The 58,853-nt window shown below is 49.3% G+C and overlaps 1 protein-coding gene across 1 annotated transcript; it reads right to left on the bottom strand.

Moving 5' to 3' along the window:
* Positions 1-23,206: 23,206 nt before the first annotated feature.
* Positions 23,207-53,781, bottom strand: SLC6A12 (solute carrier family 6 member 12; the record flags this gene model as incomplete). The annotated part of the gene is made up of 14 exons (XM_082309995.1): positions 23,207-23,350; positions 26,645-26,815; positions 27,904-28,004; positions 34,327-34,429; positions 35,868-36,005; positions 37,328-37,440; positions 37,731-37,855; positions 39,387-39,490; positions 41,731-41,865; positions 44,651-44,783; positions 46,391-46,478; positions 48,081-48,221; positions 49,591-49,725; positions 53,589-53,781. 14 exons carry the CDS (start codon positions 53,779-53,781, stop codon positions 23,207-23,209), a joined length of 1,824 nt encoding a protein of 607 aa, XP_082166121.1.
* Between the last annotated feature and the right edge of the window lie 5,072 nt (positions 53,782-58,853).

Raw genomic sequence — 58,853 nt, 5'->3', positions numbered from 1 at the left:
GGCTGTAACCAAAGCCCTCTGAGCCACGGAGCCAGCCCCGAGCCTCACAACTCCTCTAGCCTAAGGATGGTTGCAGGTGAGCCCAGAAGTAAGTGGCAGCACAAAAAAAGCCTTCTGGGGAGAAGAGACTGTTTCACATAGCCCATGAGGCAGGCACCAGAAGAAAGCATTGCTGGACACCTGAAGCAAAGGCTTTAGTTAATGGATACCCGTTCTGTCCTACGCCTTGTGATAGCGCTGCCACACCTGCTCCTGGCTTCTCAGTAAGGCAGGGAGCAAAAAGATCGTAGAATCATAGAATCATAGAATATCTCCAGCTAGAAGGGACCCATAAGGATCATCGAGTCCAACTCCCGAAGATTATACGGAACGTGTAGGAGGAAAGTAAAATAAAGACAATTTATAACTCAAAACAGAAGAAATAGCACCAAAACCCCTGGGAAGAATTCAGAGCTGGGCTAAGTCAGGATAATTAGCTATGCCTGGAGACATAACAAATTAGGCTCAGCAGAAGCCATTTTGACTCACTTTTTTTTCTGAGACAAAAAACAGTAGGTAAGCTGCTATCTTAAAAAAGTACATATATATGCAGCTCTCCCTATGCTCTTTCCCCTGTTCTTGCTGCCACAGTTCTGGAGCGATACTGCAGCGAGATGCTCATACCTCATCTTTCATATACTTGGGGTAGGATGATAGAGAAGCAGCAGATCATACTGGCAGTTTCTTCTTACCTGAGAAGTGAGGTCCTTCATCTCCAGCTCAGAAAGAATAAACTAGATTTATAGAGGTTTCTCCACAGTCAAGAAACAGAAAAACAGTCAAGAGGACCCGCTGAAGGTTCATCCCACCTACTGTCCTGTCTCCTACAGTGATGGATGATTAGGGCAGAAGGGCTCAGGCATGTTCCACAGCCCAGCTGCGCCATGTCCTTCCCTGGACATGCAGCTCTGACCAGGAAAAATACAGGCATCGGTTGCTCCCGGCTAAGTGTTTGACTCCTATGTTTAGACATCAGCTCACACATTGGACAAGTGGTCCTACTGGGACAAAATGCACCAGCCCCTCCACTTATACACACGGGTCTCCTCCAGCGTGAGGCAGAGCCCTGTGTTGACAGCCTAGGGAGAGCAGAGTCAGTTCAGCAGCTCTCTGTCAAATCACATTATTTGTTCTCAAAAGCGCATGGTGCTTTGGGCACAGCAAAACGCCCGAAGGACTCAAAATGATAATCAATAAGAGCAGAGCTAGGAGCTGGAGGTGGGCTCTGCTTCAGAAGGACTTGAAAACAAGGTCAAAGAGCTTAAACATGATACTATAGCAGGTTTCTCATTTGGCTTCTAAATACATCATATTCTGAAGCCAAGACTTTAAAAACAATCACTAAAAGCTAGGGTCATAAACGTCTGGCAGTAAAGTAGTGACCCAAGTCATGGAGAAGGCCTGGTCTTCTGCTGCTCAAGTCAATAAAAACAATCGCGTGGTCCCTGGTGGATGCAGAACCAGACTGAAACGCATTCTGGAAAACAGTCCTTCCCCTCCTTTTTTTGAGGAATTTCACTTCAAATAAGAAAATAGCCCTGACAAAGTATTACCTCCACTTGAAACGCTGCTGCCTAAAACTGCTAACAACAGTGACCTTTTTGCTTTCCCCTGCTTCAGTGTGAAATATTAACAGCCTCCTCAACTTTGACAGAAACAAAAAATTTCAAGGGCATAAAATTGTCTGAAATGAAACAGCAAAATTACCTGTGGAAACACATGTAAGAAATATTTTCACACTGCCTCGCCTCTTATTTGTCAGTGCTTTAACAGCCACACAAATCACTTCTGACCCATGCAGGTAGAGCCACAATTAGTTTAATTACACAGCACAGGCTGTTGTTCAGTCAATTAGACTTTTTCTTCCATCCACACCATGTTAATGACAGCCAAGTAGCCCCAAGGCTCTGCATCTTGTTTAGAGACGTGACCGGCTGATCAGGGCACAGCAGACTCTCGGCCGATTTTCTGCTCACTGCAGCAGCAGCATATGCTTGAGCTTCCTGCATCAGTGAAAGCCAGAGGGGCTGGGGGAAAGCCCCCGTGGGAGCCCCAGGATGCTGGTGGGGTGCTCGCCCCATGTGGAACCCTCTCTGGGCTGGAGCATCACTGTCCTGCCTGGCTGGGTCAGGCAGACAGAGGGCCTTGTGTTTCACAGCCCTCTCCAGGTGCTGCCCAAGAGTCCACCACCACAGCCACCCAACCTTTCATCTCCCTTTCCCTGAAGAGAGGTGATTGCTTCATTACAGGAGCAATCAGCGCTCAAGGATGACATGAGAAGAAAATATTAGCTCTCCCGGGTGATGGAGCTGCCAGGTGGCCTCCACCTCCACCCCCCTTTTCCATCCTCCTGCATGAGATTTGGGTTAGAATCATAGAATGTCCTGAGTTGGAAGGGACCCACAAGGATCATCGAGTCCAACTCCTGTCCCTGCACAGGACAACCCCAAAATTCACACCATATGGCTGAGGGCATTGTCCAAATGCTTCTTGAATATTGTCAGGCTTGGTGCCGTGACTGCCTCCCTGGGGAGCCTGTTCCAGTGCTCCACCACCCTCTGGGTGAAGAACCTTTTCCTAAAGTCCAACCTAACCCTCCCCTGGCGTATCCTCCTGTCGTTCCCTCGGGTTCTATCATTGGTCACCAGGGAGAAGAGATCAGTGCCTGCCCCTCCTCTTCCCCTTGTGAGGAAGCTGCAGACCGTGATGAGGTCTCCCCTCAGTCTCCTCTTCTGCAGGCTGAACAGACCAAGTGACTTCAGCCGCTCCTCATACAGCTTCCCCTCTAAACCCTTCACCATCTTCGTGGCTCTCCTCTGGACACTCTCCAGTAGCTTCGTATCCTTTTTGTACTGTGGCGTGCAAATCTGCACACAGTACTCAAGGTGAGGCTGCACCAGCGCAGAGTGGAGCGGGACAACCACCTCCCTCGACTGGCTGGCGATACAGTGCTTGATGCACCCCAGGACACGGTTGGCCCTCTTGGCTGCCAGGGCACACTGTTTGCTCATGTTCAACTTGCTGTCAACCAGAACCCCCAGATCCCTCTCAGCGGGGCTGCTCTCCAGCCTCTCGTTCCCCAGTCTGTACGTACATCCAGGGTTGCCCTGTCCCAGGCACAAAACCCGGCACTTGCCCTTGTTAAACTTCATACGGCTGGTGATTGTCCAGCTCTCTAATTTGTCTAGATTTCTCTGCAGGGCCTCTCTGCCCTCGAGAGTGTCAACAGCTCCTCCCAGTTTTGTGTCATCAGCAAACTTAGATAGTAGTCCTTCAAGTCCTGCATCCAAGTCATTTATGAAGACATTAAAGAGCACTGGCCCCAAGATGGATCTCTGCGGAAACCCGCTAGTGACTGGTTGCCAGCCCGATGTAACCCCATTTACTATAATCCTTTGAGCCCGACCCGTCAGCCAATTGCTCACTTATTGCATTATGTATTTATCCAGCTGTATGCTGGACAGTTTGTCCAGGAGGATACTGTGAGAGACAGTACTGAAAGCTTTACTGAAATCCCAAAAGATTACATCGACTGGCTTCCCTTGGTCAACTAGGTGGGTAACCTTGTTGAAATTAAGTTGAAATTTCAATTAATTAATTGAAAGAAATTAAGTTTGTTAAGCAGGACTTTCCCCTCGTGAACCCCTGCTGGCTGGGATCAATGACTGCGTCGTCTTTCAGGTGTTTTTCAATAACTCCCAGAATAATCTTCTCCATAATTTTGCCAGGCACAGAGGTGAGACTGACAGGCCTGTAGTTACCGGGGTCAACCCTGTTGCCCTTCTTGAAGACTGGGACAACATTTGTCAGCTTCCAGTCAACTGGGACCTCTCCAGATTCCCAAGAGCACTGAAAAATCATTGAGAGAGGTCTTGCTATGACATGAGCCAGGTGGGTGGTTGATGTCCGGGTCTGACCTGTGGCTGTTGCCCAACCTCCCTGCTCCACCAGCAGCGCCAGGCAACCCGTGTCGCTCCCAATATCATGGCAGGTGAGGCTGGCACCACACCACAACCCTATCCAGATGAGCAGAGGGGGAAAGGCGGGCATGGGCCATGTTTTGTAAACCATTAAACGAACAGGACGTCCACATGAGGCCAGAACACATCTCACAGCCCCTGGCCATGATCCTGGGAGGGCTGTGGCAGTCCCTCACGGCCCTGAAAAAAAACGAGTGAAGAACTGCTGAGCTGCTAGCACTGCCTGCAGCCTACCGCATGGTTGCTTTGCCAAGTGGCACCTTAATTTTTGCACTACTCAAGCAGGAGGACTCGGGTCAGCTATCACAACACCCTCCCCGGCTCCAATGCCCACTTGAATCTCCCCTGGCTCCTCATCCCACAGGGGGTCAGATCCTGCTCCTGGCTGCAGACTGTACTTCACCCACCACTGCTGCTCTTGCCTCCGTGGCTGGGGCCGCCACACGTTGCCACTAAGGAAAGCGGGGTTTTTGTGTCTTTTTTGAATGACACAAATGATGCAGCCTCTGAGCCATTTTAGCGCTCTCATTTAAAGTTCATCCTGGCACCTGAGAAGCTTTCCCAGGGAGTAGAGAGCCGGCAGGGCTCTTCCTCGGCTCCCGCAGACCGTCCAGACCCAGCCCGAGCGACCGCAGCAGTGTGATGATCAAGGCTGGGCCATGTCACGCTCCCCTCGTGGCAGCCTCCGAGCAGACTGCAACCAGTTCCCTGAGCCCCTGCCTGCTTTGAGATTGGGAAAGACAGAGAAGTGGCTTAAAGGCATCCCTGTCTCCATCCTCCCCAGCAAAACCACCACATTAAAAAGATTAAAGGCCTATTTCTGCCCATTTTAAATGTGCTGGTTAAATTAAGAAGCATTTTCCTTTTCTTATATAGTGCAAGCTAGCACACTGGGATGCCAGCTTCATGATTCTGGTAGTTTATACAGTTTTGCGACGTTATTCTTTTGCCCTGCCTGAAGCAATGCAGACATTTTTAGCCCAGACCCATCTGTCTGTTCCCAATGCCAGTTACTTTTTGAGTGCACTGGTGAGTTTCGCCCATACTTGAAAAAGGAGTACAGCCCTCAAAGACATCCAGTTCCTTGAGAAGCAGGGAATGGAGAGAGGGAAGAGACTGCGGTTAGTTCTTCTCCTGAGGAAAGGCTGTGGGGTGACCCTGAGAGTGCCCCGCTCTGCACCACGTGCCAGCCAGCCAGCATGCACGGGGCCAGGGAGGAAGGAGGCAGCTCCTAGGAGGGAAGCCTGGAGACACGGGAGACAGGCAGGAGCACTGAGGACGGGGTGGTGTGGGGGACTAGAGAGACAGTGAACACTGCCATAAGGGACCTGTCGTGAGAGGTGGAGGGACAGAGGATGTTATGAAGAGAAAAGCAGATATCATTAGTCCAGCTGAGCAAAAACCAACTCACTATTCCTCCTCAAGGACAGAAGCTGGTGTTTTGCATATATTTCTCCACTTTTTTGTACACACAAACCAGGAATAACATTCATTGGCCTCCTCTGCCTGCCTTGTTCCTTGCTAAGGGGCAGCCCCTCTCCAGGGATGCTAATGGAAAAAAACTTCCAGTGACTTCAGCAAGAACATTGCTGGGACAGAAGTGCCTAAAAATGAACACAGAGGGCATTTGGAGCTGAAATTTCTCACTTGCCTTATACCTCCCGTTCCCTTTCATTACAGCCCGGCATGGTGCCCAGGCACTGCCGCCACGGTGCGGGCAGGCATGCCCGCTGGCTCCCACCCACCCCTTCACTCGTTTCCCCAGAGAGGCTGCAGTGTCACAGCTTAGCTGATGCAGCGCGAGTTACCGCTCCCACCGGCCGCTGCATTACCAAAACTGCGCCTCTGAGCTACGATTTTAGCTCAAACCCTGAGCTGCAGCAACATCCTCAGTGGCACCATTGCCTTCACAGGGGTAAATTTCCCCATCTTGCTGCGAATCACAAGTACTGTGCAAAAGGCATGGCTGTGCTGGGCGGGGGGTGGTATGGAAATAATAACTTCATACATGTAGAGCTGGATTTGATGCACCTCCAGAGACAATGCAAGTAATGTTATTTGCTGTATTGGGCTTGATAGGTTTTTGGGGTTTGGGGTTTTTTTTCTTTTTTTTTAATGAAGTCATTCAACAGAGAAAATTGGGCGAAATTGGTCTTGCAATGGAAAGCGATGACCTTCACCTGAGAAAGTCACCTTGGACTTTGTTGCCACAATTTAATAATGAAAAAGTGAATAAAGAAAAAAAAAATGACAAGGAAAGAGCAGAAAAAAGCATGAGAATGATCCAGAGACTGCCCTGAAGTGTCCAGGATGGCAGGGGAGCAATGTCTCCTCACCTTGCATGGCAGAGGAGCAAAGCACTGGCCACTGTGTGTCACCTGTGGCCAGGAAGCTCACAGCTGGGGAGACGACCCATCTGCAGGGCATGGACAAGTCCAGCCTGCTCCATGCTGGCCAGCACCCGCTGCTGTTGGAGCAAGACAAGCAGGTAAAAACCCTGAGCTGCCTCAAAAATCTCTGCTACTGTGTTCAGCTGAAACCACAAAGGGGAAGATAGATGGGAGAAGGAGGAGACAAAATGCAAACCTTCCCCCTGCTCCTTCTGGGCAGGGTCACGACAGCTACCGAACGCTGCATCAAGTCACCAAGAGCTCATCCAAAACGCGGCACCTGCGAAACTGCCTGGCAGCACTCTGGCATGCGTATTCAGCTCTGAGAAAGACCAGAGCCTCACCATGCAGAGCACGACATAGTTTTCCTGCTGCAGCACAGCCAAGCCAGAGAGGAAATCTGTGTCCCACTTTCAGATGCCAGACTCTTTGTTCTCCTTCTCCATGAAAACAGAGAGATAATCATGCCCCAGAGCCCTGGGGCTGCTGCGAGGCTCCACTTGTTCATACATTTTTTTGGGGTGGAAAACAGAGAACGGCAGATCCAGCTCCCTTCGCAGGAACCACGCACGAACATTGTTAGCTGGCAGCCCCTTGGCTGAGGTGTTCCTTGAAATAGCCCAGAAAACATGCTCATTACCCAGTAAGGACATCATACCCTGCCGCCTAGGATCAGCCTGCCACTAGCTGGGCATTGTTCTCGCTACTACTTTAACACTCAGAGCTTCCTTCTCCTCTCCCTGCTTCTTGTGCTAAGCTTGAGCAGCTCTTACCCCAGGACTTGTGATATCAGGAGATAAGGCAGGTGAAGGAAAGGCTGTTGTCCCCATGCCTTGGCTGGAGACCCAAGCCACAGCTCACACAGCCAGCCCGTACCAGGGTGCAGACCCTGACCTTCCAGGGCCAGGCACAGCTTTTGCTGCATGAACATCTCCACAGGGGCCAGACACCGCTGTCACGTGCTCTATCCCTGGTGAACAGGACTCAGCATCATGGGGGGGTCCACTCTCAGTATAAGGACATTACTTGTTTGTTCCTTGTGTCCATTAAGTTTCTCCAGAAGAAAACACATTTGCAGCTGCATGTCTTTGGCCTGATTTTTTGGGCCTGATTTTCTCCTCAGCACAAAATTGCAAACTGTGGCAGAGCTTCTCTTGGAGGGAGGAGAACTGAAATTAAATGTGCTGAAGGTCTCCACCAGACACTGGCAGAACCACAGCAAGGTCACCAGCAAACTGGGGAGCCTTTGGTGGCAGTTTGCGTCTGGCTCTTCCTCCAAGCAGTATTCATGGGAGCTGAGGAGCAGCAAGAAGGTAGGAGGGGAGAGGGAGGATGAGTTTGGCCATTTCTCCAGTGCCATGGAGACAGAGGAGGGATGGGGAGGGCTTCACCTAAGGAGTGAAGCACCTCCTTCAGGGTCAGAGTCTCTTGGAGATAGGAAGGAAGGGCACAGACATACCCCCCTGAAACACCCCAGCAGATGTACAGGCAGGGAAGCTCAGCTGCACTGTCAGAGACTGCCAGAGTTTACAGGACCTCTGCGAAGGGGTGCCGAGAGCCTGAAATGCTGTGCTTCAGGCTGATCCTTGGGACTGCAGCATAGAAGGCTGGGAAGGGCAGTCCCAGCTCCAGGCAGAGGCAGCTGTACCCATTCCTCTCCTATGGATGTCACCTAGCTTTTCCCCAGAGTCCTCCTCACTGGAGACCCCTGCCCAGGGAAACCTGCCCAGGGTTTCACCTACGTGCTGTTACAGTGTCTTTACTGAGCCACCACATCTCTCTCCAGCCCAAAGGCACTGTGAGAAGCTTTCCACTTTTCAGGCCCCCAATGCCATTTCTGGGTGCTGCTCTGGGACCACCATCCTCGCCCTGCCTGGCAGCATTGGTTCCCCAGATGGGAGCGGGGGGCTCATGCCCTGCTTCTCCACTGCAGCAGAAACAGCCTCCCCATCCTGGGCTTTTGCTTGGGGTGAGGGGGTTTTGAAGTGGAGGCTTGTTGCTGCAGCTGCCCATTAACACCAAGGGGAATCCAGCTGGCTCCACGTGCCAGTGACAACTGACATCATTCTTGACCAAGAGGATATTGCAATGGCAGTGGCAATGGCAACTGGTAGAAGAAATTTAGGCATAGCAGTGGTGCAGCTGACAGTGAAGGACAGACAACTTCTGTTCCTCCTTTGGGCAGCATGCCCACTTCACACTGCCCCAGTTGAGCACCAGGCAGGCAGGTCTGCCCCCATTTGCTCACCTCTCCAGCACATTTTGGGAAGCAGAAACCACCCTTCATCCTGGCTTGTCCTCAGCTCCACACCCAACCCAGTGTGGATGGAGGAGAGCTCAGCACCTGCAGCAGCCCTTCCCCAGGGATGCTTGTGCGGGCAGGTGGCTCTTCCCCACCACTGCTGCAATGCTCCCTTCCCCGACCGCAGCGCTCATGTCCCCAAGACCAGACACTGCTGTCCCAATGGATGCACCTACCTCACGGTGCCGGCTGGTTGTGGGTCCTTGGGGTGCGTAGAGCTGCTCACGGAGACACCAGCCTGGGGACGCACGTACTGACCTGCTCCCGCATGCAGAGGGGAGCTATGAGCCCCTCCTGCCACAGGGCTGCTCTCCCCCTGCCTCACCCCATGCAGCTCCTCATTGCCCGTATTGACGAGTCCTTAATGAGCTTTGAGCAAACGTCCAGTCAAATCAACACCCTGCATGTCGTGGGTGTGGGGCGGGGGGGTACCCAGAGCCACTGGAAAAACACACACCGCTGGGAGAGAAGAGGCTCCAAGGGCATGGGCAGGAGGGAGGGCAGCAGCACGGGCAAAGGGCCTGGCACTGAAAAATGGGGGAGGCAGCAGGTGAGTGGGTTGCATGGGGTTGATTGCACCCATGTTGCTGCAGCAGTTCCTGCAAGGATGGCTGCAGCGGTACATAAGAGGCCATGCTAAAGGCAATGTGCATACCCCTTGCCCTCCGTGTTTGCAGTCAGACAGTGGTCTCCATCTTCTCCGCAAGCAGGGCTGGCTGCGGCCGCGAAGAGGATGCTGAGGCCCAGCACGCCATGCGCAGCAGGGAGGTTGAGTCTCTGTGAACCTCTCCTGCTTTCACACAGCCCTGCCCAACACAGCCCTTGCACAGGGCCAGGCTTGCAACAGCGCAGCCCTGCAAAGCGGCGACAGGGCAGGCGGGGCTTAGGAGGAATTGTCCCAAAGGACACCATGGTGTCACCGGTCAGGTGCACTACTGGCTGTGGGTCAGGGTTTTGGGCTGGAGGGGGAAGGCAGAGGAAGGGGGATACTTCTCATTTGAAGTGTCAGGTATCGGTCACCAGCTAAGGAAAGGAGCCACATGCGAACGACCAGTTCCTCAGTGTGCAAATCCTGTCACTGGCTCTAAAAGGGGTTGCGTGGAGCCTTTATTCCCTTTTCTTTGTCTTTCTGGGGCCGAAGACAATTTGCATCCACTGAGAGCACGGAGAAGTGTCTCTCAAAGGCAGCACGCGGGAGCTGCCGGCTCTGCGAGCGTCGCCTCGTTAGCGGCAGCATTTTCAGAGGCGCAGGGGAAGGAGCCCAAGTGAATTAAAGCATAATTCTGCCCAGAGATCACTGGCAAAAGTGACACCTTCTCACTTGCCAGCTCCTCTCTTTGTGTGAAAGCAGAGCTAGGTATGCTTAAATTAGTGACAAAAGTACACTTAGCAGCTTTCAGTGTTGCAGAGACAATGCGGCCAGTGACCTGGATTCCCACCATACCCTCCAGCCTGTACACAAGGGCTTGCTTCAGCCCAGCCATGGCCCTGCACCAGCCCCCTGAGTGCTCAGGTGGGCTGAGGGTACCCCGGCAATCCCACACGTTTTATTCCTCATTAGCAAAACTCACCTTCTTTAAAGGTCCCCCGTGTCTCCGTAGAGCAGGCAATCACACCCATAACCCATCACAGCGGAACCTCATGCAGCTCATCTGCCAAAGCCCTTAACCCATATGGCTGGGAGGGAAAACATGCTGCCTTACATCTTTGCTGAGGTTGCTGCTTGTGATCCCATCTACATCTGTGCTGATATCCTGCCAATGGGCTATGTTTAAAGATCATATTTCAGTCTAAGTGAGCACTAGAGGAGCATGGAGGAGGCAGTAAGACCCCCACCAGGTTATTTCGGCCATTAAAAGGAGAAAGAAGGTGGTGCCGGGAGTGCTGGCAAGGCTGGCAAGAGGGAAAATGGAGAAAGAAAGTTATTTTTCCGGGTAAACCCAGGAGGGTTTGAGAGCTGAGCGGAAGGATCACATGCAGGCTGGAGGCATCCTGACAAAAAGGCATCGTCTCTGAGCTGAAGCAAATGCTGTGAGCAGGAATCCCTTCTGAGAGTGAGCCGTGGGGTCTGGCAGCACCCTGATGCCTCTCCTCTGCCAGGGGGCCTGTGTCCCCCACATTGCTCTGTGAGCTTGAGTACCTCTTATTTAGCAGCTAATAAAGTTGAAAGAGAGGTAAACTACATCTGTCTCAGAAATCTTTCCTTTAGACTCTTGTCTGGGATAAAAAACAGCCAGTGAAAATGTTGTGCTGCCCTCACTCCCTAGAAAACCCATTCTGCATTTATGCAAGTGAGCACAGCCTGCACTGGCCAGACCTGCAAGGACAGGGAGCGTGTAGGGCAGAACAGGGAAATCATCATCGCCCGTCACGCCGTGGAGCTCTGCTGGAATTGCTGCCAGCTGAGTCCCGCAGGAGCGAGATCAAGTCCCTGCCCGGTGAGCCAAGGCTCGCAGTGTTTCGGAGAGCTTCAGCACAGCTCTTAGTGAAAGCGGGACTGGCAGAGGCGCGCTTCCCCCGCCTCCTGGGGAATGCGCGGGCACAGCCCTGGATGTGCTGGACGATGTAGGAGGCTCAGCCCTCCCTCGTCTGCCAGGCTTGCTTTGCAGCTGTCACGGAGCCCAAGCTGGGAAAGGGCTTTTTGAATGTAACGCCATGTTACCAGGTCAGATTTGCTTTGGCCAAACAAACCAAATTAGAGCAGGTACCTGCAGATGGTAGTTTCAGTGGGGAGCCAGCAGCAAAGCCCCTGGCCTCCTTTTGTCAAAAGGAATGAACCTCCAGCTACTGAGATATCATAGCTCACCCTTTCCTGAGCATGCCATGCCTGGCATTAGCCTGTCCATCACTGTTCCCTCTTGGTCTTCAATCTCTCCTCAAGCCCCATTGCTGATGTGACACCTCCTAAAATAAAAAGACAGAGAGAGGCAGTAGCAGTTTGCTTGCAGGGCAGGTGCAGATCTGAGGCCTGAGGGACCCAGCCTGTTATATGCATTTTCACAGCTCCCCACACAGTGCTGGCTGAGGAACACCTGAGAACTGCAGGAAGTCGACTGGAAACACCGGTTGCCATAGGCAAAGACATTCACTCCTTTCACTGGAAGCACGGAAAACCATCTCCCCCCCACACCTCATGCACTGCTGGTCTGGAGAGAAAACAGGCCAGAAAGCAGCCATTTCCACTGAAGGGATAAAAACTGCATTTGAAAGCAACAAGTGTTTTCTGTATAACATTTGTTGTGCAAGTTAGAGGCAGAAGCAGGCAGTGAGTATCGAAGGGACTCGGGAGCAAGAATGTCTCTCAGTATCAGCCTGAGCAACCCCATCCTTCCCCAGAAGAAAGGAAAGTGGGACCAAGAAAAGAAGAGAGTACATGGATATTTCATACTTGGCTAGAACTAGACATGGACTGGTAAGCCCAAATGAGTTTGGGAACATGCCTTAGGAGAGAAGCGTAGTTTGTTTGGAAGGGTGGGATTTGGAGCTGTTCTCTTGGTTGTTGTCCATAAACATTTATGAGACTAAATTTTGATTCACCAGCGTGTTCCCAGAAAATGGAAAATTGGCAGATACTCAGACAAATACTCACTGGCTTCAGTATTTGCATTTGAAGCGTTTGGGCTGCCACCTCCAAAGCTTTTGGTGGCTTGGGAAGTATCCAGCAAAAGAGCCCAACCCCACCATATAATCTGGGTGAGTAAACACAAGTGCAAAGAGTGTTTTCTGAATAACAGCTATTGGATGTGATGACAGCAGTAAAAGCAGCCAAATAATCAGGCTAGCCATCTCTTGGTTTAAAATTCATTTGCAAAAATCATTAGCACAATCATTGTAAAATAAGCAGAAGTATAATCACTTGAGGATAATTTGCAAAGAGGAATAGGGCTGCACTCACTGAAAAAAGCTGCTACTAGCTGTGAGGCTGCCTGGCTCTGACTAAGCCCACCAAGTTCACCACCTCCAAATGGAAGCAAAGCTGGCCAGCACAGCAGGTCTGACAGGCATTGCTTTTTTGAGGCCAGCCTAAGGCATGGCCTTCTCCTCCACAACCTCGGCGATCCTGCCAGCCTGCGGTGGGGGCCAAGCTTGCTGGCTCCTTCCTCCCTGAGCAGGCTCAGAGCTCAGGTCTGGTCTGACTCCTGCCACCCAAGCCATCCTCCCCCAAACAGTGGACAGTAGGGTATAGACTGGGAAAATGTGTAAGAAAGACCAGGGTAGGTAAAGCAGGACAATTTCTGTGGTCAATCCTCCCAGCCTCTACCCACAGGTGCTATACAGGACTCCCAACCCAGGTGGCCTGTTGAAAACTCCCCTGGTGGGCTCTAGGGTTGCTTCATCAGCAGTGGCTGGGCTGTTAATACACAGTAACGTAACCACCTCCCAGCCCTGCTGGCCTCTTCTCCCCAGGAAAGCTGCCAGAACCTGAGCTCTCCCTGATCTTGGGCACCTTATGCAGTCACTCCCAGTCAAGGTGGGACGAGCCAGTCCTACAGCATAGGGAGAGGTCTTGCCCCACACATTTATAGTTCTCCACAGGCTGCCAGCCATGATTCCGGGGCACACAGCTTCTTTGAAATATCCTTCCCCCAGAAACCTGTCCAATAGTTTCCACAGCTAGCACTTTTATTTACAGTTGCCTTCACCCACTGGTCTTAAATCTACATTTATGCTACTTGCCCCTGCAGCTGCTAGGAGCCCTTGGGAGCAATTCCATCTGGAGACCAGATTCAAAGGCTGGGCATTTTTAAATCACTTCCACTGCCAGCAGCACAAACAAAGCAGAACATGGTTGAGGAACAAAAAATGTAAAAGAAATATAGTAAGAACAAAACTGAAAATAAGTACAAGAAAAGAAAAGGAATTTTCACCCTGGAGGAGATTAAAGGTGACCTGCAAAAGAAAAATAGATTGGGTTGCAGTACTTTTGTTCAGGGCTTGCCTATTCTCCCCTTGAATACTCTGGAGACAAGGAGAACTAGTGAGATAATGTCACTGGAGATACTGGCAGTAAGACTTCATCAGCTGTGAAACAGCCAAGTTCTGTTAAGCTCAGTGTTTTTTCTGTTGTTTGTCCTGTGCACTTCACCTTAACTCATGTGGTTGAGAAACACCTGGGAGAAAAGCTTCCTCTGCTAAAGATTTATCAGCATTGAGCTTTCGGTCAGCAAGTGAGACCTGAAGGACCAAGAGTCCTCCAGCACAAAATGAAGAAGATCAATCTGACAAGTCCTGAGATGTGTTGTGGGAGGAGGGGGGATATTAGGTAGAAGAGAAAGAAAAGGCCACTAAAATAAAATCCATGCATTCAAAGAGCTCACAATGGCGACGTGAGCCCGCAATTTTCCCTACTCTTTCTTTCAATGAAGATCTTTCACCTCTAGTTTGTTTGGGTAGGTGTTTGATCAGTCTTTCCATTTGATTGAAATAAACAGGGCTATATATATGGAAGTTTCTGAGAGGAGAGAAACACACTGCTTCACATAGGGTAGCATGCCTATGGCTTTTGTTAACTGCTAAAGCACAGTGAAAGCTCAGGCCTCTGCACCATCACAAGGTCTCCTTCCCTGGCCACAGCAAAGCCAGTGGTGGTGCTTAAGGATGGCCCGTACCTGTGGGTAGCCGAACCCATTCGTCTGATTGTGGTGACAGCTACAGCACCTCACTGCCACACAGATTCAGTTTCCTGCTGGGCAAAGCTAGACCTGAGTTGCCCTTCCAAAGTGTGAGGTTTAATTGCCAGTGCCTGCCTCCCAGGAGCTGCCACGGAGCTCTGGAGCTGATTGCTGGTTACTCTCTAAGCACTGGCAAGGGTATGGCACCTGCCTGTGGGCTTTTGGCTTTCTCCAGAGGTGCTCCAAAGGCTGGAGTCCCCAGAGTACAAGTATGCCTGGGGTCCAGGTGACACAAGGACACTAATGTTCCCAGGAGGCCCCAGAGGGCCCAGGAGGCAATGTACCACTGGTGTCCATGGTAGGATTTGGGAGCAGACTCTGAGCATGGCAGAGTCTCCCCTTGTCCCATCTTCCTGGCTATCTCCCCTGCAGCAGGGGTATCTGAGTGAAACCACGTGTCCAGTGTTCCCATGATGTGCACCTCCCGGCCAGCACACCAACAAGGGGCATGAGGCCCCGGGAACCAGAAGTGAGAGCTATCATGGACACCAGCCACGGGATTTCTGCAGGGAGGACTTATGGCAGGACTTGTGTAACAGCAGGGTTACAGTACCTACCCACTGCAGGGAGCTCTCTTAGGTCTTGTCTGTGCATCAGCAACCAGTGTTGCCCATCTAAATCAAAACCAGTTAGGCTAAATTAAACCAGAGCAGCCCACTTTACAAGCATGATTATTCCAGTTTAAAGACCATTTGGGTGGTAGGTGGACATAGTCACGTTGATGTAAGTGTGCCTGTGTCTGCAGGTTATTTTGATAAATGTATTTAAAAAACCTGAGCAACTTTCTATCAGTGAAACTGCTCTCCCAAGGGACTGTGATGATTTAGCTCTATTGCTTCTAATCCATCCAAAGCAGTATCAAAAGTAACAGCGTTCAACTTAGCTCAAACTTGATCCTGATGGACTTAATATAAATTAAAATTAGTGTGAATGGAACATAAATAGAAGGGTCCTCACATACTTTGGAAGATTTAACTGAAATCACATTCTGTGTTAAACCAACCTAACTTTAAAGTAAATGTGCCCTTAGGTCTAGTTACATCATTAGTATAGCTCTGCCAGGAGAGCATAGGATTTTTTTTTTTCTCCTCTTTATTAAGAGGCTTATGCTGATAAAAGCTCTGAGGTAGATGCTTTGAATCAGCATAAGTACAGTTATACTGATAGTGGCTTATGCCGCTTCCCAGTACAACTGTATGGCAATGCTCTCCTACAGGGAGAAGATGCCTTATTACGCAGCTGTGTTTGACCTCAAAAGCACAGGAATCTGGGGAAAAATGTGATAGGTGTGGAGGAAAAAGAGGACAGATTTGGGTATGAGATGCAAACCAGGGCAAGTTAACAACAGAGGCAGTATAACCACTGCCCACCATGGGTGCTCCATCATGATAAGGATGCGGCTTGGGGACAAGAGAAGGAGGAGGAAGAGCAAAGGCCCAGCTCCTCTGTGAAGTGCCACACAGGTGCGATCTCATTTATCACCATGTAGGAAGGGACGGTGCCTGCACCGTGAGGGAAAACGTCTCCAGCCTGCACCCTTGCTGCTGCTTGCCCACGTGATGCACACAACCAAAACGAGCCCTTGTTTGCAGCAATCGCGTTTCACCACCCCAGGGAATTTGCTTCTATCGATAGAATTGGATGGTGGGAAATTGCTTTGCCATCGTTCGATGTGCTGTACGTCAGCCCGTCCAAGGGACTTTGGCCAGAACAACCAGAAGGTGCTGCTGACACCTCTGCCCAGGGTCAGTAAAACACCCTTCCCTTCCTTCCAGAGAGGGAAGGAATTTTGGAAAGTTTTACCAAGATTACAAATTACCTCTACTTATAATCAAGGTCCAGAGGCTCACAAACTCAAAACGCTGGCAGCAACATATTTACTCACCAGTCTCTGTCACAACATGGACATCAGTGGTGTGATTAAGACACAAAAAATACCAAAGCGTAATTCTCCCCCAGATGCCCTGACACACACGCACCCGTGTGGAGATGCGCAACATCTCAGATCAGTATCTCTAACTTTCTGAAAGGGACTGGCCCCCTTTCTCCTTTCTCCTCTTCTCGTGAAGCCTCGCGGGAGCCCGAGGACCAAACAGCAAAGGTTTTGCAGCTGTCTCCCCTGACTGCAGGCTGTGACAGCTGCTTGGAGAGACCCCCCAGAAGTAACCACACAGGTCAGCACCCCCCTGCCCTAACAAAGCCCAACTCCAACTACCTGGAGACCAGGGAAGCAGGAAAGTGGGACTGAGCTCGACCACCCCCAAATGCAAGGGAAATGCCACCCCTGTCCTGAACTGCAAAAGAGACTGGGGTGCGGGTCATATTGAAAATTATGTTATGCAAAATTTTAGGCACCAAAGAACTTTTAAAAGCTCATCTTTTAACTGCTGGTTAGGGCAGGTAACTCCCAAGGAAAAAAAAAAAAAAAGAAAGGAAATTAATTCCTGGCATTTTCCCAACTTGTCACTGTAAAATCAATATGTTCTTAAAGTGTTCAAATATCCTCCACTCACAGGCTCTGAAAAAAACTAACTGTGCCTGACCGCACCGCTCACCCACGTGGAGACACACACTCCTGCGCTTGGGCTCCTGGACAAGGAGGTTTATGGGACAGGACAACTGGAGGCTGCCCTCAGGCTCCAGTTTTACTTAGTCAGTAGCTTACGCTTTAGCTAAGCAGCAGGTGTAAAGCTGAGCCCTACAAAAGCAGCTGGGAATGGAAGATCCTGGTGTTGGTGACAGGACAGACACCCATGGGAGAGAGGACTCCAGCACCGTCTCCCTGTTACATGACTGACATACACATCACATCAGTGCCAACGGGAGCCACAGTCCCCCAGCCTGTCTGGGGAATTCATACCTCATCCAAAAGCATAACACAGAAAACTAACACTGCCTGGACGTGTTTTCCCCAAAGTTATGAGATTAATGCCCAGCCAGTTCACATTGCCAGGCTGCCTCCCGCCATCCTGAAGAAGCTAACCCAGGGTTTTTGTGCCTTGCCACTGGTGGGATTTCTCTTCAGCAGCTCCTGGGCCCACCTGTGCACTGCTTGCAGCATCCCAGCACAAAGCCCTCTGCTCCCAGAGAGCCTGGTCAAGAAACACCGGGCTCCAGCCCTCAGGCCATCCCCTCTTCAAAGCTAGTGAGTGAGGAGGGAGGTTCACATTGCACGATGTGGCGATGGCCCTTCTCCAGGATGTGGGAAAGTGACAGGTTCCTTTTTTGTTCGGGGGTGGGTTTATTCATCCATGAGAAAAAGAAGCTTGTTTCATCTACTGTTGAAATACGAGAAAGGCACCAGGCTGCCTGTAATCAGTCATCCTTCTCCAGAGACCACTATCTACACCATGGCACAACAAAAGCCTCACACTCGATAAAGCATATTTTGGAAAAGTCTAGTGGCCACTGGCAAATAACGAACGAGTGTGAGCATGCCTGCCATCCAGAGCAGCCATCCTAGACAGCTAGCAGGGTAAAGTTCCCCATCCTGGCTGTAGCCCAGGCTGGGCAGGAAACTATTCTACAGCCTGTAAAAAAAAGGAGAAAAAAATCAAGATACCATTTCACAGCATGGTGTTGGCATGTCACCAAAAGCAAGACAGGACAGAGTTGCCCATGAGTGGCTTTGCACAGCCATTGAAAGCACTTCTTCCTGGGAATCCCTTTCCTTTCCTCATAGCTTTCCAAGCACAGGCTTGACAAACCAGAACAGACAGCTCCGAAAATACATGTCCTCCTTTGCAGAGACAGTCGTGGGTCAGGGATTCAAAACGGAGCCAGGATTGTGCTCCAAGAGCAGTTGAGGGGCCAGGGCTTGTTCTGGGTTTAAAAACAAAACAAAGCAAAACAAAATCCACCACCACCCCCAAACGCTGTTAGACACATTTCTACTCTTCCCTTGGCCCCAGCAGGAGATTCAGGAATAAAGTCTTTGACTTTAATGTCCCAGCCCTTCCCTGCAGCCCTGTGGAAGGAACTGAATAGCAGCATATACACATCTCCTCAGCCTCTCAGGTCTTAAATTTTCATCCTTACTTTTTGAAAGCTTATATTATTTTATCTTCTCCTTTGATGAACATTGGTCCCCTCTGACCTTGTTCAAACCTGACTTAGCTAATTAGTAAGAGGTTACCGTATGTAAGCGCACGTAACCTAATAAAGCAAAGAATGGCAAGACGACCTGATGCTCTCTATACCCTCATGACTGCAGACTGTCTCTTTCCTGGCCCTTGTTTGCTGTGCACCCAAGTCACTTGGCTACTGTCTCTTATTTCTACCTTGGCAAGGCCCACCTCCCTTCAAGACCGGGAAAGCACCTCACCAAACCCTTCCTGCCACGCACCAGGGAAGCAAAAGCTCAGGAAAGTCCCCAGATGCAAGCACAAACCATATAGCCGCTGCAGAGCACGCATAACTCGCACAACGCAAACACAACCCAAAATCTGAGAAACCAGTCTCCCCTGCTCTTCTAAGGGTTTCCACAAACAAAAATGCCGTTTCCTCCAGCTCAGTCCCTCCTGCCCTTTGTCCTTTCCTGGCCCTTAGCAAGGTACAATACATGCACAGGATCAAGGGCAAATCAAGAGCTTTGCTCAGGATGGAGCTGTGGCTCCAATCCTTGGTAGCTAAACCCTGTGCTAGGGCTATTGTAGGCATAGCTTCTTTCCACCCAAAAAGCTGAGATGAGGGCTGGAGGGAGGGCACAGCTGCATCTCCAGCTCATTGGGAGCTACACTGTCCTTTGCCTGAGGGCTACCATGGTCACCTGGGGCAGGAGAAGGTTTGAGAGCCGAGCTCCAAACAAGATGAAATGCCACTGCAATTCTCCTCGCCCCCAAAAAACTATGTTGAGGGTTGGAGTCATGAAAATTGAAGATATCCTGATGATGACAAGAAATACATATTACTTCATGCTGGACAAAGGCAGAAGCACAATAATTGCTATAAGTGTCCTCCAGAGCCTGGATGCACCCTCCAGGGCCAGGATAGAAAGGGCTCCCCAGCCAGCTGCAGCCCCGGGGCCGTGTGAGGAACACCACGGTGCCTCCCTACCCGACCAAGTGCAGGGGGCAGCATTCCAGCCAGACCAGGAATCACCTTTGCTCAGATGAGGATCTAAGGGAAGAGGCTCAAGAACACCACATTTCTCTTTGGGAAAAAGAAATGTGCCAGAAGGGCATGGAAAGGGGCTTCTTTGGTGCACACAGGGGTGGACACAACCTCTCTGACTGGGAGGGTGGATGAGAGGTAGGGGGCGCGTGGCAAGCAAATAACTCTTAACAACTTGTTTGGCTTGTTTGCCATTTGGTTTATCTATCTTTCTTCAAATTCTGTTCAGTGCAAGTTTTCAACTATCATTTCCTTCTCCTTTTTTTTCCATTTGCCACTGTTGAAGGAGGAAGGGAAGGAAGCCTGAAGGGGAGGGAATGAGAAAAATAGGAAGGAAAGAAACAGAGAATGAAGAAAGGAGAAGGAAAATAAAAGACCTTTTGGCTTGATTGCTTTTTTAACAAACTATTTTCCTGGCTTCCCTTTCTGGAGAGAGGGGTGAAAATGGCCTTTTTCATGAAAAAAAACCATGAAAACCCTGAAGTGGTAATTAGGTGCTTGACAGATGTCTGTCCGTTCTTCTATATACAGTGTTTTTCCTCCAACCAGGAGGAGCAGCACAGTATGGCCCCCTCGTAACTTCCCTTGGACTTCAGCTTCAAATGCATCATGTCTGGGCATCTTATCAGCAATTACAGGGGAAAAAAGTCTCTCCCTCCTCTCTGTACCATCCCTTCGATAGCGTATTTGCACCCTGATGGTGTGCAGGAAGGGAGCGGTTTCCCCTCAGCCCCAGAGGTCTCCAGAAGTGCCCGCTTCCAGGGGCAGATGGAGACCTGTCAGATCTGTCGTATGCACGCAGCAATGCCCGAGATGTTTGTATAAGTTTAGCAAACCATTACTTGGTCTCTAAGTGTGCCTGCAAGCTGGGGGTCTCATAGCAGAAGACAGCTTTTGGTGACATTTTCCCCTTTCCCCCAGCTGGGTGTACCTGGGTCACTGAGCTTTCCCTTAAACTTCCTGAGACTCTGTCAATCTCATCCAAAGCATCTGGATTCATTTCCTGATCCTGGGAATTTTGCAATTGCTTTCAATGGGGACAGCAATACCTCCTCTGACTTTATTAAAAGATGTTGCTTCCTGGCAGAGGTGGGATGCTACTATCAGATTATACATAAGCAACAGAGGAACCAGTTCATGCAGTATTTATTTTCAATAACACAGCCCCACGTTTGTGCTCAAAACTGAAAAGTGATTTATTTCTATCTAGGATTTTTGCAGTGTTATCCGACTACCTCAGAAACAGGAGTGAACACATCTCCATGACTTCTCTGGCAGTATGACACTACCTTACATCTTAAAGGCATGGCAGCAGGAGCAAAGGGGTTAAATGTCCTACCAAGGGTCGTACAAGAAACCCGTGCTAACCCCTAAGACTGAATCTGGATGGCAAGTCCCAGTCCTTTAACTTTCCTTTCTGTCGCTTGAAGAAGAGCAGGCAGGTTTCCTTCTCAAAACCAATACCACCGGTTTGTCCATGGGTACTGCCAAGGCAGCTGCAGCCCATGCCTGAAATCAAACCTCTCGTGCACAGCCCTGCTGCAGCTCCGAGCAGGGGGAGGCAGCCACAGAGCAAGCACCCAGCAGACACCCGGCACCCCCCGGGGCCGGTGATTCCTCCAGCTGACCGGGCTGTGCCACCCTGGCACTGCTGCTCCTTGGTGGCAGCCACTGGCTTTTGCTCTGGCTGCATGTAGAGACCCGCTGCAGGGAGCTGCTCCCCCCACCAAATCGTGAGCAGCACTGCTGGGAGGGAGAGGAAAGAACACCAAAATACTCACCATGAGGCCCGACTGCAAGCCTCTGGATGTTAAGCTCTTCCCACGACTATTGCTGCAATGTGATATTCAGCTTTTTAAAAAATAAAAATAAAATAAATGGTATCTTATGTGGTGCTGCAGTCCTTTGCAGGGAACAAGAATGAGGTTTGCCACCTATCTCTGCCTTTTACAGTAAATCATCTCCAATGAAATGATAATGTCCCAGAGAGGTACAAATTTTGATACTTGAATTTCAGTGTTCATTTCACCAACAGTTTTTAGTTTTTAAAGGAAAGGAAATTAAATGGGGAAAAGATTGCCCTATGTTAATTCACCAGTTAAACTCACAGGAAACTGCAAAAGATAAGGTTCCCATAGCAATTGGAATAGGTACTGCATTGCACAGATGAGGACCGATTTTCCCGCTTACTTTCAGTGCTGGTGGTTTATCTCCACATAGCACAGGGAAAAGCAATTACTTGGAACGAGGAACAAGGGAAAGGAGCCTGTGGCATCTCTGATTCTTTTTAATGGCCATTCTCCGGCATGGTTTGATGCGCCACTATTGCAACACAGCCGTGCACTGGTGCATATGCCCTCGTCCACAGCAAAGCTCCTGCGGGGATCTTGCCACTGTCTTTTCCTGTGGTTTTAACTGTGAAATTCTGATAGGTATTCAAGCAGGTTTTGGCAGGGAGTTTTACAGCTGCAGCCTCCACAGGACAGAGCTGTGTGGCACCGCACCAAACGCTGCATCCAAGTGCAATCCCTCCCAGTCATCGCCTCACATTCCTGACTACCTTGGCAGCAAGAGACCTTTAATTTGACACAATCTGCTTCCAATGAACCCATCTTACCTATTAATTATCGCTTTATCTTGCCTGAGCTTATGATTATTGCACCTGATTATGTCTTGTCCCCCGAGCAGTCATCTGCAGCAAAGCCGAGGGAGCGCAATCCTTCTCCCATCCTCACCCCAAAGCTACTCTGCAGCACAGAATCAGGCCCATCAACTCCTTCATTAATTCCTCTACAAAATGCCCCAGCAGTGCAGTTAAATTTGTGGGCATGCAGTCCCCAGGGTCTCATTTCTCCCTGCTGTGCTGCAGCTCATTTTTTTTACCCATGAATTTTTACCCATTTTTTTTACCCATTTTTTTTACACTCCATGAATTTTCTGAAAGAATTGTCAAATGTTCAGCTGTTTCACTCTCGGATGTGTTTTCACTGGGCCATGTAGTTTTGACCAAGAGCAAGTCCCCTAGGTAGGACATTCCTCACCCCCTTTCCATCCTGAGACTGCCTTGAGATCAGTCATCAACTATGATTGTATCGAGCACCCTGTCACTCTCTTCCCTTTCAGTGACAACTGAAGCCGTAGCTACTAACACTGCAGCCTCCTTTTATCATTGCTGATATGTTCCTGGCTCCCTCTCCCTCGTATGTAGGTGACCTAGCAATGCACTTTCTTTTGTCATCCTCCAGCTTCTTATGTACTTCTGAACCAACTTACTTATTCCCTGTGCTAACGCCCCATCGTTTTGTGCCTTTGCATCCCTAACTTTGCTCCTGCACACCTTTATTCTCTGCTCTCTCTCACCATTGTGGTTTCCTTTCCTCCTCCCAACACGACCGCTTTTTTTTTTTTTTTCTTTTCTTTTTTTGTTAATACATTGTTTTTCTCTTCCGCACCGGTGTCAGTACTGGAGGACACTTCTGACAAAAGCGTGTTGCTCTCTCCCCAGATGCTGGCAGGGAGAGTTGTCCCCAGGGAGTCAAAAGAACTGCTGTCCCTGGTGGGTGCAACCAGCTGGCTGGCAGGAGAGCGTGTCCCAGGTGCTTCTGTCTCAGATGTGAAGGAGAGAAGGGAAGAGCCCAGGAGAGAAAAGAAACCACTTCGGGAAGGAGAGAGCGAATCAGTCCAGGGTATGGAGGAGACATCCCCAGTGCCTTAGAAGTGGGTTTCTCTCTCTGTGATGCTGAGCACCTCCTGGACTGGAGGAGACCATCCCTTGTGCTTCCCTTTGGACAGACCCGCCATGGGCTGCTTTGGCTGCGGCAGATCCTCCGCTGGGGAAATCAGCTGTGTCAGCCGCTGCGGAGAGGAAGTCTCTGTTAATTAAGCTGATAAACAAACTGACACCCAGTAGTGATCCACAGCCATTGCTGGGGGCAAAGGCATCTAGAGAGCTAATGCTCCCAGCTCCTCTGCCGCAGAATGGCTATGAAAGGGAGAAGAAGGAGAGCAGGCTCACTTTAACTGCTCTTCGTGACAATTATTCCACCTTTGGGCTCAAACCCGGGCCGTGGCCTGACAACCCCATGTACAGGGCTCCTCACAGACATGTTTCTGGGAGAAAGGATGTTAACGATTAGCCCCACAGACATTTCCTGTGGCCATGGAAAAAACTCCGTAAAGCCCTTTTTTTTGTTTCCCTGTGCCAAGTTGCCATGCTTCCCATTGACTTTGGTGGGAGCTGTGGAGCCTTCCAAATGGTCTGACCATCAGAAAGTGCTGGGCATCTCCTGCTATGGTCCAAAAGAGGGTGGCAGATGATACCTACCTCAGTAGCACTTCCCTGGTAAAGCAGTCCCTCTGCAGGCTGGTTCCTGCCCCCAACCCATCCCAACTCCCCTCTTCCAGCTGGAGAAACTGCGACGGTGCAGGCAGGGGTTGTGGGGCAGCTGCCTGCCCTTAGCTCCCCCTGTCCTCTGCAACGCAGGGGTGCTGCAGGCTGCTCCACACTCACGTAGTGTTGTGTCAGCTTTGGGGAGTTTATTCTTAAAAAACTCAAAGCACTTTGAGCTCTTTGGGCAAAAGGTGCTGGCCCACAGAGACAGCTTCTGTGAGTTTCTGGTCTTTCTCATCCCATTTTTGAAGCCCCTCTGGTACCACACACCTTCCTGAGCAGCTGGGCTCCTCCCAAAACCAAGTAACACACAGTGTCCTGCAGCCACCTGCCCGGCTCCATGGGCCAGTGTGTCACTTCCCTGCTGAATACCGACTTCCACAGTTACTAACTTTTTCCATCATAAGCTGTTCAGGCCAGCGCATGCTCCTCCCTTGCAGAGCGCATCACAAGCAGAGCAGGCAATTCATCCATGACTCGTTGGATTAATTTCAGTGCTTCCACTCCTTGTGAAGTGCCTGCCAGAATCCTGGATTTTGCTCATTTATTCAAAAGGATTTGCCCCATGATTTCTGAAATTGGCCTTGGCCTGCAGCTACTCTGTGAGCAGTTCATTGTGAATTTTCAGTCTTTGGAGCTTGAGCTTTCTTAATCAGACACATCAGGAAACAACATTTGTGTTTCTTGGTCAGTCAAGTGTAACAAGATGAATCAGTTCTTCACAGTGACTGATCATAATTACCAATTACAAACTTGCTTTCAGTGAATGGTTTGCAATATTCAGTTGAAAGGCACTGTTCCTGGAAGCATCTGTGTCAGGAAATGAATTCAGTACGTTTCTGGGGTGTGACTAGAAAAAGGGAACAGGTATATTTTGAGAAAACCTGTTTTCAAAACAGGAGGAGCTATTCCAGGAGGTACCGTGTGGTTGGCTTTGATTCTTCCCTGCATCAGCCCAGGCTTAGCAGCTGATCCCTTCCTACATGCCTACATGCCATCCTTGGAAGTTTCTTCATACTAGTATAACTGCGAAGTCCCTGGAAATTACAACTAATATCATCTAAACCAGGGCAAATAGGAAAACCCTCAATCTGAAATTGGCCAAATCAGTTCCTCAGAGGTGCTGTAAAATAAGCATTAACACTACCCACAGCCACATTTCAGTCCAAAGGCTCAAAGCACTTTGCAACAGGTAAGAAATATTGCTTGTTTAGCAGGCAGGATGTTCAGGCAATTACTTCACTGACAGCTCCAGGTCCTCATTTAGACATGTGAAAACTCAGAGCTGTGGGGAGTCAGACATGTTGTCAGCCACCCAGTCAAACTCTTCAAACCAGCCACAGAAAAGGACAGATGCATTACCGCTAAATGGCCCGGCGCACAGGAGAGGGCTATAAGAGGCGGGACTCAATGTCTGAATTTGGGGCAAATCATATCACAGCACCTTGGCACAAGATTCACCTGGAGTTCCTCATATTGGGAGGTGCAAATCTCTCAGCTCCCTCCCAACCTTGTCATCTCTTCATGGCCACCAACAGCAACCAGGAGACCCAAGGGCCAAAGGCAGCTAAACAGGTACTATTTCATAGCATCGTACTTCTCCTCCACCTCCCTGCCTGCATGACTTGTGCCCTTCTTACTGCGTCACTGAGGACTTTTATTGCTACAGTTCCTGCCTGGGCGTTGCACTGTATCTTCTCCTGAGCCTGAGATGGGCATTAGCCAGCTCTGCCACAACTCCTGTCACTCCCTATCAAGTCACATCTCTCAGCCAGCAAGAGCCCCCGTGGGCACAGATTCAGTCTCCGAGACAATGGAGCCAACGAGAACATCCTGCACCCAGCTAAACTCTGGCTGTATTGGCAGTGCAGGTTCCTCCTCCCCATGACCCCACAATGTGACTGTCATGTCTATGCCACAGCCACAGGGATGCTCCTGTTCCCTCTTCACCTGCTCCCCACCCGAACCAGCTGCAGATGAGCCTACAGTCAGTGTGGATGGGGAAGGACCAGAAGAGAAATTGTGCAGAAATGTATATGCACTGTACATCACTCAGGTCTTTCTTCTTGGGTCAGGTGGGGTGTCATCTCCATAACACCATCTTCCTAGACACACTTCTTCCTAGGACAAGGTATCTACAGTGAAAGAGGACAGGCTTGGGATGGCACAGGGTAGACCTTTACAGCTCTATGAGCATGTCCCCTTTAATAGCCACATGTCATTTCTTCAGAGAAAATAACACAGTCCCAACCCAGGACTAAAAGGGGAGCAGGGGCAAGTAAAGGCAAAGAAGATCCCGGTTTTGCACCTGGTTTGCACTGGCACTAGTCAGTAACGAAAGAGGAGGCAAAGGTGGTGGCATGCCATCTTTACTTACATGGCCAGCAGGATCACCTGAACCATAAACCAAATCAATCAGCCTGTGGCCTCAGGTAGCCCACACTGAGGGGGTCCTCTGCCACCCAGTGGAGCCAGTGTTAGAGACGCTCTGCATATGTCTACATAGTGCACTGAGCACGGTGGTGCAACGTCTCATGGGAGACTCTGGACATTTGATGATCACCCTGGAAGCCGTGCTGAGACTCTCCAAGCCCTCTAAATTGCCAGCAAGAGCTACAGGGCATTCTGGGGAAGGGCCACTCTCACCCCCCTTGCCTTCTCAGAGGAGAAATGTGCCACATACATCTTCCCTGGGACCCTTCCCATGAGCCGTCTGGGGAAAGCAGCAGCAACTCGCCCAGTGACCACAATCCCAGTACCTGCTTCAGGGGTCCTTTGGTTTTCAGGAGGATGAAGATGGCATAGAGAGGAACGCAGACCATGGAGGAGAGTGCCATCAGCCAGCCCACCACGTAGCCCCAGGTCGGGTACATGTAGGAATTGTTGTATTTCAAGGGCGTGTACTTGATGAGGGAAAACAGGAAGACAGCCTGGGGAGCAGAAAACACAGACATAGCCAGAGCAAAGGGAGCAGCAAAGCCAGGCAGCCTGGCCGCTCTGCAAGCACTGGCTGGGTGGCAGTAAGTGTGATGTCTTGCATGAGCTAGCATGGACCTTGCTAGCTGCAGTGAGGCAGAGCTTGGTGCATGCTGACCACACAAGGAGTTATCTCAGAGCCAGGGACAGGCTTCTCTGCAGTGTAAAGCCTTCAGGTTTCTTAAGGGTTCAACCTAAGCAAAGTTGGCAGCAGCTTTGAGGGTCCAGCAACATTGAGACAGCCATTTATTCATATCAAAGTCAGGAATTGTTGTTGTCCCTGGCAGAAGCCCTCCAGAAGTACCATGCAGGCACAGATTTACCCCTCTTGAGGCTCTCTAGCCACAGAGCTCTCAGATGATTTGGGCTGGATCAGGCTTGCTTTGAAAATTTCCCTGATATTCAACTCCTGCTGAAGCCTGAGGACAAAGGACTAGAACTCTTTTGTAAGCTGTAGCTATAGATCCCATCTATGTTCCCACTGAGGTCAAAGAAAACAACTCTCAACATCAGATGCAGGAGCAGAATTTGGCTCAGAAATCATGTAAAAGTCAGTAGAGCAAGACTGGACAGAAACTCAAAACAGGCAAGAACTTGCCTGACTTAGGGTGTATTTTCTTTAAACACAGTTGTCACAGAGGTTTTGAAAGAGATTTAATAACATAGAAAGCAAATGGCTGTGGAAAGATATTTATGAACCACAGGAGGTCACAGGAACACAGGCTGAAGCAAGTATTTCAGAAAAGGGTAAATCTCGCTGGTCTTCTATTTAAAAGTAATTTGACCAAACCTCACCAGACTTGGAGGATACATTTCCCCTTGCCTTCACAGTAAACAAGTGGTTTTTCAGGCTCAATTAATTTTCCAGGCAAAAGATAAGGCTTTACAAAGGAAATAAATTGCCACCTCAGCTATGGACAAGTTTCTGTTTCTCCATAGCAGTTTGAAAAAATTACAGGAGCACCTTGAAGACAAATCAACATTTTCTACCGAGAAGCCAGGGACCTAGAATAATATACCATGTTGTCATAATTGCACTTACCAAGCACAGACCCGGGGTGACCACCAGCCAGCATATCTTGATCAAAGGCCATGGCCGGAAACCAATCATGTCCTCAATGTTGTCGTAGAAGCGGTTGGCACCTTGGCCACCAACCAGCACAGAGACAAAGTCAGAGTTCAGGTCATTGTTGTTTCCTTCAACTACTATTCACATTAGATCCCAACTTTCTTCATCCTCAGTGTTTACTCCTGGCAAAAATGCAGCTATCCTAATAATATAGCAACACGTAATGGGCTTTTCTGGCATTGAAAAGGCTCATCTGTGGCTAAATACAGATGAAGGTTTTTAACTTCAGCCAGAAGTTATCAGAAAGCTTGATATAGAAGAAATGCCCTGTCCCTCACACAGTAGCAGCTGTAAGTGAGAGGATGCAGCCCATGGGCCACTAAGGGCTGGTAAGGACCGGCCCAAGGCAAGCAGGGATGCCTGGTTTATAGGTCAGCAAGGGAAAGCTCTTGCAGGTTGACCACATGGGATTGTGTGAGCCCAGAGTTCTAAAAGGAACAAAGAGAGCGAGGCACACCAAAAATCCCCTCTCTTTGTAACCAGACTGGCACACCAGGGGAGTCATGTCAAGAATCCCCACTGAGCTAAGCATTTCCCCTATCATCAAAAGCCTGCTTTCCACAGAATATTTTATTTTTGGCATAAACCCAGAAGACCTGGCAATCCAAACTCTGCTGGAAACCAAATCTTCCATCTGCAAGTGCTGCTGTACTGTCCCATGGGAGCTGTCCTGTGGGTGCCTGATCTCCTTCTTCACCTCTCATTAGTTTCACTTACTAGATTATGTTGTTCACAGTATGCGGGACCCACCTGAATCTCATGGTGCACCAGAGTGGGATATATCTCTGAGGAGCATCTAAAAGTCCTGCCACTGGCCAGACCCTATCCATTGACTCTTCCCAACCCAAAGCACAAAGAGGAAATGTATGCAATGGTATACAGAGGAGACAGCGAAATGCAGATGGACTTCAGCAGACCTTATAGCAAGCTCTAAGATGTCTCCAAGGAACAAGAGCCTAATGTTGGCCAAAGAAAGATGTAAAATGAAGAAGAATCAAAAAGTCATTCATAAGATGCCCTAACTTCTTCCTAACTAGAGCTAACCAGAGGTACTATATTGGACTGCCTCAGGTAAAATAGAGTAACAATATCAGATAAAAAAATGGAGCTAGACTGTCCATAGAAAGGGTTACCGATTAAGCACCTCTAGGATGAAATAATGCCATATTTGTCTTATTGAAGTTTAATCACAGTGCTTAGCTGATAAAGAAGGGCTCTGCCTTTAGGAGTGTTCATCTCGCTGTGAACTCAAGGTCATGCCACAGTTCTCACCTGCAAGCATGATGACACCTTGCTTCTTTGCATCTTAATACCAGAAGGCTGGGCTGGGCAAAATATAGGCCTAGAGGACTGGCCACACTTGCGAGTGTTTGGGGTTTTGTGAGTTTTATTTTGGTTTGTGGTTTTTATGTCTTAGCATTAAATTGCCGTATTATGTTTCCTTTAAATATATGACTTTGACAAAAGCACATTATGTGTGCTTTTCTTTTTTGTAATTCTTTGCATTATTTTCTATATCCCATGACTAATGTTTACAGGAAAGCTCTTTTAAACCCAGCTTTTTGAAGTATTTAGGCTGGGGAGGGCAGGTTCTTTGAACCTGAGATGGTTCCCATCTTGAGTTGGCAAGTTAACAAGTAGCCTCAAGCAAAGACAACAAGCTGTGGCATACCAAGGGGGACACAGCCTAGTGTGGGAGCCCAGCCTACACCAGAGAACAGAACCTAAAACTTCCAAGCTGTAAATATCATGAGGCTTCAGATAGCATTTCTGAAAATATACTGGGGATGAAAGGGAGATGGTATAAAAAATTTATGTTGCCAAAAAGCCAAAATCTTCCACAGGGTGAAAGAAAAAGAAGAGAGATATAAATGATGCGACTTGCAGTTTAGAAAATGAGCATAGCAGAGTCTCTTATACCATACAGTGTTTCCACAGAAACACACTGCGATGTCAGACATACGACAGATAAATTCATTTGTAATACAACTTTGTGGAAGCCAAAGTTTCACTGCAAATTTAGGATCTAGTGGAAGAGACATGGCAATTAAAGAAATAAAAAGATGCCAAACAAGAAGAAAGACACAACAGACATCCATCCCCCATCAAGAAAACAACCCAAAGCTTATGTTGTTAGTTACGGTGTGCCTCTACCTCTCCTTATCCCTATTCTCTATAGTACAACCATCAGGTCCTGCATTTCCACACCCACTGTGGCAGTCAGTAGGTGATGTGATGAAACACTGTGGGGACTGACATGAACGTCCTCAGAGAGTATGAACAGGAGGTTTTACATGTTCTACATTTCGCAGGCAGATGAAAAAGTAATCATCAAGCTTAAGAAGTCATCAGTTCAATCACTTAACATTGGCTTTTTGAGAAAATTAGAAGCTGGAGGACGCTTGCAGCCCCCCTTTCTTCCCAGCACGTTAAAAGGATTAGATAAAGCTCCTGCAGAGAAAACCATAAAGATTTCCCCAAAGAGATTTTTGTTGGAATGAACAAAGTTGTTGGCTGTTATCCCCAATATCGCAAGACAAGGAAGAACGGTATGCAGGCACAGGGCAGTTATCCATGCATGCTGGTACCACTTCTCTTGTGCTGACCAATCCTATATACCTTCAAAGCTGTTGCATGCTTTTCTGACAAATCATTTAATTTTGCTACATAAATGCATGGGAATAAATTTCACATGAACCCAACTAGAGATTTGCTTAAATTCTTATGTCTTGTCCTTACGGAGCCCTTCTCATTTTATGTAGCTTTTAACAACCGCAAGTGATACCCAAACAGAAAGGGACAAAGATTTTTAATTTTTTTTTACGATGTCTAGAAACAGTGAGTTTCACAGATCTGCTATTCTGCAATCTATGAAAAAGCCCTCCCTTTTAAATCTTTTCTCCCAAGCCACATTTATTTGTGTTCATCTATATCAAATTTCATCCACAGGATTTCAATAGGTGATGACCCCTGCTCTATGCCATAGTGCTGAGCTTGGATCTGTCTCAAACCTGCAGCATCAACATCCGCACCAAACCTGTGCAAAAATGCCAGTAGCAGAGGCATTGTGGCACTGCAACAAGTGCGCAGCCTTTGGGTACCAAGTGCACAGAGCAGGCCCCTTATGGTCCATAAATAAGCGTGTAAGTTTGCCTGTAGCCGGTGCATCCGAGAGGATAAAGCACACACAGCCAGAGCAAGCCCAACCAGCAAGATCCAGGCAGAAGGAAGCTGCTGCTTCTGGTAGCCACACTGCATGTGAGCAAGAGAGCGAGAGAAAGATTTATACCAGCACAACACGGGTTCACCCTAGGGCCACCCACAGGTACCCACTGGCATCAGTTTGCTTTAGCTTTGTAAACAGTCCTAATGGTTTCAGCCCCGGCTCTCCTGCAGTGATGGAGGCACTTGCTTTCTCCTGGAACAGCTAATCTTAATGTGCATGCTGTGACTGCCTGGAAAACATCCTCCCTGCAGCACGTTTCAGTGGCACCATGTTGTGAATCCCAGTGCTCAAAACCCATGCCTGCTTACATGAGGGCTGCCTGTCCCAAAGTGGAAGGGAGAGAGGAGAAGGGGGGAAAAAAAAACCAAAACCTTCCAGCACTCCCCTCTAGGTCTGATGCTGCGCGATCTTTTGACAGGCAGAGAGCAGTACATGAGGAAATCCTGCGATCTTTGTGAGAGCAGCTGCCTGGCAGCAGAGGGAAGCTGCCAAGTGGTGGGTGGTTGGTGTATGTGCTGGGAGAGGGGAAACTCAGAACGCGTATTTGTGTTAGCAAAAATGCTGTAATTCTTCACAGTGTAAGCAAGAGGCTCATCCCTGCCAATTCTGAGACTGGGAAAAAAAAACATTAATTGGCACCAGGCACTTTTTTTTTCACTAAGATGCCTCACCTTGGCCCTCTGACTACATTTTGGACCAGAATCAGACCAATGGATAGAAAGCAGAACATCAAGAGGGTAAAATCCTGCTGTGTTGAGTGAGGAAAATGAACCCATGGTGGTGAGGGAAAGGGCCATTTCCCAAACCCCAGCTGCTCTGTCCCCCTTCCAGGCTGCTGGGGCAGCATCACCTCTCCTGCTGCTCGTTGTCTGCCATTGCTCTTCTCCAGGGGTCGACGGAAAAGGCATGTGGCCTGTGTGACCGTAAAAACGGCAGGGGGCTTCTATACATTAAAGCATAATTCAGTTCAGTGTAACAGAGCATGGTGATGATGAAGGCCTGTCACAGATGGATGGGAATTTCCATCCCCCTGTAAATCCTACAGGGACTGGGTAGAAGGCAACTCAAATTAAAACCTGGCCAGGGTCTTCTATTGCAAGCTCTCAAGTGAGCTTCCCTTGCAGGACATCTCTCTAGAATAAATCTCTCTTACAGATCTGCTTCTCTTGCATTCCGCAGAGGTGAAGCCCAAGCAGCTGGACCTGCTACCATTTCAGTAAGAGAGGAGTCCATCCAGACTAGCAATTGGCTCCTGCTGTACATAAAGCATTTGGAGAAACTGATAACCTCTTCATCAGCAAATGCACCACAGACAATGCAACCTCTATAAAACTGTAAGCACCAAAGAGAACACACAGGGACTGACTGTTCGCTGTCCCTTCTAAAATAAGACAAAGGTGGCACCAAATGAAAGCAGCAGGTGGCAGATTCAAAAGAAGGAAAAGATAGTGACTCCTCACACAACACCTGACCAAGTCATGGAGAGAGCTCCTTGCTGCAGCATTTTGTGGATGATAAATGCTTACCCGAGTCAACTGGAAAAATTAACAAAAAAGAAACAAATAGATTTTACTTCCGGCTCTGGAAATCCCTGGGCAACAAGCTGAGTATTGCATCTGGCTCTGGGATCCCCAGCACAAGAAAGACATGGACCTGTTAGAGTGGGTCCAGAGAAGGGCTGTGAAAACGATCAGAGGGCTGGAACACCTCTCCTGTGAAGAAAGGCTGAGAGAGTTGGGGTTGTTCAGCCTGGAGAAGAGAAGGCTCCAGGGAGACCTTGTTGCGGCCTTTCAATATATAAAGTAAGAAAGAGAGAGACCTTTTACTAGGGCTCATAGTGACAGGACAAGGGGTAACAGTTTTAAACAGAAAGAGGGTAGATTTAGATGGGATGTAAGGAAGAAATTTTTTAGAATGAGGGTGCTGAGACACTGGAACAGGTTGCCCAGAGAAATTGTGGATGTACCACCATTGCAAGTGTTCGAGGTCAGGTTCGACAGGGTTTTGAGCAACCTGATCTAGTGAAAGATGTCCCTGCCCATGGCAGGGTGGGTAGACTAGGTGACCTTTAAAGGTTCCTTCCAACCAAAACAATTCTTTGGTTCTATAATAAGTTGTTAGAAACTGGAAGAATATTCGCAGAAAGTATTATTGCTAACTTTTCTGCTATTATACTTCTTCCTGAGCATCCACTGCTGGCCACTGAAAGAGACACAACATGATGCTCATGCCTGCAATCTTTTCCTTAGGTTAGGATGGCCACGCTGCTTGGTGTAGCTAGGAGCCAGCAGATGCGTGTTTGTGGGATGTTGAGGGTCTGCTCTAAGCTGACATCTACTATAGGTTTGCACAGTCCTTACAGGTACTGAGCTTCTGTAGCTCCATGAAGCTAAGGAGAGAGAGCAGCTGCTCTGCATGACACACAGCTAGACCCTTTGCCCGAAAACCACCAGCCTCGACGCGAGCTTCAGGGAGACAAACTGCAGCCTGTGTGCTCAGGCACCATTCAGCAGGGAAGAGATCTCCCGTAGGATATCACAGGATACTCTTCTTACTGCACAGACTAACAAGCTGTTGGTTTCCTTCTGATTGTTCGTGGAGCTCAGTTTAATCCTGCTCCTGAGTAGTTTAGTTACAGACTTCACTGAGAGCCAAAGCAGCCTCTCCCATTTCTTTTAGGAGTGCCATCCCAGCCCATGCAAACAGGAAGCATGTATCGTCGCAGAAGTAACACACAACAAGTCTGCATCCCAGTATTTTGTGTTAAATTAACTGACAGGAGTAAGCTAAAGGCACAATGTAAGCAGACAGTACCAGAGACCAAAGAACAGCAGTCATTCCTCTATAGCTGATTTTCTAATTCAAAGGGCAAATGGGAAGAGCAGTAAGGTAGTTCAACATGAGGAACCTTCAGAGAGGGAAAAACCATTCCTACTCTAAATGTGGAGCAATTAAGAAATGTTGCAAGGAAACACAGTGGAAACCAGACAAGAAAGAGGGTAATTACAGCATTTCTTTGCCCCCTAAGGAATTTTTCTCTCCACTCCCACTTCTCAACCCCCCATCCTTGCTTTGAGAAAGAGCAACACAGGTTTTTGTCTTCCACTTACCGTAGACCCATCCTATACAGATTACTTCAAAAATGGCCAGGAAGAGCAGGCACGTGCCGCTGGCAGCATAGTAGTCAAAGAGCTGGAAGACGTACATCCCACCCTGTTGAAGAAGTAGAGAGCAGAGAGTCATGGCAGGACTATTCCATGTGAGGGAAAAATGACTGAGGCAAGCAGAAGAATAGCAGCAGAAACACTGCATCTAGAGCAGGTGGGAGAAGAAGAGCCTTCTCTTGGGGATGCCCACACTCTGTCCCAAAAAGACAGTCAGGCCTGGTGACGGGAGAGCATTTCATGCCCATTTTATGACACTGCTGGGCTAGGCTGGCTTCTATGTCTGCAGGAGCAGGAGCCAGTTTGTTTGCTTAAATCAGTTAGCAAGTTTCCAGCATTATTTCAAAATACCATGTAGCAGTGCAGAACTTTGCACCCAAGAAATTGGGATCCTGAGGATCAGGATGTTCAGACACCTCATTTAGCTGCACCCATCTTTATATATTGCTCAAGGTCCAAGCCCTGCAATGGCAGAGGCATGTGGCTTCCCTGCTGCCTCTGTCTTTGAGCTGAGCCCAGCATAGTTGCCATCAGCTACCTCTACAGGTCAGTGGATGACTCCTCTCATACTTTCATGTGTTTTCTCAAAGAGAAAGCCCCTCCAATACAAGTCAAGCAGATGCTTTCAAATAGTGCTGAAGGGCTCTAGACGCTGCCAGAGAAGCAGAGCAGTTACTCCTCCTTCCCACCACGTATGAGGTGACATCCTGCAATGATGGGAGTAGGTGCCTCCATGCAAGGGGCCATGCAAAAGCCATGGGAACCTTTAACGCAGTTTCACTCAAAGCTCTCTTGGTCACAGTGGGAGCTGCCTTCAGCAAATCCTTAGCCAGGATCCTGTTGGAGGATCATTCAGCAGTGCCTAAAAGGTTTAGCAGGAATTAGCTGTCACTACACAGCACATGGAGGCAACACAGAGGAGTACTAAGACCCCTGCCCAAGCATGCAGTATGCACGCACAGCACACCACTGTGCAGGACGAGGTGCTTGCCTATTAGCTGCAGAGCAGGGCAAATACTGTGCGCATAGCATTGCACCGACACAGCTCTGCTGCTTCTGGTCCCAGGGATCACAGGCTCCCCACTGGCTCAGGCAAGGTTACAGTGCAGCCATTACCCTCAGCCTTCCCTCCCACTGCTCTGCTGCTTGTGGAAAGCAGCCAGCAAACGCTCTCTGCCCTTAGAAGAGCTTCTGCTTGTGCAGTTCAGCTTGTTTTAGCCACTAGGCCTGGTATTTACACAAAGCTGTATGTCAGGCAGCCTCTCTGGGCTGCGGGACCGTCTCTCTGGAAGGCTCAGTTATGCAGTGAGTACACTAGCATCACGCAGGGTAAAAGCAGCACTGGCTGTGAGAGACAACATGTAATGCATTAGAAATGAAGGATAATTAACAGCATCAAAGACGAGCTTGCTTTCTCTGCCCACTCCTCCAGAGCAGTCTAGCGGCATTTCTGGTGCTCGGCTGTACCCCAGCTACTCCTTTCTTACCTCAGTGACCAACAACAAGCCCAGCAGGTAGCATATGACTGCAACAGCCAGGATCAGCAGCTCCCGACGCCCCTTCTTGCGAAACACTCCTGGGTACATGTCAATAATAGCTGTCACCACGCTTTCCACACAGATGAACTGCAGAAGAAGACAGGTTAGAAAAACCAGTGTCTCCCCTTCCCCAAGCACACATTCCCTCTCACTGTCCTTTTTTCCTCCAGCCACCCAAATCCTTATTTTTTTGTTTTCTCTTTTTGTTGGTCTTGCTTCCCCAAGGGCCAGCTGCAACTGCTAGGGACCCAAACACAGCTTGGTATATCAGTGAGGTCTCCTCTGGAGCTGCAGACCAAAGGGTTTAAAAGTACAGCCCCTTGTTGGGAGGATGAACTGTGAGATGCGTGATGGATTGCCTCAAACCGAACACAGCACACTGCTGAACAGCAGAAATGACCAAGAGATGGGGAGGCAAGGGGCAGACTGCACCCCTCCAGCAGGGCAAGGAAGCACCTGAGATAGCACAAGGAACCCTTGTGACAGAGGGGAGCTCTCCCTGCCACTGTGAAGCTAAGGGGAGCCAAGTGACTATGAGGGCACAGCTCAACCCCAACATCAAGCACACCCCTCATACAGCAGGACTGGCTGCAAAATACGCCACTACTGCCTGGGACAACCCAGTAGAGCAGGTGGCTGGGGGTGCCTCAGGTGAATTGCTGACTTTCAGGGCAGACCATTAGGCAGGATGCCTGCTTATCACCACATGGCTCTCAGTCCTGCAGTGTACATCACCCATGGGATACATAAGAGAACATCAGCCACTGCTGGGACAGCCCAGCCAGCATGAGGCAGAGCTGTAAGCGAGATGAGGCAGGAGGGGACCTCGACCCAGAGAAACAGAGGAAAGAGACATCATTCTCCAGGCACAGGATCTGAGGTTCTGCAAAGCAGACCCCCCCCGGTCCCCTTGTGCTGGCTTGCCAAGGTTGCACACTGTACTCTGCAGGGTGCTCTGCTGGGTTTTGCTCCTGGCATAACAGGGGTATGGGAGGGTAAGAGATGGGTACACCAGCAAGGAGAGCACACAGGGATTGCTCTGGTGAGATGCAGCTGGGAGAAAACAGCCCCATTCCCCTTCCCAGACTGCCCTGCTCTGTGCTGGGCCTCACTCTGCAGTGTGCAAGGTTTTGGTGCTGGCACAGAGTGGGGAGGGGATGTAGCTGGGACATCCTCATGTACACGCAGGGAGAAGGATGCCAAACAGAGATACTAGCACACATAATCAGTGGCCTCCCATCAGCGCTGGCTCTGAGCTTCCACACTGTGAAAGTGTTGTGGACAATGTGGAGAACGTATTTGAGGTACCAGCAAAGCACATAACCACCTTATTCTTTCCCATGGCTTTGGGGAGTGCTCAGGGTGGGGACAGGCACCTGGGTGTTAGATAAGGAGGGTGTTTGCTGTACCTGGCTATCCAGTCCCAAGAAGATCAGCATGAGGAAGAAGAGGCAGGACCAGAGCTGAGACACAGGCATCATCGTTACTGCTGTTGGATACGCTATGAAAGCCAGGCCAGGACCTGCCAACAGACCGCAGGATGACCATGAGTGCCCCCCACACCACCACCTGCCGCCACCACCCTGCAGCACAGAGTGAGGTCACATACTGCTTCAAAGCTCACCCCACTACCGCTCCCTGCCCACTCAGGGCTAAAAGCCACATTGGGAAGCACTGGTCCTGCAGACCTTGCCACAGACACCCACAGCGATAGAGAACGTAGATAACATCCCAGGCTTCACTTCAGAAAAGTCCCCTCCCTGTCAGGCTTTCTGTTTTGCCTTGGCTCTGAAGTCTCCTGGAAAAACCTACCTGATTCAGCCACTTCTGCAATGGGTACACCCTGCTCTTGAGCCATGAAGCCCAGCACAGAGAAAATGGCAAAGCCAGCAACGAAGCTTGTGGCACTGTTCAGGAAGCAGAGCATGATGCAGTCCCTGCAGGGAGGAGACCAGAGAAAGATTGGTGTTTCCCACTGCAGAATGGGATCACATCTGTACTCAGCTTCCCCAGCCGGACAGCATGGACCAAGGAACGGCAATGCTGCTCTTGAACTCTCTTAGAAGTAAAAAGCCTAAAACAGAACAGGGCCAAAAATCAGCCTACCTACCTTGTACCCCACTGTTCAAGAGCTATAGGACTATAGGTGGCACAAAGAGAGACATAAGGCACCACCAGTGGCTTGTGAATAGGATGCCACAATCAGTGCAACAAAAAAGTTGACAGAAGTCAAGGGAATAAGAAAAACAAAGAGAAAATGAGGAAAACAGCAAATTAGAAAAGGGGAGAGGTTGCAAAAGTAAACATAGTCAAGAAAGAGGAGCATCTGAAAGCATGAACACATACAGGTTCAGCAGGTCTGGTAAAACAAGGACTAATGGGTTAACAAAAATCCTCACCTGACAAGGGTTGTGTCTACACTGTCTTTATTAACTATGCTCAGATGGAGGCTGGAGCATCCTATGCCACTTATCCTGAAACTTTTGTGCACTTACTCCCTGTGAAAATGGGGCACCAGTCTGAGCTGGCTGGGCTGGAAACCCCACACCTCAGGGTCCTGCCTGGGCAGCCGCCAGAGCAGACCCACAGCATCAGCTGCTATGGGGCAGCGTGGACACCCAGCACATTTGGGCCACCCAGAACTAAGCTGCCAGTCCAAGGCACCTAAGGCATTAGAGGAAGGTGTCAGCACACCGCCCTGTTGGTGACAGGTACATTTCAGGAGAGCCAGGGGAAAGTATTAATTGCCTGACCAACAGCCGTGGCAGCACCTACTGGAGAATGGAAGAAAAGGAGAGGTGATTGATGTTGCCAGAGTACCATTACATTTTCTCATCCATGCTGGAGTAATACATGAAGGAATAACAAAGCCCCCACTCCTCGGGGCTCTGTGAAAGGTGTCAGAAATGGCCCTGATGGCTTCACTGAGCTCCGTGTCAGGCCATGGATAAAATAGATCTGTAATCCAAGGGCAAGGAGGAGGCCAGACAGACTTGATTAATCTTCTTGATAGGATCAGAATGCTACTGGCAGTACATTACCCTGATGGCAGTAAAGCACTGCAGACAGGGGGCCCAGCCATCATCTTTGTACCATCTCCCCTGCCTAGCAAGTGACAGCAGAGCTGGCTGTGCCACCCCTGCTCACTCACCCTGTCAAAATAGCCTGTGGTATCTCCACAGTGGCTGGAGACACTCCATTTTCATTCCTCCTCCAATCTCTCCCGTTTCCAAGCTGACTCACATGGGAGAGCACTACTAAAGCCATTTTCTGGAGCTCCTGTGTTCCCTCAGCCACTCTCCATCCCTACACAGAGTCCTCTGCAGCTTCCACACTGAGCAGCTCAATAGTCAAAGCAGCGTAACCCAAGGTTTCTCCTGGGGACAGAGCCTGCCTGAAATGCAGCTCTGCGCTGTTTGTCTCTGAGCAAATTTCCAGAAGGATGTGAGGAATCCAGGCTCCTCTTACCTGTAACAGTTGTTGGTATATTTGTTGTAGCTGCCCAGAGCTGTCAGGCACCCCTGGCAAATGGCATAAGAGAAGAGGATCTGAGTGCCTGCATCCATCCAGACCTGGAACAGAGAAGGTCACTGGTCTCCAGAGCTGGCAAAAAAATGAACAAATGGCTATGCCCTGTCTAGCAACAACCCTTTCATCAGTGCAGAACAAACTGCAGAGACAGAGAGGGGCTCAGTGGATGTAGAAACTGGGATACCTCTCTGGGAAAACTGAGCTATAGGATGGAAAGTCCTCTAGGAAAAGGCTCCTGAGGGGACTGTATTTTCACATCCCACTCAAAGAGACGTAAGGCACCAGTCGATGCCTGACACCACTCCTCCATCCCACACCTTTGTGTTCTGGGTGAAGATGGCATCCCGGATAGCGCGGCTCCAGCTGAAGTTGGCACTGCAGGTGTCTGTGGTCGCTGTGTGGCTCGGGGTTTGCAGAGCCACTGGTGAGTCGTCCCAAACGAGGGTCAGTGAATCCTTTGCATGATCAGTGCATTCCCCTCCCTGCTCCTGAATATGGTTTCCCACATCTCTGAGGCTACGGTGCAGGGTGAAAGGGGGAAAATTGCTGGGCTGAGAGATATCAGGCTGATGGGTTGTTGTGGACTCAGGTTCCCCTTTGCTCTGGCATTGCATGGGAAAAGATGAGTGGGCTTGTTCACTGCTGCTCCAGCCCGCTCACCTGTGGAGGATTCCCTTGTTCACTCCGGGTGTTGTGGGTTGAACTGCAGCTCCGCTCTCACACCCTCCCAGGGAAAGCCCTGAGCTTTGAGTTAGCAGGCAGGCAGGAAAACAGCCCACCTTTCTGTTTGTCTGTGTGTTCCCACTCACTCTCTTTTTCCTCTAAGCAGCCCTCAGCTGCAAACATCCAGGCAACTGCAATTTGGCAGCCTTCAAAAAATCCCAGCCTAGGCATTGCTGCTTAAATGCACACGGATCTCTCACAGATAGGCACGTACACGGGAGCCCTTCAGGCATGGCCACGGGCACGGGCACACATCCCGCTTTACACCAAAGCCCCACATTCTGCCTAAACTCAGTAGCGGGATCTCTCGCTCCTGCTGTGCTGGGTTGCAGCAGCCTGGAAAGACCATGTCAGCTTTAGTTAGGCTGTGAAAGAGAGTTTTCAGTGAATAAGCTCTGACCATAAATAAAACACACTCAGCCCCAGTCACCCCCCTGTTATTTATTTTGATATTAAAAACCATTCAGCTGGCTCTTTGCATTCAGCACACCACAGATTTTGTATTGACAACACATAATTGCATCTGAAAGCCATTTGGGGGAAGAGAGTGTGTTTGGCAGCTGGTTTGGGAGCAGTTGGGGCTTTGGCCATCTGGGAAGATGCGGGAGGTAAACTGAGACTGTGGGCTAAGCATATTGCTTGGCTGCCTCCCTGAAAAGATTCAGCTGTGGAATAATTAGCAGCAGTGTCATTTAAATGTTTGTCGGGGCGGGGGGGGGGTCTGTGTTAGCACCTCCCTGGGCTGGTGGAGGCAGCCTGCACAACGTTGCTGAGCCCACATGGGGAAGGGAAGCAACCTGCTGCTACAGAAAGGTGCCTGAGCAGACACCCCTGGGGGATGCTCCAAGGGGGAAACCTGCCGCCTGCCCCACACAGCCCCCAAGGCTGCTGCCCAGCTCCCGCCAACTCAGGCTACCCTGCTGGTCCTGGGTTTGGCTGCACCTTCTGCCTTAATCTGGACTTGCCTTCCTGGGGTACAGAGCATCCCCCCTGCCGGGGGGATTTCCGTGAGCTCCAGTGAGCACTGGCAGGGGCTGACGTGTGCCCCTTGGCCAGCTGCTGACCCAAGCAAGTGGGACCAGCCCCCAGGATGGGTGAAGCGAACCTGCTGCCCAGCCTGTGTTACCTGCATGCATTCAGTCTCTGCAAGCACAGGGGCCCTGCACTCCATGGGAGGGCCCTGTTGGAGCCAAACTAAGTGCTAATCAGGCCAGAAAAAATGAAAAGAGGTAGATTATTTCCCCCTCCTTCCTTAATTATTTGCATTTAAGACCCAGCAAAATTATCTGTTACATGCTGAATATTTCATATACTCTTCTGGTTTTGCTGAGCCCATGAGTGGAAATGACCTAATATGCCCATATGCTATAGATGCACAAGCAAAAAGGCTGTGCTGTGCAGGAGGACGAGACCCCTCTCAGCTCTTTTAAGGAGATCACACTGATTCACCCGTCTCCCCTCAGAGAAAAGGATAGCTAGATCCTCAGCTAGCAGCAGATCAAAGGGTCAGAGCACTGGAAACCTTCCCGTGGCCAGCACCTGCCTGATCCCCACCCACCTGTGGGTCTGCCAGCCTGGAAATGTCCGGCTTCAGGTAGAAGATGATCCCCTCGACAGCACCAGGCAGCGTGACTCCTCGCACCAGTAGGATGATAAGCATCAGGTACGGGAAGGTGGCAGCGAAGTAAACGACCTGCGGGCGCAGGGAAAGGGGAGGAGAGAGGGTCAGCGGGGAGGGGGTACAGGCATCATCTATCTCATCTGCAGACCCCCACCCCAGCAAACATCCCTGGACTCTGTTGTTGGCTATAGCTGCTACTGCTAGCGTAGAAGAGGGGTGGGAAAGAAATTAATCAAGGTTACATCTCACCGGTGATGTAGTTAATCTACATTTTGTTCCTCACCCAAGGCTCTGCCACTGATTGCTCTGCTTTATTTTCTCTTTCCAGTCAGTGTAATTTCCCTGCTCTCCAGCTGTTCTCTTCATCTTTCTAGAGCTACAGAAGAAACCCAGATCTCTTCCTGTCACTGAGTTTTAATGAGGAGTTATCAAAATGGTCCTATTCCCAGCAAGAGTTTTCCAAATTAAATAGCAACTTTTGCTGCCCAATTTGAGACACCTCTGAGGGGTCTCATTTCCAGGGGTGTTCATGCAGCTCTCTCATCCCTTCAATGCCTCCAAGCTTACAGGTAAAAAATGGGGGTAACTCAAAGCCTTTAAAGAAGATGTGGACCATTATTTTTGTAAAACCTTCTTTTCACTTCTTCTTGTGTGTGATGTAAATAAATATTACAGTAGAATTAATTGTCTCTAATCCATTGCCTAATGTAACATCTGCTTAGTGATAATTGGTCGAATAAGTACCAGTATGTGGCACTTTTGCTGTTCCCCGACTGAATGAGAATGTGAGCACTTTTGGCACAAGTACTAAAATCTACCTTCAGAAATCACTTCTGTGGAACATTTATACACATCAGCTGAATGCATAAGGAAAGAAAACATGGAAAGAGCACAAAGGTGGGCAAAATGAATAAAAGAAAAAGGCTTTTAAAGAAAATTAGTCTTCACGGAGTTATTTGAAATTATTTTCCTGAGGTCGCTATTGTTTCTTTAAGTTTGGAGTCCTTAAATCACAGAAGCATAAACACAAGGGTCTGGCAAGGTTATCCGATTAGAGCAGCCTCTCAGTCAAGCACAACATCCTGTTTACTCTGCAGCCGTGAACCAAAATTATGCACCTACTCAGAATTCCTGGGACCTTGTCGTGGTTTAACTCCAGCTAGCAACGAAGCACCACACAGCTGCTACTGCTTATCCTAATACATACTCAGTGAGGAAAAAGAAGGAAGGAGCTGATTTTTTTGACAGTGCCCCTGTAAAACTCAAAATGACTACCTGTAGAGAAGACAACCGGCCTGTCTGGCCTGTGATATGTCTCAGGACAGAAAAACACATCCTGTATTGCTGCACCATGTCCATAACATCTATGGGATACAGAGTAAGACCTGTAGTCTAATACCTGTGATGGAAAAATCTTCCGTGGTCCCAGGAAAACCATTCCAGCTACTACCTGCTTTCATTGTCTCCTCTCACTTTCTGGTCTGACTTTGCCAAACCCAATCAGCCCAGCCAGCCTGACTGAACTTCTTTAGCCTTCTCCGACAAGGCAAGCTCTGCACACCGGGGCAGCACTGGGCAAAGGAGAGACTTGGTGGAGAGAGGGCTGAGAGTTGAAGGGAACCTGGGATGACTTAACTACACTTCCATGCAGATCAAACAGCCTCTCAGATCCAATCTCCCAAGATCAGTGTGATACCTCTTGTGAAGATGGCACTGTGGTATTTGAACCAGGGAGCATCAGAGATTTAAGATTTAAAATGAGGAGCATCCCCCCTCCCTATAGATGTGGAGTCTGGCTCTCACTCCTTGAGAAATGGTGACAGCAGGTCAGCACTAGGAAGAGCCAGAGTCACCGGCAAAGACTGGGAGAAACCTAGCAAGCAGAGCAAGCTATTGTCTTGCTCTGTTAAAAATGGGTGCCCAGTGCGGTTTTAAGGTGGGAGATGGGATTTGGCACTGAAACACAGGTGTCCAGTACTACAGGGAACATCTGCCAATATTAGGCATAGTGATTTGAAGGAAGAAGGCCGTTGCAGAAATTGGTTCCCCTCCCTTTGCTATTGGCACATTCCCTGGATGCCCACAAGACCCAACCATCGTTAATAGCCCACTTGTCTCATTGCAGCCTCAGGAAGGAAGTCAACTCCTGAACAAGTCAAGGCCATAGCAGCGTCCCTAACACCCACCCCAAGGCATCACACATTCACTCTGGAGGGATAACCAGTCCACCTGATCTATGGGATCAGCATCAGGAGGGAGCATTGGCAACTAGCAAAATGAAAAAAAGTGACCCATTGAGCTAAAAACTGCAGAGTGAGGGAGAGTACAAAGGAGAGTGCAAAGACACCTCTCCCACCCCAAGTATTTTGCAGGATAAAGAAGCAGGAGAGATTCATTATCTGTTCACTGAGCTGGTTACAGGCAGCAGCTTGTCTGTTTTGCTCAAGAGTTTAATTATTGCCAGGGATAGGCAGTTTGCCACTGCAGAGGGTCTTGTTAAAAACACCTGCACGCCACACCAGGACAACACACTGGTGAGTGGATGGTTCCCAAGGGCACTTGGGGCATATCCATCAGCCACTGTGAGTATGTGCAAGGGAAAAGGTGACCCAAGACACCCCTCAGTTCCCATGTCTTTCTCTGTTCTCCCCTCCCTGTTTGACCTACTCTTTTATTCTTCCTCTTACAGGTCAAACACAACCGGTGTAAATCAGTATAGTCCCACCAGGTTTTAGGCTTGACTTTGGTTGTGTGTGTCTCCCGCCTCTATTTCACGAAGAGGGAAAAGAGATTGGGGAAGAAATGTAAGATGGGTACAAAGAGGCTTATGGACTAGGAGGACAATCTCCGTTCCTACTTTGCCTGTGGACTTGACCCCTTTCCAGATGCAGAAGTAGCAGATGATCCACGCCAGCAGGAGACACAGAGCCAGCTCCCAGCGCACAGTGCCCAGTTTGTGAATACCATCCGTGAGCCCCAGGACTCGCTTCCTGCCGGTGTCCAGGGACAGGGAAAGAAGCATTAACACCCCAGACCCCACTCATCTGTATGTACCTTTCCCGTACTACCCCATTCAAAGACTTAAGAGACTACCCACAACACATCTGCCCAGGGCTCCCAGCCATGCGAATCACCCCAGCTCTGCCTAGGGCTCCCCTCTCTGTCATTCCTGCTGATGCTGCTCCACTGTGCCCTGTAGCCGGCCCGAGCCCTCCCGCTCTCCAAGCCCATGACACCGTGCCCATCAGACCCATGCAGCACAAAATCACCACCTGTCCCCACATTGCTCCCCCTCCCTGGCAGCTGCCCAGCAGACACTACTCAGTCCAAAGCAGGCCACCAATGCCATCATCACCCCATGGTCACTCACTGCTCTTCCTCTGGCCTCCCCATACACTATGGACACCCTATACATAAGCATAAATGGCCTTTATGATTCCTATGCCCTTCCTTCAGCCTCATTCCCTGAAAACTCACCATCACGAAGGTGGGCCATACAAGAGGTCAGCACTGCAGCTTATTCAGTCCCAGCAGCCCAACCCCACGCTTACAATTCCTCTACACACTTTTCCTCAAACCAGGCCCCTTGGGGGCCCCTTGCCCTTGCAACCTGTGCAGAAAACCTGAACAACCACTTCAGAGGGGTCACAGCTCTCACTAAAGTGTACGTGCAAAGAATAGGGCATGAGAGGGGATCTGGCACTGTGTGGACTCTTTCTGCACCGATGGGCACATCTCACCTTATCTGTGCCCTGTGGTGGCTGCAAGGGACAAAGGGCACTCAGCCCTCTCAGAGGCACTTTAAGAGCCATAAATGAAAAAGAGAAATACTGCTGAAGCTGAGCCCCTGGCACCCCTCTTCTTTATGAAACCTTCCTCAGTTGAGTGTGGAGAGGCACTGTGGCACCTGCAGCAGTTTCAACCTGGCCACACTGCAGTGATGACTGCCTTTGGAACACTGTCTGGCCTGCTGTAGGACCCCTCTTTCAGAGGTGCTTTATGGCCTCCAGCCCCATGACTAAACCTCCCCAGACCCCTCTCTGGCATCTCCCCCGTGTGCAGCAGATCCTTGCTCTCCAGGGATGAGCCTGAGCAGCCTGATGGACCACTTCCCTTAGGCACCAAGCAAGACATGGTCAGAAGAAGGGAAAAGGCAGTTTTGTCCCTTTCTGTTTCACTGCAAAGGACTGTTCAGTCTGCCCTGACCTCTCATGCTTGCCTGCCAACAGTAGCCTGCAGCACCCAACACGAGTACCCCCTGCTTACAGCAAGCCCTTATCTTCTTTTGGTGCCTCTTTCTGTGGCCACACTCACCCGGGCAGTGCCAGAAAGGGAACGTGCCTGTGTGTGTGTGCGCACATGAGCACCCCTGGTCAGGCACTCTGCGAGCAGCCTTCGGGGTGTAACTAGTCCTCGTGGCCCTGGGCTCTGTGCCAGTCTCCTTGGCAGCTCAGTTCATTGTGCTCCCCATGTTGAGGTCCAACATGTGGCACCTCACTTGGTCCTACAGAGATGCACAGCCCTCCCCCTGGATACTCCTACAGCTGCAGCCTTTGGATGACAGAGGAGCCTGAACAGAGGGAAAACCATCACATACTCCCAAAACTCAATCATTGGGGAGGTGGCGTTCGCAGGCAAGGTCCTGTTGTCCAAGCTGGAGCTATTCAGAATGTCCACACAGAGATCTACCAAAAGAAAAGGAAGGTGATGAACCAGAGAAATTCTCCAAGGCTCCTCCGTGAGGGGTGCTCCTTCCCCTCTGTACCCTAACCCTCACTCTAGCAGCATACAGACCCTTCACCCCATGCTATAGAGCATCTCATTAAACTCTTGCATCTCATTAAGCATCTCATTAAACTCTGGCTCTCCCCAGCTGCGAATCCCAATCCAGCAGTAGCCAGAGGGCTTTGGGAAGGGGAGAGGGGAAGGAGAGAGCAATTCCCTGCCAAATGGAAACCAGATGGCTGCAAAATATAGATTATTGAGGGATAGCCACTATGAGTAGCCAGGATAGAAAATCCCATTCTCCTCCCACACCACGCACCATTCCCTGTCCACACATGCACGCATATGTTCACACATGCCACAGATGCCTTAATGTTCCACTCTGCCATCCCCAGCCTTGTCACTTAGCGTGAAATTACTAAAAACAGAGGAGATGCCATGCATCCAAGAAATGCAACTCATCTTGCATTTGGCAAGCAAAAGACAATCCACTGGAAAACCGAGGAAACCCTGGCTGGGAAGCTTCTGCCTGTTAAGAGAACATCTGTGGCTTTCCTTGCAAACAAACCCATGCTGGGGGGAGCTGAAGGAATCAGATCCACTCTTTAAAAGACTGGTTACCTCTGCTGGGATGAAGGGGCAAAGGAAGCTGTGAGTGAATAGCCCATGGGGTGGAGAAATTTAACACATCACAGAAATGAATCATCTGACCCAAGAGAAAAAGGGAGGGAACTGAGCTGCTGCCAAAGACTTTTCCATCCTGGCTTTCCACTGAAAGCAAAACAACCTGTTCAACATGGTAAAAAAGGCCTGTCAAGGACATCAGATCTGTGAGGGTTACCTCACATCTACCCCATCTTCCCGGGCACAGCCCAAGTGCCTTGAATAAAACCAAAGCCAGGTCTTCTCTGCTGGACACAGTTATGTGAACTGTGGGCATGAGGAGATGAGACCCCTGGCCAATATAATGGTATAGAGGCTTGTATGGATGTGATGAGACCAGAAAAACGGTGCCTTTAGAGTTTTGTGTTAGTGGTTCCTGCATTGGGAGACCTGTGCTGGCAAAATCCTCCAGTGCAGGCCTGGCCCGATTCAGCCAAAAGCTGAGTGCACGAAGGAAACTGTTCAGCACGTGGCAGCAACTGTCCCAGTAACTCCGAAGGAGTGGGGTAGAGTCAGGGAATTGTGAGATAAATTGTTGTACCAGAGCTAATGAAAAGCTCCTGCCATGTGAGGAGGACTCTAGATTGGCTTGAAAACTCTCCCAACCCACCTGCCTCTCCCACTTGCCAGAAAATACAGATTTTTCAGTGAAATCTCAACACCCAAAACATCTCCATGTGGAAATAGTTTTACTGTCCCCTGCTGCTAGGCATAGGGTCATACCACTCACCCTTCCTGACACTTGGGCACAATGAATGAAGACAGTCACCTTTACAGGAGTCCCTAGCCGCATTGCAGCTCATGAGAGCTTTTTATCTGAATAAAACACATTTTCTACAAAACCCAGATAATTTCTGGGAATTGTGAAGGAGCTAGGAGCTGACCAAGGGAAGGTGTACCTGAGTTCCAGGGGTTATTGCAGCTGGCCCACGGTAGCACTGCAGTGAAGGAGCTGAACAGGTAGAAGAGTGCCCAGGACAGGATGATGATGTAGTAGATATTCAGGTAGCACTCAATGACTTGTGAGGCATATCCAATTCCTGTGAAGGAAAGCAAAGGAGGTGAGGATAAGGCTGCCAACCAACTCCCAACACGTCAGGCTTAACCCCAAAGACGCAGACCATGTCATGGTAAGAAGGGTGCAACACCAACCACATGGTTCACTAGAGAATAGGGCAAGACCTACCTCAGGGAAGAGAATGGATTTTGTGACTGTGCATGCAGACAGGAAACATTGTTGGTATCTCTAGACAGGTCTATGGTGGAACAGAGAGAAAACCTTTCACTGATGGGAAAACTTTTGTCTGACCACTACCATGCCACTGCATTACACTGCCTCTCCTGCAGAAAAGCCAGCTCTAGCCTTTAAAGAAAAGAATTGTGGGTGAGTTTCTTCCTTCTGGAAGGACTCAGGCAAAAATGGTTCTCACAGCTGATATACATCATGCATAAAGTATGGTGTAAAAAAAGTACAGACTTAAGAGCTGAGCTCTGGTCTTGGGTCCTGCTTGTGCCCTTCACTCACTGAGACATCAGAACAGTAATCGGGTCAGAAAGGCCCAATTCATTTGTTTAAAACTGGTTGTCAGTGCACTCTGAGATGCCACTGCTGTCCGCCTCCAGGCCCCATGCCAGAGCCCAGGGGTCTTCAGCACAGGAGGTCCCGGACTCCCCAGTTTCAAACAGCACTGCACACCTGTGCTTGAGCAAACTAGCCAGGCCTTTAATCTGCCTGAGCACAAGTTTCTCTGTCTGCAAAACGTGGGTAATAAGCTCTCCTCTGGACAGAATTGCGGACATTAGATTCGTTAACATATTAATGCTATTAAACAACCTTCCCCAGGGTCCCAGGAGTCCTGTTTCTTATACCTGTGCCCTAAGCACCACCCCAGCCCATCTCTGGGCTGTCAGACTGGTGCATGCATTGTGATCCCCCTCAGTCTGCAGGATGCCAGCCTGCAAATGCTGCCACGGCAGCCTTGAGCACAGCAATGGGCAAGGAAAGCGCCATAAGCCAGGTAGGTTCCTCATCCTCTTCTCTCTTCAGTATTTGTCCTGGACTACATGCAGGCATTTGTGTATTGACACTTCCATCCTCATCCTCCTCCTGCTTGCTGGCCATCCTGCTCTCCTCTCTCCCGGGCTCTGAGCATCTCAAAGCAGAGACCGTAGCTCGCCTGGACCAGCACAGCCCCCAGCCAGTATCACAAGCCCTCCCAACCTACAGGGGAGTCAGGGCGCTGCCCCTGCACGCACAGCAGGCACCAGGAGGGATAACAAGGCTGGGAGATACAGGAAGGGAGGGAGGATAGAGGAGAAAGAAAAAAAACAGCATAACACTTCCAAAAAAAGGCTCTGAGTCACTAATTATTAGAAAGTGCTGTCAGCAATTCCAGTAACTTGACTCACCTTCAAAGATGGGACAGATCTTCCTCCAGGCAGTGACCCCTCCCTGGCTCGTGTACTGCCCCAGCGCCGTCTCCAGGAAGAACAGGGGGATCCCGCAGGTGAAGAGGAAGATGAGGTAAGGGATGAGGAAGGCTCCTGCAGAGAGGGGTGAGATGCTGCCCCAGAAACCTCTTTAAAACCTTATCCCCACCACCCCTTGCCAGGTACCTGGGGCCACAGCCAGAATCAGCTAGATAAACACAAATATTTCTCTGAATTAACTGTGCAACCTCTGCTAAAAAAACAAGGTCTCCAACACCATCATTTCTCAGAAAAAAAATACAAGCGTGGTCTGTCTCATGCTACTGCAGTACTTCTGCGTTTGGTCTTGGCCAAAACCTAGAGGTAAGGAGTAACCAGGCAAGGGGATAAAAAAAGGCAACACTGGAGAAGTTCTCCCTGCTTCACTCTCCTGACCTCATTCTAGCTTTCAGCAGGAGTCGGGCAAAGCAAAAGGACTCCTTGTTTCATATAACCACATTTGTTCTGCCTTTCCCAGGAGTCACAGCAAAACTCCCACTTGCCCAGAGGATAAAAATGTGGAGGCTGGTGACATTTCTTGGTAAGTAACAAATTTGCTGGGATATAAATTTGCTTGAGACATATTTCGCGTCAAATTTGAAAAGCAATTTGCACCAAAAGAATAGAAATAGGAGGAGGGCAACAGAGTATCTTTCCAGCATTTTCAAAATGAAAAAGTTTAACTTCTTTCTTCAAATTCAATTTTTTATTAAAATACAGAGAAATGTCTTAAGAGAGATCAGCCTCAAATAACCTTCAGATTAACCCTTGATGAAATGGAAGAGGAAGGGGAAAGAGACCAGGGTTTTTTTCCAGAAACAATGAGCAACAAAATGCCTCAGAAAAGACAAACCAAAAAGAAAAAGGTGTAATGCCCTGTTCAGCAGTCTGAACCTTTTTTTCCTTCTTTTCAGTTCTGCTGCCAAACTGAAACACCCAATGTTGAGCTGTTCTGCTCAAAACTGCTCCTGAGATCTCAGTTTCACTGCTGACCTTCCTTCTACCACCTCCCAGTCTTTGTCCCCATCAGTAGTGTAGGTTTTCAAACTCTCACTCCCCTCCAAATGGGCCAAGGCGACTGCCTTCCTCGCTGGAACAACTGTTGAGGACTTGTCATCCCATACAGTAAACTTTGGGCCCCGAGTACCTCCCACCGCCAGTGCCTGGAGAGCATCTCGGCTGTTTGCAGCCAAGACGAGGGCCCCTTTCTCAGCTGAGCCCGATGTTGTCCCCCAGGCCCTCTCCTCCCCTGCCAGCACAGGCATTCGCACTGAAATGCCTTCCCATGACAACTAGCAACTAGGAACACTTCCCCTTGTTTTTAAGCCAACAATGTTACAATAACAAGCAACATCCAAATTTCCCCTAAACACAGCTGTGCGGTAGCTGCAGGGGACCTGGGGCCAGAGGGAGGGAGGCTGCTTCACAGCGTCTGTCCAGGTTTGCAGAGCAGGGAATGGGAACTGCGTGTGCTGAACCAGAGGCAGCTGCTGCTTAAGACATCTATCTGCACGCCAAATCTGCAAGGCAGCATTATTATCCTGCACACAGATGAGCCTTTCAGCAGGTCCCAGACCCTCTCCTCTGATACTGTTTGTCCCAGAGGTTGATTCATTTTGGTCTGAGTAATGAGGGCTTTCTCACACCTCTATTGCCTTGTCTTTCTTAACCATCCCAGAGCGGCTACCAGCTGAAACTCCAGTTGTGATCTCCTCCCCAGTTTGCTGCTCCACTGGAGGAGACTCAGCCCTGAGAGGGACCCCCAGAAACAGACCCTCTTTCCTGACAAGTCAATAACAACTTCAGGATGCTGAGCAATTAGATCAGATTTGAAAGTGCAACCATAGATAAGTTTACACTCAATTGCTTTACAGCAAGTTAGCACAATCATTTTTATGATGCCTGTCTTTACAGCTTTATAACCACCTCACTATCTGAAGGTGGAGAAAGGTGACAAGACAGCAGTCTCCAGTTTGGGTCAGGGTGTGTGTGCAGGGGGGGGCATTTATAGGTGGAAAATGTCTTTTTTGCAATTTCAAGAACCTTTTCAGTGGTGAAAATATCTTTGAGTGTCATGGGAAAGACAGTGCCTTGTCCCATACTAGTTTGTTGGCCATCTGGTTCCCTAGAGCACTAGAGAGAGATATGTACCTTCTACAGTAGCAGCATACTTTCTGCAATGGCAGTGTGTAAGCTGTGAGGGAAGGACTCTCCCATCCTAATCTTTCCCAAGCCTAGCCTTGTTGGCCTCTGAATCACAGCCTTAGATATTCCAGAGTAGTTTAATTAAAAAAAAAAAAGTTATTAAATAGATATCTAAAATGAACAAAAGTAGCCTTTTCACTTACACTAATTAGCATACAAATTGCAAAGACTACTGAACCAGATACCATAGGCATAAACTATGCAAAGATATCATCTGAGCTCAGGAAAGTATTTTCCATGCAAAAACCATGACTTCTCTCTCAAAGCATCACTGCAGAATGGGCTGTTCAATCAGATGCACCACTAGTGTTTACTAACCCGTACCGGTCCGACTTGCTTTTGGCACCTCCAGTGCCTACCATCAAAAACTCAGAGGAGACTGGAGGATCTGCTAAAAACCATCCCAGGTTCAAGAAAAACTCCTTCCATTTTCTTTAACCATCCTCTTATTCAACCCTCATTTGGTTCAGAGGAGACATTGTATTGACTCCTGCTGGATTTGGATAAACTCCAGTAACAGCACAGGAGACAGGAATTTGGTAGTCCTGGGAAGAACAACAGCTGAATCACCCATCCATTGGTGACAGCTCACAGCACCCTGGGAAAGAAAGGCCTTTGTGGCATGGTCTGCAAAGAAAGGAAGTTTAAAGTGGGGGGAACATGCAAGTCCCAAAGCGTTATTTCAAGGTGTCTCTAGAGAACAATAACAAAAGATAAGTTATTGCTGTATTTGACATGTAATTTATTATTCCTCCTTTTCTTTTATACAGTTAGATTTTGATTCACCAAGAAAAGTTAGTGACAGTCAATTATTCCCTTCCTCTTTCCCAGTTTCATTTTATTGTTATGAGAAAGTTTAATTTTTAACCATGTAGTGATCTTATTGCAGTGTTATTGGAAAATGATAGTCACGTAAGAAACAAAAGGAAAGGGGAACAAACTCTTCCTGGGGACAGATTTCCCTAGCAGCAGGTTGACCACTGGGAGAACCGTTCCTGGGGAAGAGGTAGCAATGTCCTTCTTCCTCCTGTCCTCTGAGAAAATCCTTCACATGCATGTTCTCAAAGATGGCCCTTCCATCTTGTATTTGTCTATATGACAAGTCAAGGTGCTTCAGCGTTGGGTATCTGGTACCCTCCCTCATTTCTGGAACTGATCGAGTTGTACTGACACAACAAAAAACTGTGTTTCTCTAATAACCACAGGACAGCCAGCCCTATGAGAAGAGCTGGTAGGAGATCAAGTGCCCTGGAGAAGGAAGTGGACACGCAGGTGCAACGAAGAGGGTTCCAGGCCTTGGCAAGGATACCAATGCCATCAAAGCCTTTCCTCCTCTGTAACAAGGGCCTGAGGGAGGTGGGGGTGACACAGAGGGCAGGAAAAGAGAATTATGTAGGAGGAGGTTGCTGATGGCTTTTTGACCACTCACAGTTTTCTGATGGTTTTGGAAGACTATCTGTCTCTTGAGATGCCCAAGAGCCTTGAAGAGTTACTAAAGTTCAATTCAGCATCCAAACTTGGGACAGCTGCTTTGAGAAACAGTACCCACTGGGGAACTGGATTCACCCCTCAGTGCTATTCCTCCTGGTTTTGGCAGGAGCTAACTTGCTGGAGGACAGGGCAAGGGAGCGCATGTAGGGGCACATAAGGCATGTGAGAAATGGGTCCAGGCACATGTGTATCTTTTGCCATGCCTACAGACCTAGGACAGCTCATGCATGCTATGAACTTACCACCACCATTCTTGTAGCAGAGGTATGGGAATCTCCACACGTTACCCAGACCGATGATTTCCCCGGCCACAGACAGCACAAACTCCATTTTGCTGCCCCACTGGCCTCTCTCTTCCATTTCCTCCTTTTTTATCTCTTCAGGAACTGCGATGGCCCCATTGGGCTCTCCTTCCTTAGCCGCAGCTCTTGTCATGGCTCTGTGGGACAGAGGAAAAAGAGAGCATGGGACATAGGGAGCTGCTGTGGGACATGCTGGTGGGAAGAGGAGGCAGGGGACCAGTCACCACAACAGATGTGTTCCTAGAATCACCACGAGGTTCTCCTCATCCTTGGGAAAATGGCTTATTTAGCGTCAGGATAAAGCATTTTCCCCAGGTTATGTCTGTGGGACAGAAAGTCTGTTCTGAAGGGACAGAGGAAAGGTCACTGGTCAGATCAGAAGGACCCACCTGCATCATTCTTTCACTGGACTCACCCCGAATTCACCCTTCCCCCCCCGCAGCACCCTTCCTCATCCTTCCCAGACCACTAGCCTTACTGTACCTCCATCTGCCCCTCCACATGCTGACTAAATGCTCTGCATCTCCACTGCTGCTGGAAGCTTGGCTGGGACTTTGGAAACAGCAGTTCAGAGGAAGAGAAAAGGAGCTGGAGCTGAAGCAGCACATGGAGGCAGGAGTTTCCCTTCCCCATGTGCTTTATACAGCAACTGTCTCCTTCTGGAGTGGTTTCAGAGAGCAGGAAAGAAATCTTGCGGACTAAGAGTCTAAACGAGAATGGGCGACCTACCATCTTATTTCAAGGTATTGTCAGAAGCACTGTCTTTGACCCCCTGGACACCATGTTACACCACCATACAGCCTGCCACCTCAGTAAGGTGCACACACACTTATTTGATTGAGGCTGCCTTCAACAGCAAACAGGCATGACCAGCAAACCTCCCCCTCCGTGCCCAACCCTGCAAAGAATACAGAGCAAGGAAACAAAGCCCCCGAGATGAGCAAAAGGACCTCATACTTGTGAGGTGTTCCAGGTCTGGGAAAGGGTGTACTAAGATTAGACAAGCTCAATTATTGCAATGAAAAGGTTGGTAGGAAAAAGCCCAGCCGTGGAAACACTGTTGGAGAAGGCACACTGAATGCGGCTGGGCCTGTAGGGTGGTACAAGGAAGACCTTCTCCGGTCTATACTAAATCCTGAATTACGTTTAGCATCATCTTAATTAAGCAAAGTTAGTGGCTGCTTGTTACAAGATACAATTTTCTATCATACACAAAGTCCTTTAATTGGTTAATTTGAATCTAGCCAAAATTCACACAGACCAGATTGAATCATCTTGTTGACAACGTTTTCGTATTGTTTACAGGCATTTGATTATGAGAAGAAACTAAAGTGTGAAGAGAGAAAGTTCCTTTTGACTTAGCTAAAAAAATTCTCCTCAAAAGCTTGCTCTAATGAGTTACCTAAGGTAGGGCTGCACATGTGAGTCCAGCCAGAAAGCACAGACCTAACATGAGCAGGGTAGCTGATGAACTATGCCAGGAAACCCCTAACTGTAGCTCCATCTCTCTGCTGGCATCACTGAGCAGAAGCTGGACTTTGAAGGGGTGACTGGCAGCAGCAAGGGATACGCATTTCCATGTTGGGATTAGGAAACTACACTGGAAAAAAGCCTCTCCAAAGCAGCAGCATCTCTGCTAAAGGCTTTCATTCCTACCAGCTGCGAGTGCTAAGAAATCAGGGCTTTGGCCCTTCACATTAACTTACAAATTCAGTTTGCTGGTGGTTTGATAGGGTTTTTAATAGCACACCTATCCTGCTCTCCATGCCTCCTAAGGGGACATCCCCATCTCCAGGGAGCAGGAGGGACAGCAATCTGCATCACCCACACTACTTAACTCTTCTTCCTCTGTCCCCAGAGCTGCTCTGGACTACGTCAGCTTGCTTTCTCCCAGGCAAAGTCCAAGCACGGCTCTGGAGGTGGCTCAGTCCAGGGACCTCTCCCAGTCAGCACAATGAACAAGACCTCACCATGCTTGATGCCCTCTACCTGATAGGACCACCAAACCTATCCATCAACATTTTGCACCAGGATGGTGCACCAGGACCAGGATGGCAAACCATTCCCTCCCTCCTTGTGCCTAGTCTCTCTCCAGTCATCTCCCTCTGGGCTAGCATCAGGGTATGAGCCATCTCATGCAGAGCAGGGACTACCAGGGAGTCTGAGCTTACTGGGAATAAGAGCAAGTGTGGTCCTAACATCAAACTGGCCCAGTAGGCTTAGAAACACCATGGCACTTGTTTTGGTGTAGTTTTCAATGAGGCAAGGGGGAAGCAAGAGCAGGAACTGGTTGGCCATGCTTGTGCTTACTCCACACAAGACAGCATCATTACCACTGTCTCTTTCGCTTCTGTAAGTTGCCCAGTGCAAATGAAATTATTTTCTAAATGCTAACCCCCTCTGGATATATCAGGCCCTGGGGCAAAGAAAGATGCTTGCATATGAAAAGACAACTTTTAATGAATGTTCATAGCAAAACAAGCAGTTTTTGGCACAAGGCATGTTTCCTCCCTCTGTCATTCAAGTAAAGAAAGGAAACCAGATCTCACAGTGTAATACACCAATTGCTCTCTAAATGCCCAGGGCAACAACAGTCTTTGTTTTCCCATCTGCCTTGGTGCTGAAGGGCCAGTCCTATTCCCTTTGAAATCAGCAGCAGATTTCCACAGTCTCTGAATCCCATGCAAGGCATTAACACTGCCTTTAGTAAGAGGGGCTGCAGCAAGAACAGGGGAGCATAAACCTCAGAGGAGGGCAGTCAGGGGTCAGCAAAGACGATCCTCCAGGCTATATAGCTGCCTTTTCAAAAACATTGCAGAAAGATTCTGGTCCCCTATTAAATTTGAGAGTTTTTTAGAGTTATTTCCAAAAAGGGCTTACACATGGGCAATACTGCTGTGGGCACAACCAGTTTCAGTGTCAAATGCAGATGCACAAGGGCACTAAGAAAGCAACCTCCCTTTTTTCCCCAGCCCTTGCCCTTTATGGACCGTATGCCGGAAAGCACCTACTTACTGGTATGGCTTGCGCTGCCCCAAACCCACCATGTACTACAGCATGTGTGGATCTACACATGAGCGTGGTGTTAGATCAGTCCTCTAACAGGCTTATGCAAACCTCTAACCCCACATTTAAAGAAGGTGGTGCAACCCAGAAATCAAGGCACACACCCTAAATGCTGGCTGGTGCAGAGCTAGCAGCTCTGCAGCTCACCAACAGCTCACCAGCATGGAGGTCCTCCCAGTCCCAACTTTGCCCCCTTCCCTTAGCTTGCCTATCAGGTTGGACCGGGAGGTGGAAACACCAGGTCCTCCCGCCAGTCTTTTCTCAGCTTCTGAAGCCCAGGCAAGGCCCCTTTCTCCACTGCCTGCTTGCAGCAAGGCCTGCCAGCTGGCTAATCAGTTCATTCAGATGCTGCAGCACAGCCTCCTCATCTTTGAGAGGAGCAGAGCTCCACGCACTGTCAAATGTGAGAGAGAAAATAACACATACTTAATGAAATGTGTTTGATCTGTCACAGTCCTTGGCACGTTCCAATTTGCTGCAGTCCAGGGCATATTATCAAGTACAATGATGCTTAAGTCTGGGCTTATTGAGGATGTCATGAGAAGCTGACAGGAGAGGACTTAGCTAATTCTTTGCTTTTATTCTTTTAATGCAAAGTGGCTCCAAGAGCCAGCCTATTTCTACTAATATTTGTGTTTTACCTGGTTTTGTGTTAGACCTGTTTCACTCATGGGGGCGGGGGAAGATCACAATCAGGGAGTCAACCTCCTTGCACCTAACCCCAGGAGGGGAATGCCCTGAGTGCCAGCCCGCAGCCTTGACCCCGTCACCAGCCTCCACCTCAGGGACGCCTGGACCAGGGCTCTGACTCTGCTCCTGTCCTCTGACTCCTGAATAGGCCAACATGAAGGACAGAAGCTGGGACGCTGCAATGGGGAACAGGGCTGGGACGCATACAGACCAGCAGGGGAGATGCGGCACTTGTGGCTTCATTTTCAAAAAGGGAGAAAACACCCTGGTTATGGAATCAAACCTTTTCAGCTGGGAACACGTGGTAGATTAAACTGGTGCCCAAAGTTTCGTTCCATGAGCTTCAGCTTCTCCCTTCCCAGACAAAGCGACAACACAGCATTACTCATCCCCACTGCTCCCCTCTCCGCTTTGCCTGCTGCTTCTATGAGAAAGCCTATTCACACACCTCCTGGCTCTTTTCCTGAACATCTAATCCTACTGTGCCCCTATATGTTCTCAGGCCAGATGGGGACTCAGATAACTTCTTGTTTCCAGCTAGGAACAATTTGGCTCTCCCACAGCAGCCACAGCCACCCACTGTGTTACATCCTCCCCGACAGGCAGTCATTTTCTTCTCCCTTTGGACGCCCCTCTCCTTAATACGTGAGTTCGGAGAAAAGACTTTGCCCCTCGCTGCCTGCCTGCATTTTTTGTGCTGTTCCTTCACCAAAGTTTGGAAAAATCCTCCGACTCCTTCGTTCCCAGTCTCTTTTTTCCCTCTGCCATAAAGTTTTTCCAACTGTTAAGATACCACCTGACGCAGTCCAAAGTCTGCCCCTCTTCTGGACCCACTCAGCCACCACCATCGCCACCTTCCCTCCTCAGCTCCCTCTGACCTCACCAGTCTCTTCTAGAGGTGCCCTGCTGTGTTTTCAACCCTCAGCACTTTGAGGAGGTGCCTCCTGAGGTTCCAGGCCTGGAGCACCCCTTGCAGACGTGACCCCCAGCCTGTCATCTTTCCACAGAGAGGAGGGGGCTTCCTCTGTGCCCAGTGCAACAGGCAGCTCCATATGAAACGGTACTGGACTTGGTACTGGGCTTGGTGCATGGAGGCAGCCACATTTTTCCCCACGGGGTTTATTGCTGAGAAAATAAGAATACACCTGGATTCCGCCAGGCACTGGAAAAAGAGCAGACAGCATACAGGCAGCCATAAACACAGACCACACCAACAAGTTCCCTCTTCAATATTTGAATAAGGTAGCCCAGTCTCCACTTGGTCATGAATTTTGGGCGGTGTGTGTCCCACACCTACCACCATGAGATCCTTCAAGTATGGCCACAACAGGCAAGGAAAGCCAAGGACACGTCTGAAGTCCTGTGGATACTCACAGTTGGGTCCAATGTGCCAAAAGCACAATACAGAAATGCAGGAGAACAGCATTTGTCAGCTTTATTTGGGAACAA

The sequence above is a fragment of the Platalea leucorodia genome (assembly GCF_965183815.1).
Source record: "Platalea leucorodia genome assembly, chromosome: 4".
Lineage (NCBI taxonomy): Eukaryota > Metazoa > Chordata > Aves > Pelecaniformes > Threskiornithidae > Platalea > Platalea leucorodia.
The sequence above is the reverse complement of the archived record's forward strand: the minus strand, read 5'-3'. Positions and strand labels throughout refer to the sequence as shown.